This window comes from Silene latifolia, unplaced genomic scaffold (genome assembly GCF_048544455.1).
Source record: "Silene latifolia isolate original U9 population unplaced genomic scaffold, ASM4854445v1 scaffold_96, whole genome shotgun sequence".
In the NCBI taxonomy this organism is placed as follows: Eukaryota; Viridiplantae; Streptophyta; class Magnoliopsida; order Caryophyllales; family Caryophyllaceae; genus Silene; species Silene latifolia.
In genome coordinates this window covers 2,172,670-2,244,758 of record NW_027413827.1, presented here as the reverse complement: position 1 = coordinate 2,244,758, position 72,089 = coordinate 2,172,670, and the positions used below count along the sequence as shown (strand labels likewise).

The 72,089-nt window shown below is 37.9% G+C and overlaps 1 protein-coding gene across 1 annotated transcript; it reads right to left on the bottom strand.

The window, feature by feature from the left end:
* Positions 1-27,395: 27,395 nt before the first annotated feature.
* LOC141640662 (uncharacterized) lies at positions 27,396-29,003 on the bottom strand. The gene is made up of 3 exons (XM_074449371.1): positions 28,196-29,003; positions 27,736-27,934; positions 27,396-27,624 (listed from the first exon to the last, which is right to left on the bottom strand). The coding sequence occupies exons 1-3, from the start codon at positions 29,001-29,003 to the stop codon at positions 27,396-27,398; spliced, it is 1,236 nt and encodes a 411-aa protein (XP_074305472.1).
* Between the last annotated feature and the right edge of the window lie 43,086 nt (positions 29,004-72,089).

The window sequence follows — 72,089 nt, the reverse complement described above, 5'->3', positions numbered from 1 at the left end:
ACAACATCTATCAACACAACACAGCACAATCAGGCACACACACAGGCACACCCACTCCAATCAATCTCCGTCACCGACTGTCCACTGGAGCAGCCCTGCCAGTGGGGGACCGCAGCCGTACCCACCAAATCCCCGCTCATCATACCGAGCGATAACCCTCTCCCATTAATGTGCACATCCCCTCCCGTGGCTGGTTCCACGGAGGGAGAAACTAGGGTGTGAAGCCACTCCCGCAAGTGACTCCACTCAGCCGAGAACGCATCTCGAGAACCAGAGACAAACAATCACAGACAGCTGCAATACAATGACAACCAACCAACCAACCGCATTCACCAACCGACTATCTCATATACACTGCCACACAAACACAACTACAATACAACAACCATGACACAACAACCGACACACTAGACCATCCACAGAAACTGAGTAGGCGAACCTACCTTTAAGCAACTGCAACTTTTCCATGCCAATCATACGAAATATCCAGCAATCAAGCAACACCTATATCCATAACACAATCATCTATCACTAACAAGCAAACCCTAGCTGCAAAGACAAGGATACAGATGATGATGACGACATACCTACAAGGAGAAACCTGGCAAAAGACCGCTACCCGACTCAAGCTATGCTCTCCTAAGGCACAAGAACCTTCAAAGGCTTCCATGGAGGTTTTATGGTGAAGGGAAGGGAAAGAGGCGACTTAAGGATTTAAGAAATGAGGCGGAAATGATTTGTGGATTTAACAAAACGCGATTATAAACCCTTGCTGAAAACCCGTTACTCGATCGAGTGTCCCACATACTCGATCGAGTGTCCCCTACTCGATCGAGTATTCGAGCTACTCGATCGAGTAGCCTGTACTCTACCGAGTACCACGCACAACTCGCAACCCAAGGTAACTTGGCACGCACTTCTAATGACTATTACCGCTGCCAAGGTCAGTTAGCGCTGGTCAAAGGGTCTCTAAAAGGGCGGGTATTACAGTCTTCCCCCCTTAAAAGAACTTCGTCCCCGAAGTTCAACTCACCTATCGCACAACACAAGGTACGGAAACAAGGCAAAAACAATATTCCTCCGACATAGATCGCTACTCCCCGGACATACCCTCCCCCTTGTCATCATCATCAACTGTCTGACACTCCATATAGACCGACTCCTACAAAATATTACATGAAATACCCAACACGGTACAAGTTTACACTTTCACTAGCAACAACCAACAACGCGAAACATGTCACTTTATCACCACTAATGTACTCAACAATATAATTCTATTTCAACACACGGCCTCATGACTATCTTTCTATGACCACCTTTTAAGTATACTATTCAACTTCACTTCAACATACAAATTACTCCCACTAACAAGTGTAAAAAATTATACTTCCATACACGAGATGTGACTAAAGTCGTAGGAAACATTATAAACAAATAACAACATAATTTCAAAATCGGCCTTTTCATTTTGCGACATTACTCTTCCCCTCTAAAAAGGAACTTCGTCCCCGAAGTTCACCACCAAATTACTACATAAGTTACTTATTACATGCATCGTGACATAAATCCAAACCATATTATTAATTATTGACATTACTCATTAGCTAGACGACCATCAAACCATACAACATATGCAAGCATATACGAATAACTAGCCAACGTCAATAGTGCATGTTAATATCATATGTACAAGTATATAACAAGACGCAACTCCGGTGACTAATTAGTAAATATGACGGGGGTAAGATAAAAGCAACAAGAAACAATTACTACTTCACTGTTGGTTACAAATACGCTTCAAAGATCCAAGCACGACTTCCAACATATGAAACGAACGGTTCAAACACGTTACTAATCATTAATAACCATGTTAAACACCAAACATGTAATTATATAACCATTAAACAATTTTAATTTTACGAAAGTTCCTGTAACAGTGCTACTCGATCGAGTATATAGGGTACTCGATCGAGTGCCCGCTACTCGATCGAGTGTCTTGGCTACTCGATCGAGTAGCCCTGAGATCAGAATGCCTCATTTCTGCCACACTTGTAGCTACTCGACCGAGTATGGGGTACTCTGTCGAGTACCTACAGTCAAAATCTTGGGAAAACTGTTGTCATACCCATATATATATATATATATATATATATATATATATATATATATATATATATATATATATATATATATATATATATATATATATATATATATATATATATATATATATATATATATATATATATATATATATATATATATATATATAATCGTCACATAACATGAATCGAGATGACTTCTCGACTCCCAAAATCCTGCAATAAAGTCAAACTAGCAAATCCGGCCTTATGACCAACCATACAAATCCCAAAATAAAAGTTCTAACTAACAACGACCACAATCTAACACCATCAACCATAAACAAAGATAAAGAATAGGAGTATCACTCCTGCTGCTGCTCCTCCTCCATCACCACATCTCCACCACCATCGCCTCCTGATGTGCCCGCTCCTGATGACCCAATACCCGTATCAACCCCCGCTCCAGCTCCAGGACTCACATATCATGGGGTCAAGCCACCAAAAGCAAAGGACTGAGGTGTCCCCCACGCTGACTAATCCACCCCGTAAGAGTTGAAAACCCCACTCTAGTCCCCGACTCCACTCCACCACAATGGATGTGGTCCCTCGGTCCCAATCCCCTGAGTGTACGCCATCTCATGCATATTCCGGAGTGTCAAAGTAGATGACACTCTCTCTGCCAAGTAGCTCGAACGCGTCTCCGGGGTGTCGAGGTAGGCGTAACACAGAAAAGGGTGCTGTTGCGGTGGTGCTACCGGCCGTGGTCTAGTCTCAGCGGTCCTCTCCCTCACTCGACGGGGTCCTCTCCCCAACCTAGGCCTCTCCTCCACTACTGCTGCATTCTCTCCCTTCTTTGGCTCGGGCATCACCTGGAGGATCGTGTCATCAATGAGGTACGTCCGCAACTGACGAGGTCCATCATCACCCTCCTCCTCCTCATCGAAGTCCACAGCTACAACCACCGGGTCTAACGGCTCTGTCGGTGGGAGGTGCTCAGGAGCCGGAATCTTCATCCAGCTCATGCCCCACACCCTCCAAGCTAGGCTGCCATCAGCTAAAGTTCTCAACCATTTCAGGTCGAGGTAGTAGTCTCGGTCCATAGTAGGCACCGGTGTAGCCAGAGGAACATACTCGGAAGAAGCCTCAAAGGAGGTTAGCTTTTCCGCTAGCCGAGTGGCAATAGCGCCACAACTCAAGTACCGGGAAGTGGCAGTAGCCATCAAAGCAAGGCTAGCGCAGACCATGGCAGGAGCATTAAAGACCACCATCTCGGTCCGCTCCGGGTTGAGGTAAGACATCAGAAGCAACACCTCATGATTGTTCAGTTTACTAATATCTGGTCTATCATACAAGAGGTTCGAAAGGGAACGAAGAAAGATCCTCAAGGTAATGTGCTGAACATCATTAATCAACATGTTGCTTGAGGTGGGAGCTGGCTTTCCGGTAAGACAAGGCATTAGGCGGCAGACACCGCACTTAGAAGGGATTTCACCGATGGAATCTTTGGGAGGCTTGGCCAACCCAAGGTGAGACGCGAAAAGGTCCATGGTCAACAAGAAACTTGTGTTCATCAAACGAAACTCAACAGTTTGCGCAGCTGGCACCTATTTAAACGAGCTCATAAACTCCAAGGTAAGAAAAGGGTAAGTATGCTTCCTCCGCCGATACAATCCCGTAAACCCCAAAGTCTCAAATATGTGACGGACATCCGTCTCAATTCCCAAGTCAGTCAGAAGAGTGGTATCCACACAACGGGTAGGCCTCATTTTGCGTTTCTGCAACGCCACAAAACGCTCTCTCTGTTTAAAATCTAAAAATACCACCGTAGGGTACTCCGGTACCGCGGGTACTACGGGTCCACTACCTTCCCCAGGCTCGGGCTGTGAAGCCCTCCCCCTCTTGCTCTGACGGGTCCCTAAGTTCAGTCTCGACATCTGTTTCAGCATATGGTTTAAACAAACTTGCATAGGCATGTAAAGCACATAAGTCATACAATTGAACTTTGAATACTCAGCTAGGTACACACTGTCACCAACAAATCCCCAATTGATATGTATAAATTCAGTTTATAGTAACTCAGACGATCTCTATTGTTGTGAAAAGTTTAGCATGACAAACACAATCTACTCAACCAATTCTGACATCCTAGCATGATTCAAATGCTATTCTATATATATACTTAATAACATATGAGATATTCGTACATGCTCATAGAAAGGTGATTTAAAACATATCATCATCAACCTTCAATATTAGAAACAGACAACTCAATTAGACTTGTCAGACGGTCTCTACAGCTGTAACGATTTTGACATATTAACCATCAATTAACGTCACCATTATCATATTGAAGTCTAACCTTTACTTAAACAATCATATCCAACACCAAATTTCAAATATAGAAAACGAATTTCAATTTGGGGCACTTTTAAGACGGAGTTTTAAGGCAACTTTTAAGGTGAAAATCACTAAAATCCAACTTTTAACATGGTATATACCACATGTAGTACTCAATTTCATCATCCAACCTATATAAAACAACCAAAATAAATATTGATTTTGTAACCCTAGAAAATTTCGGCTTCAATTTGGCAATTTCAATACTATTTTTGAAGCAACTAATCATCAATAATCATGGAAGGGAAGCATATGATTCACATTACAACAATTACAAGCAATTAAAAGCATTGATTCGTCCATATGAATCGAAAATTTCAGATTACACCATCATTCCAACAAATTCAAAGTAATAGAAACATGTAAATAGGGAAGAAAATCATACCTTGATCGGATAGAAGGTAAAAGAACGAAATAACAAGCAAATAACCCAACTAATCACCACCAACACAAGAAGAGAGGAAAGTTTTGTGAGAGATTTAGGGCTTAGGGTTCGAAATAAGAGGATAGAATGAGGAGAGAAAGAAGAAATAAGGGTTTTAAGAAACCCGTAGGAGGCTCTGTACTGTAGCCTACTCGATCGAGTGCCTAGGGTCCTCGATCGAGTAGGTGCTATTTCGTCGATTATCTACAGAACATTTCCACATCCCGACGTCATAGCTTCCTAACTAGATCGAGTGAGGTCTACTCGGTCTAGTAAGCACTCGCACTCGGTCAAGTAAGGTTGACTACTCGATTAGAATTACGAAATAAATCGAAAATTCCTGCAAAAACAACATTGCGTGTCGATTCCAAACCATGTTCGGAATTCGTCACTAGTCATCATACTCACTCATGTATTACCATTACTACTCAAGCATATCATACCGTCTCATCAAACAAGATTCATGTCATATTACGCTACAACAATTTACCCAACTCGGTTTACCTGCTTCCTAGTCAATCATACACATAATTACATCACCATCTCCTACTTAAACTTATCTTATCACATTACTAGCAAACTCGTGTTCACGTCAATATGAAACATACAATTAACGATAAATCATTCGTTCATATGTCATTCAAATGCATATTCTACATAGCAAATTAAAGCCTATCATGTTCCAATTTCAATCATAAGCAAATTATTTTACACAAATTGATCATCGCACAGCGGAAAATTTCAACCATTTAACATTGCATAAAAGCATCATTACCTGCCATTTCTCATATTATGACTCTATACTACTTTAACTATCATCACTATAGATACCGTAGATCTCATAAACTCATATAGATTCACCATTATTAACAATTTCAAGCAAACATCAACCTGGTCACTTCTCACATTACAACATCCACCCCCACATTTTCACGCGTTTCTATTAAATAAAATCCTTTACAGTTCGCATTATCATTACATAACTTCGCTAATTCTACCAAACTTCACCACATTCGATCCAATTCAACTATTTTACCTTTATCAACTTCAACAAGACTCAACCACAGATAGTTCCAACGAAATCAACATACGCACCAATTACATATACACGGACTCCACCTTCCCATGCCCAGTGACTGGCTTAAGTACAATGGGGCCAAGATTTTGAAATGAGGGCGCCTACTCACCCAAAATATAGCATCAGCTGGGGCTCCTATTATACATACACCAGGTTCATTTTATTAGACTCACTATGTTCATTATTTTCATTGGTTACAGATTCCAAAATCGTCGCTCTGATACCACTTTGTAACACCCCCATATTCAGAGGAGCCTTAACTAGGCCTTCCTTAGCATATAAGGGCGTTACCATCTCGGTTGCCCGAGGTAAGTAATCATCAAAAGTCGATAAAAGAACATTTATAGTTATATTACAAGCGTTACAACCAACCTAACCAAAATAAAGATACAACTCAATGGCTACACTTTAATAATATCAAATCTCGTGAAGACTCATCCCTGCCCGGACTCCAGCTATCAACAACATCAACACCTGCTAAGACAGACTGCTCACCATAAGGGATCACGACAGACACATAAGACAACAAGACAACCACACAAGGTCAGTACTGAGATAAGACATGACAATATCAACAACATCTATCAACACAACACAGCACAATCAGGGACACACACATGCACACCCACTCCAATCAATCTCCGTCACCGACTGTCCACTGGACCAGCCCTGCCAGTGGGGGACCGCAGCCGTACCCACCAAATCCCCGCTCATCATACCGAGCGATAACCATGTCCCATTAATGTGCACATCCCCTCCCGTGGCGGGTTCCCGAAACTAGGGCGTGAAGCCACTCCCGCAAGTGACTCCGCTCAGCCCAGAACGCATCTCGAGAACCAGAGACAAACAATCACAGACAGCTGCAATACAATGACAACCAACCAACCGCATTCACCAACCGACTATCGCATATACACTGCCACACAAACACAACTACAATACAACAACCATGACACAACAACCGACACACTAGACCATCCACAGAAACTGAGTAGGCGAACCTATCTTTAAGCAACTGCAACTTTTCCATGCCAATCATACGAAATATCCAGCAATCAAGCAACACCTATATCCATAACACAATCATCTATCACTAACAAGCAAACCCTAACTGCAATGACAAGGATACGGATGATGATGACGACATACCTACAAGGAGAAACCTGGCAAAAGACCGCTACCCGACTCAAGCTATGCTCTCCTAAGGCACAAGAACCTTCAAAGGCTTCCATGGAGGTTTTATGGTGAAGGGAAGGGAAAGAGGCGACTTAAGGATTCAAGAAATGAGGCGTAAATAATTTGCGGATTTAACAAAACGCGATTATAAACCCTCGCTGAAAACCCGTTACTCGATCGAGTGTCCGACATACTCGATCGAGTGTCCCATACTCGATCGAGTATCCGAGCTACTCGATCGAGTAGCCTCTACTCTACCGAGTACCACGCACAACTAGCAACCCAAGGTAACTTGGCACGCACTTCTAAGGACTATTACCACTCCCAAGGTCAGTCAACGCTGGTCAAAGGGTCTCTAAAAGGGCGGGTATTACACGAACAACAACGCCCGCTTTTTTCTATAACAACGGTTAATAACTGTTGTTGTCCCCTATATCTGTAGTAGTGTCCACAAGGCTAATAAAAGCCGGTTTGATCTCGCACTCCGGGGCGGTAATTTGAGTAGTAGCGATACCGGCCGGGAGCATAGCCGCGGTGGGCATGGAATGATCAGAAAGTTTCACCAACTTTTTGGTTGAAGATGGTGGTGGTGGTGGTGGAGATGATGAGCTAGAAACCTCCTCCTCTTCAAAAGCTTTCAGATCGTCTATGTAAGACTTTATTGCACTTTCAATTTGCACGGGAGAAGCAGCCTGTTTAATTTCTTTCCAAAAACGTCGTCTTCTACGCAAGGTTTTCTCGGGCTCGGAATTCGGTGAAAGTAATTCTCCAATACGAAAAGACCTGGGCATAAGACAACAATCTCAAGAAATTCGTAAGTAACGGTCTCAAGGAATAAGAGTTCCTCAAGAGAAAGGAAAACAAGATAGAAATAAAAAATTCTAAACACAATAAAACCGTGCTCCCCGGCAACGGCGCCAAAAATTGATAGGCTTTGTCGCACACCTAATCAAAGATAAATTCCCCTAGACACAAATGAATGTAGTACAAGGGGTCGAACACAAGGAGACGGGAATTGTGTTATGAAGTGCTATGAATAGAATTCCATCAAGGTCGATTGCGATTGGTTGTTTGGTTGGTTCGATAACTTGTAGATAAAAAGATGTAAAAATATATGATAAAAAGAAATAACATGTGAATTAGTGAAATGGTAAATATGAGAAATGTAATAAGGAATACTAATGATAAACTAGTGATGATAACTTGATAACAAAATGTAATAACAAACTAATATGAAATGCTAATAACTAGAATGTAAATTATAAAACAACGATTATGGAAAATGCAATAACGTAATGAACAAGAATCAAAATTACCGAAACAAGAACTTGGAACTTGAATGGAAGAACACAAATGAAACCCAAATATAAACATCAAATGAAAGATCTTATTATAATAACCAAATGCTTAACAAAATGTAAATTGTTTAACAAAGAACCAAATGCTTAACAATTTGTAAACTATTGAAAACTAGAGACATTTGTTGCTTAAGGCTATATGAAAGTGTATAAAAGTGTATAAACATATCCTACAATGACGGACTAAGGCCCATATTTATAGTAGAATAGGGGCATAACGTAAATATCAAAGGGCAAGCTAACCCCCATCGGGGACAGGCCACCCCAATCAGGGCCGTGGGTATCCGGCCATATTCCACTAAATTCTTGCTTAAATGCTAAGGGGATCCAATGTTTGCGATTAATGCCCCTTAATTCACCCGGGTAAATGCTTCATTTTGCATGCTAAGCTTCCCAATTGACTTGGTCTTTAGACCTCCTTTTGGTCTTGACTTTCATTTCTTTGTCTTGGGCTCCAACTTCTATTTGTCATCATGCTTGCTTCCACTAAGCTTAGTGAACTCCGGTGTTTGCTAAAATGACAAAAATAAGCGACCGAATGCTCAAATTTCCTACAACATGCAACAAATACAAGCAACACACCTAGAACACAAGATTAGCTCACAAAAACACTAATAAAAGTGTGATATTCAATCAAACCGAGCTAAAATGAGGGATAAAATCCTATATAAAATGGACACATCAAGATTCTTGACAACCTTCAGAAATTTGTTGAACTGCTGCTCAATATTGGTGTTAAGTATTCGGTTTGAAAACAAAAGCTTAATCACAATGGGTGGCTCAGAAGTTCTCTTAGGCCTCTTTTGGTTCCTCCTTGTAAATCATGGGAGTTGTAAAATCACATTAATTAGAAAATTGGAACTTTTTTAGTTGCTCATTTTTTTCCATGATATAGGAATTCTATTTTCCAAGGAGTTTCAAATGGAGGAATTTGATTACCTAGCCCTCCCTAGGTAATTGCAAACTCCGGTGTAATTGAACTCCTACATTGGCAACTAAACGGATTTAGCTAATTCACGTGAATTTAATGTGGGAACTTAAATCCCATGAATTCAATATTCCGGTGGAATTGTATTCCAACGGGCAACCAAACGAGACCTTAGCTTTATCAGAATTGGGTGTCTTGACAGCGGTAGTAGATGACCCATCATCAAATTGTAGCGAGATATGAACTTAGTTAGATAACTTAGCCAATCGACTCACATCACCAGTCGATCAACCAACAACTTCAGTCGATCGACTAAGTTCAGCATCTTCAGCGTCAACTTCACGAGTTTTACTCGATCGACTCACATTTCCAGTCGATCGACTAAAGTCAGCAGATACAACACTCTCACCTTCTGTTTCATCGTCCGCATTAACATCTGATTCTTCCATAATGACATCGTCACTCATTTTGGGCATCTACGGTTCATCATAAGTGAAACCACTTCTTAGGTTGATATCATTAACCGTTTCATGTGATTTATCAGGTTGGGAGGGTAACTGAACCGGTTGCCTTGTAGCTTGTTTAGATACTAACTGCGCCAACTGATTTTCGAGCATCTTAATAGAGTCATCCTTGGCTTGGTCACTCTTTTGAATATGGACCATCAAAGGCTGCACCATACCTTTCAACTCCGCAAATTCATTTGTTGTTTGAGAAGGTGGGTTCTGGTGCGGTGGAGGAAAAGATATGGGCTTTTGAAACCCATGTTACTGTGATAAGATGTCGCAACCTAATCAAGGATAAATACCCTAGACACAAATGAATGTAGTAATAGGGGTCAAACACAAGGAGATGGGAGTTCCTATATAAGTTGTTATGGGGTGAATTTTATCAAGGTCGGTAAATGTATGATTGCTTGGTTTGGTTGGTAAACTTGTGATAAAACAATAATAAAGGAATAGTGTAGGGAGGTCGGGTCACACATGCAAATTATGTAAATGCTCAAATTAAATGTAGGAGTTGGTAATATCATTAATTGTTTAGGCTTAAAGACAACTACCTCTCGGCCTTATTTTAAACCATAGATCGGGTCCTAGCGAACTCTCGTTATGACTAGGTCGTCTACTAAAACATTCTTAGTCTAATTCAATTTCGTGCCTCCCGACTTATAAAAGTGAATTAACAAATTTAATCTAAGATAGTGATCATTTATCAAAGACTAACAATACAATGCAAACATGTGAAAGAAACAATGAAACGATATTATAACATCCTAATTCAACAATTACAAGAACTACTTATGCATGGTTTCCCTTATTCCCTAGACAAATTAAACTACTCATGCATAATGTAGACTAAACTAATGACAAAAGATAAAGTAGACTTGATAGCTAACTAATAGTGAAAATCACATAGGAAATAATAAAACATTTCAAGAAATAGAATTACCTTAACAATTGGAAATGAAACTTGGAATTGAAGAACAAATGCTTTAATGGAAATTGTAATACAATATTGAAATGCTAAAGGAAATGTAAATAACATAAAGGAAATGCTAACCTATTCTAAAACTAATCGAAGGACTAAAATAAGAGTTTGAAAGTGGTGTATGAGGTGTATAAGAAGTGCGCGGATGTAACACCCTTTATATAGGACCAAAGGGAGTAACGTAAACGGGGTAGAATAGGGGCACCCCGATCGGGGGCACCTCGATTGGGGTCACCCCACCAAGATCGGAGTCGTGGCATTTCTCTTTTTCGTCTGAAATCCGTCTTAACTTTGCACTTAATATTGATGCGGAATCCGATGCTTGTTTCTTTATGTGTCGGTCTAAGGTATCTTAGGCATCATTTGGTATCCAATGCAAGCTCTTATAATGGGCTTTCCTTTGGATTTAATTTCTTTACATATCCATCAACTAATATTGATTTCCTCTTGCTCGGGTTTTCCAATTTCTTCCCAAAATACCCCTATGCTTCCTGAAACATCTTTGCATGATCAAGACTTGCTCATATTAGCCTCGTGAACTTGGGTGAATGCTAATTTGATGGGAAAAAGCTACCGAGTGCTTCATTTCCTACAAAATGTAATGAATACGAGTAAAAACACCTTGAACACGGAATTAGCTCACAAACACATTAATAGAAGTGCAATAATCAAATAAACCAAGCTAAAATAGGGGGTTAAAGTATATATAAAATGGACTTATCAAACCCCCCCAAGCCAAACCCTTGCTTGTCCTCAAGCAAGCACACAATATAATGTATGAAAAGGACAAGGGTACGAGCAACAATCATTTCATCCGAATGCAATTCCTGTCAAGTAACTTTAGAGCACAATGAATCAAATCCTGAAACAACATGGGCATAGGGAAAATGCGACAACATGGATGAGATTTACATGACGGCGTAACACAAAGGACTTCACATGGACATTTCAACTCTTGCATGATCTTATTGACATCGGACTCCTCACGGGATTCACTCACACTCATATTATGAAGAAGGCAAATTATATGTTAATATGAGACTCTCCTATCTACGACTTAAGAGAATACGCCCGCAATCTAGTATGGTAATCATTCCAAATCAACAAGGCAATGCTAACAAGAATGCAAAAATATAAGCCAAAAGAAGAGATAAAAGAGGCTAGGGGTAATGGGTAAAAAGTGGACAAACGAGTTTGGATATGTGGAGTTGAAGGTCGAGCTAATCAACCATCCAAACGAGCAAAGAGCGCTTAAATAACCCAATACCGATCTTATAGTAATAACCCATTAAACCAAAGCAGCATATGGCTCAAATTAAAACTTTTACAACATAAAATGAACTTCCCAACTCAATTTCATAAATTATGGAAGATCAATCTCATCTCTTTTTCTTTGCTCTTTTTCATCAAAACCTTTTTTTTTTTCATTTCTTTACTTTTCATCTTTTTTTGTTTGTTTTATTTTTTCCAATTCATTTTTCTCTTCTTCCTTTCTCACTTTTCTTTCACAACACAATGGGAATTCGTGATCCCGTCAACATTATCAACCTCACTCAACACGGTAGGCATTTTGGTATGTAGCTAGAAACAAATATGTGGTAGCATATAATGAGAAAAGGCTCAATAATAGGTGATGCATGTGAGAAATTATAGCAATAAGGCTTCATGTACAAACTATCATAGCATGTCTAAGAATAAGGAACAAATGCCATACTTGTGCGTTTTGATGTAACGCACACCAAGAGGAGAAACTACACACACCTAAATGAGACTGGGTAAAGATGCACCGGCCTTTTTGGAGGCTCTACCTTACCATTTATGTAGCTTACCAATTGTAAGATCAAGTCTATTTTGTCCAAAATCCATCCCTAACCCACTATGTCAAGACATAAAAATGACATTATGCAAAAGACAAATGGGTGGACACAACATACACATTTTCAAATTTTTACTTTTTTAGATTTCCCATAACTAGACTCACTAAATCCCTCCCCCAAGCTAGAACAACACATTCTCTTCAATGTGTAAAACAAAGAAGGACACCCAACAAGGGGAGATGGGATGACACATGCGGAAAGAAAGGAAGGAAAGAAAGCATACTAAAGTGTAGAAGCCTCCCCCAAGCTAGCTTGAAAAGGGGGTAAAGACCAATCCAAGTAGCAAAGTACCTGCGGAAGACAAGCTACTACATACGAAAGCAAGCTAAATTTCTTATTGTCCTAACTATTACATCAAAACCAAATTGAAATTGCAATTGTATAAAAAAAACTGTAAATTGTCTTAAAAAGCATAAATAAAACAAATTTTCCTAAATGAATATCCATCGTCCCTTAAGAAGCATGTCAACGCCCTTAGAAGTTGATCATATTTCTGCGCATGAGCAATACACAAGCATATGTAAGCAATTGATAAGATATAAGCATGAAAGAGCAAAGGCAAGATAGGATTCTTATCAAAATGCCCATGAGAGATTTCAAATAGAACCGCCGTACTCCATTCGTCAGCAAGAGAAGGAGAATCGTGCTTAAGACCATAAAATAAACCGTTAGTGCAAATATTATAATCATGAACGGTCTCAAATTGGTGGTATGAAAACTCTAAGTGGCAGGACTCATCAAAAATGGGGGGTTCATCCCACTTAGCCTTTAAATGAAAATCACTAAGTCCTCCGTCAACCTCAAAAGGGTCAATGGTATCCTCCACAGAAGGATTCTCAAAGGGGTCTAAGGTCTCGGGTAAAACCTCATCCTTTTCATGGTAATCGGGCCCAACATCATCCATGGCATGTGCGTCAACTACCTCCTCCACGAAATGGTTAATTGGAACAACAATAGGGGGAATTTCAAACAACACAGTCGGTCTATCGTCATCGTCATCCAATAATTCAAGATTGTTAGAGGGAAAAGACTCACATTAGCCGGTTAGGAGAGCATAAGGAGAGGTAATAAGCTCACATTGGCTCGCTTCCTTTTGAGAAAGTTGTTCCAAACGAGCTTGAAGCACTTTGAGCTCCTCCTGGATACGCCACGCATTGAATTAGCGTGTTACCTCCCGTAATTGACCTTGGCTAGCCACGGAATCAAAGAAATGCCAAAATTCCAGCCCGATCATGTAATAGACACCCCTATTACTCAAGTTTGGAGCCAATCCACGGGTCTCAAAGTCCATGCCATCAAGCATGAGATGTAATCCCCTATAAAATCTAGTGCAAAACAGTGGCGGAAACACTGTCGAATGGGATTAAATACACAGAGATAAAAGTTCTAACTGTTATGAATTGAGAATATATAAAATTCTCAAGGATAAAAAAAAAAATGGTCAAGTCTAAACAATTGCCATTTTTATAAAAAGGGCGAAAATAAAATTCCTCAAAGTGTTCAAACTAAAACCATAAAAGAAAGCAGAAAAACAGAGTAGGATCTTCAAACTACTCGTTAGCTCACACAGAAATCCCAGCAAAGCTAACACCTGTCATGTTATAAACATAACAGCCACAATCAGTGGGGAGTAACTCGACGTTCTCCCAGCCATATCACATGATATAAATGTTACAGATGCAAATAATATATCAAAGTAAATTGAAATGTTATAAAACATAAGTAACAAAATATGATTACCAAATCGCGTTAACCAACGTGCTGCATGCTTAAAAGCAAAATATTCAAAAGACAGAATGGAAATAATTTAGTTCAGGCTAGATATCCACTTTAGCTATACTTTTGACATCGAAGCATCATTACTAGTTTCGGGAACCCAGTGTCACGCTAAGATGACCAACTCCAAGCTCACTAATTAGAAAACAAACTATAATAGGACACGACTTACCACGCAGTGCGAAGTCCTAGTCTAAGTACATGTACATGACTCTACGACGATCTGTACCACCCGCAGGATACCCAACCATATAGTTGTTTTAGTAAAACCGTATGCCTTAGTTTATTATTCTTTGCCTTTACTTTCATTATTCCAAACTTAAAAAAAATATCCCAAGTGATATATTATATTATTCAAATGGTTCGTAAGTGAACTACACTTTTATTTTATTTTTTGAATTAGAAAACTTAAACTTAAATCCAAAAGTATAAAATTTATTTAAGGAATTTAAATAAATTAAGTTACTGAAATTAAACTTTAAAGACCATCCTTTGACTTAATGTACTTTAGTAAAGACTTATTACTTAGGCTTTAGTGAGACAGAGTTCTACATTAGTTTATAAAACTGAACATCAGTATTGTGAAATTCATAATTAATTACAGAAAAATCGAAATGACGTAAGGCCAATTTTAACGGTTTCCTGTAGATTTTAGCTACAACTTTCATTTTTTGAGCAACTTTAAATTACGAAAGTATCAGGGGTCTAAAAATTCATTTCTAAAAACTGTCAGAAAACGTCACCCATAATGTTTCAGTTCATAAAGCCACTTTTAGAAAATATTTTAAGGCAAGGCATAATTTTAAACATAAGTAAACATTATAAAGCTTCATTGCAAAAAATATTAGCTACTGTATCAAAAGAAAAATATCTTTTAAAAATGAATCTTCAAGAGAAGTCAGAAACGCGTTTTACAGGCGAGCTGTTCACAAGTAATTTATTCTAACTAAACCGTAAGTTTAAATCTTATGAAATTTTTAGCAGACTCTACACTTTAAAATAACAGGAGTCTATTCTTTAGACTTTTGCAAATTCGAAATAAAAACAGGTGCTATGATTTTTACAAACAGACGAACATATTTGATAGATTTAACAACGGTTTTCATCAAACTTGTAAAATACACCATAAATCGAAAATAATGATCCAAGACCTAAAACTTTATAGACAACCTAATACTTCATGTCTCTGCCACATATTAAAGTTTCGTGAATTAATGATTTAATTTAGTATTTTTAACATAATTAAAACCGAAAAAATCGCTATAATCGCAAAAATTGCATCGCTACTTTAAATTATGAAATAAATACTAAAACTTCAAAACAATTACCACGAAAATTCATGGTATCTTAAAATCAACTATTAATTCCAGAAAAATAATTTACATCAGTTTAAATTATAAAAACGAATTATTAAAACCCTAATATCAAAACAATCGATTTGATCATAAAACTTGTAAATCAACCAAAATAAGTTCCTATTAACAAAATAAAATTTATACATAGTCAAAATAAATTATGGATATCAAGAGATCAGAAATTAAAGGTTTCGAAAATCATATGTATCAATAAATCTTTATAAAACCACAAAAAAGCAATAATACATACAACTACAACAATTAATCAATGCAATACCGAGTAACGTCGTAGTTACCTTAATTGTCAAGATCCGAATCAACAAAATACTAGCCTTCAAATGGATTCTCTTGAACCCTACAAAAAAATATCAATCATATGAATAAACCATATGATAATTAATATAAAATGAAAACTAATCCCAGATGATAAGAGTAATTGAATTACCCTTAGAATTAGGATGATTAGAGGAAGAATTAGAGCAATAAATGATGAAGATTTAATGGGGTGTTGGTGGATGAATATCACGGCATACTCAAAGGAAAAAGGCTAGGTTGTTTTTCTTATTTTGTGAGTGATAAATGACCTAATGAATGTAGTCATAAAGTAGAATGTTTAAGAGGGAAAGAATAAATATAAGCAATAAAATCTCCTTGAAAAGCTCTAGAAAAACCAGCCACAAGAGGGAAAAAGTCAAAGAAAAATACCTTCTAATTTTTATTGTAAAATAATTAGAAGTCGAATAAAAACAATTTATCAAAGACTTAAAGTGAAAGATATAAAACAAGTTTTAAAATAAATTTTCTAGATATAAAATACACGGTCCAAAAAGGTGATGAACCAGAATCGTTTTCCCATTTTATAAAAAAAAAGTGACATATAATTAAAAGTCGGTCCATTTATAAAATAGGACTAAAATTAATAAAAATGGTGTTAAATAAAACATTAAACCAAAATTAGTATAAAAAGAAATAAAAATAAACTTCTTTAACGAAAATCAAATAAATGAGATTTATTAAAATGGTGGGTGTTACATGAGATGACCAAAGTAATCCTCATCAAGGACAAGTCCAAGAGAGATGAGACCATCGCAAAAATATTAGAACCGGACAAGATAGTCATAAAAAGGCTCATCTTGGAGTTATGGAACAAATTCGTCATTCATTATGAAGGGCCAAGCTTTATTACCTACAAAATAGGCACTAAAACTACAAAGAAGCCATGAGAAGATCCCAAGGAACAAGTGTTCCCCGGGACAAAATAAAACAAGATAAAATTCAACAACTAATTAGCAAACAAAACCGTGCTCCCCGACAATGGCGCCAAAATTTGATAGGGTGTCGCAACCTAATCAAAGATAAATACCCTAGACACAAATGAATGTAGTAATAGGGGTCGAATACAAGGACACGGGAGTTGCTATATAAGTTGTTATGGGGTAAATTTTATCAAGGTCGGTAAATGTATGATTCCTTGGTATGGTTGGTAAAATTGTGATAATAAAGGAATAGTCTAGGGAGGTCGGGTCACACATGCAAATTATGTAAATGCTCAAATTAAATATAGGAGTTGATAATATCATTAATTGTTTAGGCTTAAAGACAACCACCTCTTGGCCTTATTGTCAACCATATATCGGGTCCTAAAGAACTCTCGTTACGACTAGGTCGTCTACTAAAACATGCTTAGTTTAATTCAATTTCGTGCCTCTCGACTTATAAAAGTGAATTAACAATTTTAATCTAAGATAGTGATCATTTATCAAAGACTAAAAATACAATGCAAACATGTAAAAGAAACAATGAAACGATATTATAACATCCTAATTCAAAAATTACAAGAACTACTTATGCATAGTTTCCCTTATTCCCTAGACAAATTAAACTACTCTTGCATAATGTAAACTAAAGTAATGACAAAAGATAAAGTAGACATGATAGCTAACTAATAGTGGAAATGACATAGGAAATAATAAAACATTTCAAGAAATAGAATTACCTTAACAATTGGAAATGAAACTTGGAATTGAAGAACAAATGCTTTAATGGAAATTGTAATACAATATTGAAATGCTAAAGGAAATGTAAATAACATAAAGGAAATGCTAACCTATTCTAAAACTAATCGAAGGACTAAAATAAGAGTAAGAAAGTGGTGTATGAGGTGTATAAGAAGTGCATGGATTCAACACCCTTTATATAGGACCAAAGGGAGTAACGTAAACGGTTAGAATAGGGGCACCCCGATCGGGGCCACCCCACCATGATCGGGCTCGTGGCATTTCTCTTTTTCGTCTTAAATCCGTCTTAACTTTGCACTTAATATTGATGCGGAATCCGATGCTTGTTTCTTTATATGTCCGTCTAAGATATCTTAGGCATCATTTGGTATCCAATGCAAGATCTTATCATGGGATTTCCTTTGGATTTTATTTCTTTACATATCCATCAACTAAGATTGGTTTCCTCTTTCTCGGGTTTTCCAATTTCTTCCCAAAATAACCCTATGCTTCCTGAAACACCTTTGCATGATCAAGACTTGCTCATATTAGCCTCGTGAACTTGGGTGAATGCTAATTTGATGGGAAAAAGCTATCGAGTGCTTCATTTCCTATAAAATGTAATGAATACGAGTAAAAACACCTAGAACACGGAATTAGCTCACAAACACATTAATAGAAGTGCAATAATTAAATAAACCGAGCTAAAATAAGGGGGTTAAAGTATATATAAAATGGACTTATCATGCTGAGCATGGTGCGGTGGAACATAGGTTTGCTGCTGTAGAGGTGGGGTAGGTGTAGGGTTCAAAACATTTTGACTCGACCATCTGAGATTTGGACGCACCCCACTTGATCATTGTAAAAGGAGTTACCTTGCTTAAAGTGCTGGAAAGCAAGGACTTGCTCCTTCTCAGTCATACACTCAGCAACATAATCTCCCTCAAGACTGCATCTATCACAAAAAACAGCCTCATGTCACATCATAATATGAACCGTCTGTTGACCTCCTGAAGCTTGACCAAACTCATGTTTATCAAACCTAGCATTCATGGCTTCTACCTGTGCCGCAACGGCACTATTGTCACCGCTACCACCGCGCACACTACCCCTCGGATTTCCATACTCTATTGTATGTGTCGCCATCTCCTCAATAATGTTCCTACCTTATCATCATAAATATTTTTCTGAAATCGGCCATTAGCTGAAGCATCAATAATGGCCCTGTGATCAACATACAACCCATTATAAAACTTGATGCATAGGAACCATGGCTGAAACCCGTGATGAGGAATGGAGCGAATAAGTCTCTTGAAATGGACCCAAGCCTCGTTCAAATCTTCAGTTGGAGATTGCTAGAAGCTAGTAATCTGTCCCCATAGAGCATTGGTTCGCTGCGGAGGGTAGTATCTCTTGTAGAAAGCTAGTGCCAAAGAATTCCAGTCAGTTATTCCGATGATTCCTTGTCTAGATCGTGATACCTTTCGCGAGCATAATTTCTGGAATCAAATATATCGTACCAATTTGTGTCTATTAGGTTGTTTATTCGAGTTTTGAGGCCAATTTTATGCACTAATCTTGGACATACACCGGCCTATTTCGTTTCCTTATAGTTTGGTCACATTGAGCTATCTCTTGGCTTAGTTATCTTACAAGACAAATTCAAGCGTCCATATCAATGAGTCGAGGTGAAGGTTTCATTTTGCATCAACCGAGATATGAAGCTCACACTAACCAAGCAATGACAAGTGAAGACGGGGAAGCAAAGGATCAAGGTTATGATCAGATTTTGGAGAAGGAGTCCCGTCCCAGGTGTAGCATGCGCCTCTCCCTAGATCCTGCGCATTCTTAATGAAACACGGGCTTAAAATTCCGTGTTTAGGCTTTCCTGAGACGGTTTAACCTAGGTTTTTGTGCATCCATATAAATACCTCAAGCTTTGAAGAACATTTCATCCATGTTTTTGATCCTTAAGCTTGTAATAATTAAGACACGAATTCTCTTTAATTTATGTTAAGCATTCTTCAATTTGTGGGTTGTAAGACAATTATGAGGAGCTAATCTTCTCATTACTTGGTGTAATTTCTTCAAAGTTCCCAACTTTAGTATTGTAAGACCTTCTTATCTCTCTTAATTTATCTAATATCCTTTCTTTGAGCTTAATTTAATATGTTGAATGATGATTATGTTTGGGTTGGCCATCCATGCTTATTGTTGTTCAACTATTGCAAATCCAAGAGAAATAGTTTAATCTATCTAGGATTGTATGAAGCAAGTTTGTTGTATGTTGATTTGATTTAAAGGATTCATACAAATAGGAAAATTTATGTCTTTTTCTCATTTGTATGGTTTAATCATATGAGGAATTGATCCTAGCTTCATCTTTTGGTTAAACTCTTAATGTTCATGCTTAGTCTCTTTTCATGGTTTAATGACTTGTTGTCTAAGTTTGAAGGGTATATGTAGATGGTTTAATTTTCATGTATCAACATCTTGAGATGGTAGTATTGGGTAGATAATTTTAAGAGAGTAAAAAGGGTCAAGCTTTACTAATTGTTGGTTACTAAGAGGAAGTTACACCAAGTTCTCTTTAATATTGAATTTTCTTGCATACTACTTGTTTGTTGAATTGTCTCAATAGCAAAATCTCCATTGTTACTCTTTCTCATGTTGTTTCCCAACTAATGCTTTCTCCTTTTGTGTTTCCTACAAGTTGAACATTGTTAATATCCATTGTTTGTGATTAGTTCAAATTGTTGAGTTCAAATTGTCATTAGTGTCTTAATTGGTAGTTAGAGTCTTAATTAGTGGTTAATAGTTTACAATCCATGTCTTTAGTTTAAAAGTTCTTCTCTTGGGATCGACCCTTACTTGCACTATATTGCTTTATCAATTAGAGTAATCTAGAGTATACTTTGGCTTACAAATTGTTTGTTTGATAGGTTAATTCTAGCATTTACGATACCTAGTATTTTTCCTATCAAATTTTGGCGTTGTTTCCGGGGAAGGCAACAGAACTAGAACTTGAGTTGTGATTTATGCTTTGTTGTTCTTATTTCTTTTTTATTGTTAAAAGTAAGTGGTAGTTCTAATCCATCTTGTTTAGTGTAATGGTATATGCCTAGGTCTCAACACTAAGGTAGTGAGTTCAATTTAGAAGAAGAGGAAGACTTTGGAGCATATTCTTGGTTATTCTCAAATCTTTTCTATAATCGACCTCAAAGGGAAGAACAAGTTGAAGAAGAATCTACCACGCCCATTTCGGTTGAACCAATAGAAGTCGAGTATCCCCAAATGGCTAATGATACACGAACCATTCGAGAACTCCGGGCTAGGAACTATGATACACAACCCCTATGCATTGCCTACCCACCCATGGGGGCTAATGCAATCTTTGAGTTGAAGGGTTACTTTATCCACAATCTACCCAAGTTTCATGGGCACACGGGAAATGACCCCAACCGTTATCTCTCCGAGTTCCACATGATGTGTGAGGGTGCAATACACAATGGAGTCACGGAAGACCAATTTAAATTGAGGGCTTTTCCATTCTCTTTGCTAGATGCGGCCAAGGATTGGCTATTCTACCTTCCACCGGGTACAATTCGCACTTGGAAAGCCATGAAGTCGGCATTTCTTGAAAAGTTTTACCCCGATTCCCGACACAACCATGCAAATAAGGCCATCACTTCTCCGGAGCAAGAAGAGGGTGAAAGCTTATACGAATATTGAGAAAGATTCAAGAGGTTGGTTGCCCAATGTCCATACCATGGATTGAGTGGTGACGACCTATTAGTGAACTTTTGTGATGGTCTTACTCAATAAAACCAAAGAATGGTGAATGCCGCGACAAGTGGAGGGGTTGACAACTACTCCGTGGCGGAGGCCAATGAGATCATAGAGAGGCTTGCCGCAAGAACAAGGAGCTATGGAATAGGAAGCCGGGGGTCAAAGAATATCAACTCAATTGAAACACCCTCCTCTTCCAATCAAAAACTTGAGAAGAGCGTTGATGATCTCACCAAATTGGTAGATCACTTGATGGGGAACAATCAAATTGTGGGTGGAGCACAAGGGTCCAATGCGGAATACAATTTTTGCCAAGGGCCACACCCGGTGGAGTCATGTCCTATTATGCAAGAACAACGGATAGGCCATGAGAATGTTAGTGCCATGGGACATGGCAACTACAACTCTAGGAACCCCACCGGGGGTGGTTACTGCAAATATGATCCAAGTGGAAACACTTACAACGACGGCTTAAGGGACAATCCAAACCTTAGTTGGGGAGGAGATACTTCAAAGAGTTTCCAAAATGACCAATTCAACCATCTCCGAAACCAAAATTTACAAGGCCCAAACCCGAACTACCAAAGGAATCAAAATATTCAACAAGGAAAAGGGGGGTCTTTCCAATTTGGAAATCAAGGAAACCAAGGTCCTAAAGGCAACAACAAGAATTTTCAACAAGGAGGCTCTCAAGGGGATTATGATTTATCCACCAAAAAAATGTTGAAAATTCTTGTAAAAGGGAAAGCCGAAACAACAAGAAGGTTTGAGAAAATGGATGCCGATAAACTTTCAAGTGATGCAAGGGTCAAGAACCTTGAAATCAAACTTCGCCAAATCTCGCAAGAAATTGCCAAGAGCAACCATAAGAACTCTACTTCTGGAGTAAAACTCTTAGGACTCGATTTTTGGACAAATAAAGCTTGAAAACATAAATTAAATTGGACGGAATTAGACTCAACAAATGGACTGATTTGAACACAAACAAATGCTAACTAATTGATATAAGGATTAAGAAGATAAAAGACTTAAACTTGCATAAATCAAGACACAAAACAGTATGCTTGGGACGTGACAAACATCTCAAATGAACCGGGAGCAAAATGTGTGGCGGGGGCAAGTGACCGAGCAATTTGGGGTCCAAAATGAGCGCCACGCCCAATACATTGAGGACTCCTATGAGGATGCGCGATCACAAGAAGACTCTCTTGGCATTATCCGTGGTCTCTTCGGCATAACCATCAACACCAACAACCCCACCTACCAACCAACAATCAATTAAGAACAAGTGGATGAGAGTTATAAGAGGGCAAGGAGGATTAGGGAGAACCTTGAAAGGAGAAGGAGAAGCAAGGGGACATACGAGCATGGCGGTGGCTCGAGGTCCCAAAACCAATGAAGATTAAGTTGGCACCTACTCCACATTGAGGACAATGTGGAAAACAAGTGTGGGGGAGGCTAGCTGAAAACCCAAAAGGGTGGGTACCTAGGAAAAAATGGGAAGGTGGCCGAGGACGGAATGAAAATCCGAAAGGGCATTCCGGGCAAAATGAAAAATAGAGAAACGAGCCACCATGAGAGGAAAGGAAAGCTAAGGTGAAAACCTGAAAGGGAACCTTAGGCAAAATGAGGGATTTTCACCAAAAAAATCAAAAACTTTTGAAAAAAAGAAAGAAAAAATCTGAAAAAATGAAACATGATCTTACTTTGAACGGAGTGATAAGGGGGTGCTATAAGGAGGATTGATGATGTGTGAGGAGGTTGTATAGGCCACTTTGGTTTCACCTTGGGATAAGGTGAGAGTGGCCATATCTTACTCGGTGATACAAGAAGGGTGGTGGTGATGATCATGAGTCGGAGTTGGAGGCTTGTAGTGTCTTGTAATGAGGGTAACATAAGGAGGGGGTATGAGAGGAGAGTGAGTGTCAACATTTGAGTCTAGATTTTCTTCTTGTAATTGGTGGATTTGTGAGAGGGAGATATAAGAAGGAAGAGGTGAGGGAAGAGTGATCACTTACACCCATGCTCACTTTTAAACTTAGCAAAATTGCTTGTTTCGAGTTTTGCTCGGGACGAGCACAAATCTAAGTGTGGGGGTATTTGAAGGATTCATATATGTCGTACCAATTTGTGTTTATTAGGTTGTTTATTCGAGTTTTAAGGCCAGTTTTATGCACTAATCTTGGACATACACCTGCCTATTTTGTTTCCTTGTAGTTTGGTCACATTGAGCCATCTCTTGGCTTAGTCATCTCACAAGACAAATTCAAGCATCCATATCAATGAGTCAAGGTGAAGGTTTCATTTTGCATCAACCGAGATATGAAGCTCACACTAACCAAGTAATGACAAGTGAAGACAGGGAAGCAAAGGATCAAGGTTATGATCAGATAAGACAGGGAAGCAAAGGATCAAGGTTATGATCATATTTTGGAGGAGTCGCATCCCGGGCGCAGCCTGCGCCTCTCCCCAGATCCTGCGCATTCTTAATGAAACACGGGAATAAAATTCCGTGTTTAGGCTTTCATGAGACGGTTTAACCTAGGTTTTTGTGCATCCATATAAATACCTCAAGCTTTGAAGAACATTTCATCCATGTTTTTGATCCTTAAGCTTGTAATAATTAAGACAAGAATTCTCTTTAATTTATATTAAGCATTCTTCAATTTGTGGGTTGTAAGACAATTATGAGGAGCTAATCTTCTCATTACTTGGTGTAATTTCATTCAAAGTTCCCAACTTTAGTATTGTAAGACCTTCTTATCTCTCTTAATTTATCTAATATCCTTTCTTTGAGCTTAATTTCATATGTTGAATGATGTTTACCTTTGGGTTGGCCATCCATGCTTATTGTTGTTCAACTATTGCAAATCCTAGAGAAATGGTTTAATCTATCTAGGATTGTTTGAAGCAAGTTTGTTGTATGTTGATTTAGTTTAAAGGATTCATACAAATCGGAAAGTTTATGTCTTTTTCTCATTTGTATGGTTTAATCATATGAGGAATTAATCCTAGCTTCATCTGTTGGTTAAACTCTTAATGCTCATGCTTAGTCTCTTTTCATGGTTTAATGACTTGTTGTCTAAGTTTGAAGGGTATATGTAGATGGTTTAATTTGCATGTATCAACATCTTGAGATGGTAGTATTGGGTAGATAATTTTAAGAGAGTAAAAAGGGTCAAGCTTTACTAATTGTTGGTTTCTAAGAGGAAGTTCCACCAAGTTCTCTTTAATATTGAATTTTCTAGCATACTACTTGTTTGTTAAATTGTCTCAATAGAAAAATCTCCATTGTTACTCTTTCTCATGTTGTTTCCCAACCAATGCTTTCTCCTTTTGTGTTTCCTACAAGTTAAACATTGTTAATATCCATTGTTTGTGATTAGTTCCAATTGTTGAGTTCAAATTGTCATTAGTGTCTTAATTGGTAGATAGAGTCTTAATTAGTGGTTAACAGTATACAATCCAAGTCTTTAGTTTAAAAGTCCTTCCCTTGGGATCGACCCTTACTTGCACTATATTGCTTCATCAATTAGAGTAATCTAGAGTATAGTTCGGCTTATAAATTGTTTGTTTGACAGGTTAATTCTAGCATTTACGATGCCTAGTATTTTTCCTATCAAATTTATGATTGTGATACCTTTACGAGCATAATCTTTCATAGAGAAAGAGGACATAGTTTCCTTTAAATTTCTTCTGTCACCCCTGCGGTAAGCGGAATAGCAGAGCAATAATCAGTAAATGTCTCCATGTGCTTACCAGGATCTTCTCCTCCTACACTTTCAAATTGATTCCGCTCCACCATATTAATGTAGGAAGGGCGGATATCAAAGGTACCGTTATCTGTTGTAGGGAGCTTGAAACCCTTGGGAATGGAGTCAAGAGTGGGCTCAGCGTGACTGGATAATTTAGGCATGATCTGTAACACCCGCATTTATTTAAGAGCCTTTAGCAAGACATTCTCAAGTAAATAAAGGTGTTACCATCTCAGTTGCCTGAGGTAGTAAGTATAGAAGACAAACAATTACCAAAGTCTTTAAGACGATCGATATAAAATTGAAGTGCCTCAAAATATTATTATTAATTAAATATTACAAAGTACGTTTTTAAAACAACAGCAGCGGAAATAAAATAACTAGTGTCTGAATGAAATAAGGCTATCTCTAGACTCAAGTGATAATCTCGTCCCAAGCTCCCCCTTTAGGCATCCAGCACTTCTTTCAAGCTAACCTAAAATCAATCTGCTCCCCAATATTTTGTTCATCACAGGTGTTCACGAATACACAGTCAACCATGAGGTTGAGTAGGATAACTAAAAAACAATAACAATACGATAACCTGCAAAACGTTACAATCAAGAACTCGACCAAGATCGTCACACACGGCTCAACCGCGTGCCTCATCACACGCCACAACCAATCACCACACAACGGACACCACACGGTGTACTGCTCAGGTCCACGGCAAACTCTGAACGCTGCCGTGCCTGGCCAACCAAAACCGTACGACCACGGCTCTTCCACATCCCCGTGCCTGACCGACCAATAATCTCAAAGCATTGCCATTCCTATTTCACAATTTCAGCCAACAATAGAGAACCAACCAACAATGATAACAATATGATTAAGAGACAACAATTATAACAATATGCGCAAGACAACAATTACGACGATGTGCTCAGGACAACAATTACAACAATAATCATCTTTCAACAATTCACCAATTACCAATATAGTATAGTTGAGTAGTTAACCTACCTCTTAGCAATTATTCTTAACCAATCAAACAATCAAAAAGCTTCTTCAACAAATTCACCACCTAAACAAATAATTAAATTATGTATAATTATTAACTAATCTTATTAATGAATTTAAGATGTAAACTACCCAAAACAATCCCGCAAAATCGTCACAAACACGCCCTACATCACAGCTGATCCGACGGTGGTCAACCCGTCGGTCAACTGCTTGTCAACGACCCCGCCCACGGTCACGGTGGTCAACGGCTCAAGGGTACGGTCAAGATCAAACGTAAATAATTGATATGAAGCGATTAGTTAACTTACCACAATTTAATTAGCAAAAGATGAAAACTCCATCGTAAAGTTGTCTCACAAAAGCTCTCCTCACATTTATATGTATTAAGTTTTTGTAGAAGAATAAATATGATGGTAAGGCATAGGGTTTGTATATATATAAATTAGTAGGTGAAGGTGGAAGATTCTAGGAAAGTGCTTTTAATATTAAAATAATGAAAATATCTTAGTACATAGGTAACACCGAAACCACATACCACCTTCCCCACAAGCTCGGTCCAACCGTGGCCATACACGGTCCAAGCCATGTTTTTACACGGTCCCCCACTCCGTCTTATATGCTTATTTTGTTTTTTCTTTTCTTTTTACGACAACAACTTATTATTATTTATTCACTTCTTATAAATATAAATTATTAATTATTAATTAAAAATACGGAGTATTACAGTCTTCCCTCCTTAAAAAGAACTTCGTCCCGAAGTTCACCACACCACACTACCCGAACCAAGTAACTATATGAAAAACGATACACAAGCTTATCTATATTATAATCATAAATGTTCAAAATCAACGCGGTGTGATATTCTACAACCCGAAAAGAAAAGGTTACGTCCTCGTAACCAAAACACCTTACGCAAACAAAGGAGGATACTTCTGCTTTATCTCAGCTTCAACTTCCCAAGTAGCTTCCTCTACATTATGATTTGACCATAAAACTTTCACCAAAGCAATCTCACTATTTCTCGTCTTTCTGGCCTTCTTGTCCAAAATTTCCTTTGCCACTTCCTCATAAGACAAATTCTCGTTCATCTCAACTATCTCAGCTACTAACACATGAGTAGGATCACTCACATACTTCCTGAACTGTGAAACATGAAAAACATTATGTACTCTTGACAAAGCTGGTGGTAGCGCAAGACGATATGCCACTGCACCAACCCTGCCTAAAATCTCATAAGGTCCAATGTACTTCTGACTCAGCTTCCCTCTCTTGCCAAACCGCATCACACCCTTCATTGGTGATACTTTCAATAACACTTTGTCTCCCACCATAAAATCAATCTCACTCCTCTTCAAATCTGCATAACTCATTTGTCGATCTTGTGCAGCTTTCATCTTCTGTCTAATTACATGTACTTGCTCAACCATCTGCTGGATCAACTCAGGCCCTAATATCACGGCATCAGTGATGTCATCCCAACAAACTGGACTCCTACACTTCCTTCCGCACAAAGCTTCAAAAGGTGTCATACCAATACTAGCATGATAACTGTTATTATAAGAAAATTATATCAAATCTAACCTCTCTTCCCATAAACCTCCAAACTCTAAGACACAAGCTCTTAACATATCCTCTAAAGTCTGAATAGTCCTCTCAGTCTGTCCATCTGTAGCTGAATGAAATGCAGTGCTTATCTTTAAGGTCTTACCCATACACTCCTGCAACTCTTGCTGGAACTTAGAAATAAACCTTGAATCACGATCAGAAACAATATCCTTGGGAATCCCATGTAATTTCACAACATTCCTTACATAAGCTTTAGCCAATTCAGCCTTACTCCAAGTGTCTTTCATAGGAATAAAGTGTGTCGTCTTAGTCAAACGGTCTACTACCACCCAAATCATATTATTGGCTTTCTGAGTGCGAGGCAAACCAACAATAAAATCCATAGAAATACTCTCCCACTTCCATTCAGGCACATCTAAAGACTGTACTTTCCCCTGTTGTCTCTTATGCTCACCATTCACCCTTTGACAAACTAGACATCTCGAAACAAATTCAGCAACCTCCTTCTTTATCCCAGGCCACGAAAACGTCTTCTTCAAATCTTTATATAACTTATCTCCTCCAGGATGCACACAATATGGTGTAGAATGTTCTTCTGTCAAAATCTTTCTTTTCAATTCCTCATCATCAGGTATACACCATCTCCCATCGAACTTTAAACTACCATCTATCCCCACGACAAACCGTGACGGCACGCCCTCCACCATGGCTGTGCGCCACTTCTCCACTTTCTGATCACCTTTCTGTTTCTCTCTGACGTCAACATACAACTCTGGTTCAATGGTCAAATCCCCAACTGATTCCCCTTTCCTTTTCACACAAATTCCCATTTCTTTTAATTCATCTTGCAGCTTAACCCGCGACATAGCCAAACATAAAGCATGAACCGACTTCTTACTCACAGCATATGCTACCATATTGGCCTTCCTCTCGTGGTAAACTATCTCCATATCATAATCTCCAATCAACTCTATCCACCTCCTCTGTCTCATATTAAGCTCTTTCAGAGTATAAATATACTTAAGACTCTTATGATCAGAAAATACTTTAAAAGTAGCTCACTATAAGTAATGCCTCCACAACTTAAGCGCAAACACAACCGCCCCTAGTTCCAGATGATGCGTCGGATAATTCTCTTCATATGGTTTCAACTGTATCGAAGCATAAGCTATCACTTTCCCTCTTTGCATTAGCACACACCCCAATCCATTCTTTGAAGCATCAGTATACACCTCAAAATCCTCACTCCCTTCGGGTAAAGCTAAGATAGGAGATGTGGTCAAGCGCTCCTTCAATGTTAGAAAAGCCGTCTTACAACTCTCATCCCACTTAAACCTGTTCTCCTTTCTCATCAAAGCTGTCAAAGGCTTAGCTATCTTAGAGAAATCTTTCACAAATCTCATGTAGTATCCAGCCAACCCTAGGAAACTCCTCACATCTGCCATGTTTTTCGGCTTCTCCCAATTAGACACTGCCTCAATCTTACCTAGATCAACTAACACTCCCTCCTTTGACACCACATGACCCAGAAATGCTACCTTATCCAACCAAAACTCACACTTACTCAACTTAGCATACAAATTATTCTCCCTCATGGTCAGTAACACAATCTTCAAATGCTTCTCATGCTCCTCTTTATCCTTAGAGTACACCAATATGTCGTCAATAAATACAACGACAAACTGATTAAGCTAAGGACTAAACACTCTATTCATCAAATCCATAAATACTGCAGGTGCATTAGTCAAACCAAAAGGCATAACTACGAACTCGTAGTGTCCATACCTCGTCCTAAAGGTAGTCTTAGGTACATCCTCTTCATTAAGTCTCAATTGATGGTAACCCGACCTCAAGTTAATCTTAGAGAAAACTACATCTTCACTCAGTTGATCAAATAAATCATCAATTCGAGGCAAAGGGTATCTATTCTTAACCGTCACATTATTCAACTCCCTATAATCTATACACAATCTCATTCTCCCATCCTTCTTCTTAACAAATAAAACTGGTGCGCCCCAGGGTGAAACACTTGGCCTCACATAACCCTTATCTAACAACTCCTCCAATTGTTTCTTCAATTCCTCCATTTCCTTAGGTCCCATCTTGTAAGGTGCTTTAGAAATAGGTCTCGTCCCTGGTTTCAACTCAATATTAAAATCCACCTCTCTCTTTGGAGGTAAACCTGGAATCTCCTCCGGGAACACATCCTGAAACTCACTCACCACTGGAATCACATATGCGCCCTTTACTGTCTCACGCATGTCCCTTACGTGATATAATTGATGGAGAGGTGTCGTCGTGTCTCCCAATTAAGCACATTTATAATTCTCAACAAACAACTAGTTAGTGGTTAAGTCGAGGTCGATCCACGGGACGGTGTGCTTTGGGCTCTAAGTCTATTTCTCTCAATTTATGCTAGTGTCACGATTAATTTGGGTTTGTAGTTGTGTTCTAGACTAATGCAAGCAATAAAGTAAAATAAGCAATAAAAGGAATAATGTAAACAAATGACTAAAAGTGCTAGGATATCATGGGTTCATAGGGGATTCATGGGAGCTGATCATACGAACATATTCTCAAGTTATAAGCAAGCAATTATTGTTGTGATGGGGTCGAGTTAGTGTATATCTTACAATCCCTAGGAATATTTAGGTCCCGGAGCCGAATCGATTAGATTGTACAACACCTACAAGTCGATTTAGTCTCCTCCTATTCAACTCTATGCATGGTCTAATGAGGCTCGAGTTGGTTTATGTCTTACAAGCCTCATTGAAAAGATAGGCGATGGGTAAAAAATGCAAGGATTCATAGGCTCGCATTTCATCGAACATAACATGTGCATAAGTTAAAATCACAATAGGCAAGCAATTTAATTATGAAAACATATTAGATTAAGCATGAATCAATTCCCATGTTTGTTTCCCCTAATTGCCCATTAATCCTAACTAAAAGACTACTCACTCATTATCATGGGAAACATGTCATTAATGGTTTCAATCATCACAACAAGTATAAACATGATAAGAGAATGAAGAAATAAACAATAAAGAGTAAAGAGTAAAGAGATTATACCAAACTTAAGATGATCCAAATAATAAAGCAAAGAATAATAGAAGAAAACTTGATTGATTGATGAAGAGTTGTCAATTCTCCAATAATAACCCAATAATCTTCAATTACCCAATAATAATAAACTTGAACAATGATTAAGGAAAGATTAATGTGTAATTTTGTGGAATGGTTGAGATTAATCTATTCTAATCTACTCCTAATCAAATCTAAGAGAACTTTCTACTATGGGAACTTGGTCCTTTTGATTATTACAATTGGAGTATATATAGTAGTACATCATTAGGTTAAGAAAGGGTAGATTAGTAAATAGCATTGCTAAGTGTTGAGTAGGGAAATGCAAGTCTCGAAGGGAGATGCGCATATCACGTTGCTAGTCCCGCCACAATATGCTCGTCCCGCGCGTATGTAGTCTTGGCACGGAGGTCCTGTCTCATGATCCGAGCGGATCGTGGAGGAGACGCTCGGATCTTCTTGCTTCAGGATGAGTGTCTTCCAGAAGGAGACGAGCGTCTTCTTGCAGTAGACGAGCGTCTTCTTACGGGGACGCTCGGATTGGCGGCCAGTTTGTCTATTTGAGCTCGGATTGTAAAACGGACGTCATTTCCTCATCCGGACTCCTATTGGAGTGATTCCAAAGCCTAGACCACTTGATTTTTCGATACAATTTCATCTAGTATACTTTCAGAGCCAAAGGAGCAACTATTGGTTTAGGTTCCGAGCAATTTCTTTATGTAATGGCTTCCTTCTCGTCATCCTTGCTTTTAAGCCTATGATCCTTCTATATACTTTTTATTCCTACATCCTTGGTCATCATTCTTGCCTCCTCTTCATACTAGTCTATCCAAGATCGCCAACAAGCTTCCAAATATGCACGGGAGATGGGAATTCCACCTCATTATCTTCTTTCCTACAAAACATATACAATGCAATAGGAAAACCAAATAGGAAGGAATTGACGGATAAAATGGCCATGAAATGCTATATTAGTATGCAAAATGGGTTCAATTAGGGTATTAAATGTGCGCAAATAAGAGTCACATCAAACATCCCCAAACCGAACTTTTACTCGTCCCGAGTAAAGAGGTGACTAGAACTAGACCTTTATTTAAACTATCCTAATAATATAACCGATGTAAGACAATTAGCGGGTCTCACTCCGCCCCTTCAACTCACAACAAGACATCTATGAGGTAGGGTGCCTTCTTGCAAGGCAAGGTGGGGCTTGCCAAAATGGCGAAACATCCAATCATTAAAGCACAAAAATCAAGTAATGGATGCATCTACAAAAATGAATAGCCACTATCCTCATCTAAGTGGTGGAAATTATCTACAAGAGAAGCAATCTAAGGGTACACATTCCATCATAGATAAGGTTTCTTCAAACTACTAAGCCTAAGAGGATACCAATAAATCACCTCCAAGTTGTGTCAAGCTAGGGTACTTTCGTCCTCAATCGTTAAATGCTTTCGTCAAGAGTAGACTCCCTATGGTGTTAGAAACACTGGAGGATCGCGGAATTCCCCTTCTTGCCTAAACAAGAAGAAGGGTCGTCCCCTCTCTACCATGCACAAAAGTGGATACGATGGAAAAGGGATCAATAGATTTTGAGTTTCATATGAGAGTTTTCTACTTGTTGTTGTTTTTCCCCCCAATTTGTGGCACTTGACATTTTGAGGACATTTCTTTTTGCCATTTCTTTGATGTTTGGCATTTTCAACACTTGACAATTTCAACTTTTTGCATTTGTTTTTGAACATCTTCAAAGCTACCCCATTTGTAGTGAGGGTGCTTATTTTTGAAGCATAGGAGTTTTTACTTTTGTTACTCCTCTTTTCTTTTGATACAAATTGCAAACTTTTTGGCTTTCATTTCAATTCTTGAACTTAAATTTGAACAATTTTTGTGCCGATTCCCTTTTTTGATGACAAAAATGTGGTAGAACATGGATGATGGTTGCATGGTTTCAAGGGTCACCTTGGAATAAACGGTAGCCAAGGAGTTATCACACCACATGGCACTCTTGACTAGGCCTTAATCCATGGGTCAAAGGATACTAGCATGACATATCCTAGGGTGTTTTACAAGTATTCTAACAAGCAAAGTCTCAAGAAGAAAAAGTATCTACAAGGGCCTATATACACTTGTCAAGTTTCCCAAGTAGACGTTTTGACAAAATTTTTCCTAAAAGCAACTATATGCCATGATGCAACTAACATATATAAGACCCTAATGCATATGCTTCTATCAACTAGTATGTCAAATAATCTAAATGCAATCCTATAATCACATTGTTTCATACTACATCAATTAAAATAAAGCCACGTAGTCATTAACATAAAGAGGAAAAAGGAGATTGGAAAGATCATACGATGCGGTCTTCATGATCCTCATGTCTCGGATGTGGCGTAGTCGATCAATGTGAAAAAGGATGAACAAACACAATATATACAAACACAATATATACACAAGACTACACTATAAAGGAAATGAACATGTTTTTGGATTTTTGCATTTTTCAAATTTGTTATGGTTTTTATGTTTATGAAATAAAAAGACATGTTTTTTGTATTTTTCAAAAAAATTTAATTTTTTTGTATTTTTGGAATATAAATTCTCATCCCCCGCTTTATTTTGAACATTGTCCTCAATGTACATGTAGGAGTAGGAATGAAAAAGAAATACATGATTTTGGATTTTTAAAGTTTTATGGAAATTGAAGTGCAAATGCAATAATATGATATGATGAATGCATGCTCTAACTAAATGCAATTCTATATGACATATATAACAAATGAATGCTATCTAAACTATATTATATGATGCATGATTTCTAGTAAACTATGGTCACCTATGATCAAACCTCCCCAAACCGATTTAAACACTATTTCTAGTGTAGAAAAGAATAGGTTTGGTCATTAGTGATTGTGCATGAATTCTAGCCTATATGCAACTAACTATATGAATCATGTGAGATATATTACAATGCAATTATACTATATGAACTAACTAATGTAAATGCAATATGAAATATAACACAAATGCAAGCTAACTGTATATGTATATAACTAAATGCAAGTGTAAATGTAATGCAAAGTCAAAGTAAATGGTATCTTACAAATGGTGGTTTGAGGGAGGACTCCACCAAACTCATTCCTTGTTGTCATGATTATTGATGTTGTCCATGTTGCTTAATGCTCTCAACAACCGGTCAAAGGCTTTTGAATCGGCTTCATATAAGCACAAATAGGAGATTGGCGATGTCAAAACGTAGTTTAGCCATCTTGGCTTGGAATAGAACTTGCCAAACACTCTCCCATTTGTTTTGCCCTTGGCACTTGGCTTCTTACAATGCTTTAAACCAACAAGGACATGATTCTTGTCAATACAATGTATGAAGTATTGCCCATTTCCATGCGGAGGCTTCCACTCTTTACCATCTCTTTCAAATTCTATGCTGATAGAGCATTGATTCATCAATCCTTCAATAGTAGAAGGAGAGTTCACATTTCTTTGATGAGGGGATAGTTGAAGGATAAGATGTGGAGGAGTCAACTTCTCACCATTGAGGTCATTCATGCTTTTATTTTCTTCACTTTCTTCTTGACCTTCCTTAGAACTTGAACCATTTCCAAAGAAAAGAGCTTCAATTTCTTCCAAACTATGATCAAAGATGCCAACATCATAGTTTTTCTCTTGGCCCCTCAATTCTCCAAAGATAGAAAGTTCAAATTCATCAACCTCTTCTTTCAAAGTTTTACCTTCACTCCCATAAGTGTCAAGGTAACACACTTCCTCTACATGGGTCATAGAGGGAAATTGTGGTGGGAGGCCTTCCTCATCATCATCATCATAGGTATCCCAAATTGAAGAAGCAAGGCTAGTGTGGGACCTAGATACATGAGGCAATTTAGACAAAGTGCTTGTCTCATAATTGGCCTCCAATTCATATTCACCATTGCTCTTCTCTCCAACTTCATCATGCTTCAATTCATCATCCACTCTTGGTCCATAATCAATCAAGCACTCCCCTTCCTCAAAAGTTACATCTTCATATTCACATCCATCATGAATGCTTGTAAAGTTGGGTACAAGTTGGAATATAGGATGTTCAATACTTATGAATTTAGGAGGTGGTGGGGGATTTACAAGAGTAGCTTCATAATGCCATCGAAATTCTTCTTCACCCTCATTATCTCCCCCTTCTTCTTCATTGAGCATTTGGGTGGCTTCCATTTGGGCAATTTGATTTGCCAACTTCTCACCATTGGTAACGATGTTTTTGAGAACATTGTGTAACACCCCCATACTCCAAGTGCCTTACCAGGACCACTCAGGTATAAGGATGCCACCATCTCGGTTACCCGAGGCATGATAATCATAAGACAATGAAGAAACATACTTTATTAAATAAGTTTAAGTGATTACGTTACAAAACCAACTGTAAGCAAAATACAACTGTTCTCAAACTATAAACCAACTGAAAGGAACTGTCCTAACAAACACAGCGGAAGACTAAAGACTCTGATATGTGATGACTCCATCCCCAGCTAGATCCCACGCGTATCCAAGATATACCGCAAGCAATCTGCTCACCACCCCGAATGGATCACCATAGTTTTTAAAACATTTAAACGGGTCGATACTAATCACACAATTAACATACATGTCACAATAAGATAAGCGGGATGACTTAATCACACATACACAACCAACCCAACTCCAATCATCTCAATCATCGATCGTCCACCTTTGGACCCAGCCCGCCGATGGGGGACCGCAGCCGTTCCCACCTAAGCCCCGCTCATCATACCGAGCGATAACCCTGTCCATTAATGTGCACATCCCCTTCCGTGGCGGGTTCCACGAAGGGCGAAACTAGGGCGTGAAGTCACTCCCGCAAGTGACCCCACTCAGCCGAGAACGCATCTCGAGAACCATCAACAACAATCACAACCACAAACAAAGTATAATCATCATATCAAACAACCAAATACAGCACATCACCAATATCCCATTATGGGACTAATACTGAGTAGGAAATCCTACCTGGAAAGCAACACAATCATCAGACGATCTAGCAGCTGTCTCAAAACCTCTCCTTTACAAATCCTTCTCCTATCACATAATCACATAATCACAATCTAACCATAACAAATCATAAAAACCCCCAATCCCAAAATTAGGGTTTAACCAAATCAAAGGAAAGACAATAAAAAAGGGTACATAGATCTTACCCTCGACGCAAGGAACTCAACGGTATAAACAACGACAAGAACCGACCGTCGAACTCGGGAATTGCTAAGAATGCGATTAAGAAGATGAACTTGTTTGCTTTCTCTCTTAAACAGAAATTTAGGTTTTGGAAAAGTGATTTGGAAACAATGACGGAAGTGTTTTATACTTTAATCGCATTATTACCAAAACCCGACAAAACAGCCCCCGTAAACCGGCTACTCGATCGAGTAGCTAAGGTACTCGATCGAGTGCCCCCTTACTCGATCGAGTACCCTAGTTACTCGATCGAGTACCCAACAGGTCAGAAACTATTTTATTTCGAAAAACTCCTTTACTCGACAGAGTAAGGCCTACTCGATAGAGTACCCCAAGACTCATAAATACGGAGTATTACACATTGTCCCTAGCTTAGCTATCTTCTAGAATTTCCATGAAGAAATTTTGTTGGTCCCATAGCATTTGGAGAACCACACGTTGCATGTCAAAATTATGCTCATTCTCTTGTTGTGGGTACATGGCAGATTGGGGGTATGGGTGTTGGTTGTAGGATGGCATTTGGCATTGATTGTAAAGTAGGTTTCGGGAGGGTGGTTGTTGTGGATATTGGATGTGGGGGCTTTGGTAAGAAAAGTTGGGGTAGTGGTTAGGACTTTCATTGTATGAGTGGTAAGGTAGGTTTGTGTAGACTTGCTCCTCAAACTCCCCATACCCATTGTAATCATACTCAAAATATCCACCACATACTCCATGTACCAAGTCTTGGGTCATCATCATAGCCAAGATAAAGATACGACTACAAACATGTAAACTACAATAAAATGGTAAAAACGAACCTTGAGGAACAAGTTCCTCAAGGTTAAACCACAAATAAAAATAGACAAACAAGTATGAACTTAATCACATAACACCGTCCCCGGCAACGACGCCATTTTGATGGAGAGGTGTCGTCGTGTCTCCCAATCAAACACATTTATAATTCTCAACAAACAACTAGTTAGTGGTTAAGTCGAGGACGATCCACGGGACGGTGTGTTTTGGGTTCTAAGTCTATCTATATCAATTTATGCTAGTGTCACGATTGATTTGGGTTTGTAGTTGTGTTCTAGACTAATGAAAGCAATAAAGTAAAATAAGCAATAAAAGGAATAATGTAAACAAATGACTAAAAGTGCTAGGATATCATGGGTTCATAGGGGATTCATGGGAGTTGATCATACGAACATATTCTCAAGTTATAAGCAAGCAATTATTATTGTGATGGGATCGAGTTAGTGTATATCTTACAATCCCTAGGAAGATTTAGGTCCCGGAACCGAATCGATTAAATTGTACAACACCTACAAGTCGACTTAGTCTCCTCCTATTCAACTCTATGCATGGTCTAATGAGGCTCGAGTTGGTTTATGTCTTACAAGCCTCATTGAAAAGATAGGTGATGGGTAAAAAATGCAAGGATTCATAGGCTCGCATTTCATCGAACATACCATGTGCATAAGTTGAAATCACAATAGGCAAGCAATTTAATTATGAAAACATATTAGATTAAGCATGAATCAATCCCCATGTTTGTTTCCTCTAATTGCCCATTAATTCTAACTAAAAGACTACTCACTCATTATCATGGGAAACATGTCATTAATGGTGTCAATCATCACAACAAGTATATACATGATAAGAGAATGAAAAAAATAAACAATAGAGAGTAAAGAGTAAAGAGATTATACCAAACTTAAGATGATCCAAATAATAAAGCAAGGAATAATAGAAGAAAACTTGATTGATTGACGAAGAGTTGTCAATTCTCCAATAATAACCCAATAATCTTCAATTACCCAATAATAATAAACTTGAACAATGATTAAGGAATGATTAATGTGTAATTTTGCGGAATGGTTGAGATTAATATATTCTAATCTACTCCTAATCTAATCTAAGAGAACTTTCTACTTTGGGAACTTGGTCCTTTTGATTATTACAATTGGAGTATATATAGTAGTACATCATTAGGTTAATCAAGGGTAGATTAGTAAATAGCATTTCTAAGTATTGAGAAGGGAAATGCAAGTCTCGAAGGGAGATGCGCATATCACGTTGCTAGTCCCGCCACAATATGCTCGTCCCGCGCGTCTGGAGTCTTGGCATGGAGGTCCTGTCTCATGATCCGAGCGGATCATGGAGGAGATGCTCGGATCTTCGTGTTTTAGGATGAGCGTCTTCCAGCAGGAGACAAGCCTCTTCTTGCAGGAGACGAGCGTCTTCTTACGGGGACGCTCGGATTGGCGGCCAGTTTGTCTATTTGAGCTCAGATTGTAAAACGGACGTCATTTCCTCATCCGGACTCCTATTAGAGTGATTCCAAAGCCTAGACCACTTTATTTTTCGATGCCGTTTCATCTAGCATACTTTTAGAGCCAAAGAAGCAACTCTTGGTTGAGGTTCCGAGCAATTTCTTTATGTAATGGCTTCCTTCTCGTCATCCTTGCTTTTAAGCCTACGATCCTTCTATATACTTTTTATTCCTACATCCTTGGTCATCATTCTTGCCTCCTCTTCATACTAGTCCATCCAAGATCGCCAATAAGCTTCCAAATATGCACGGGAGACGGGAATTCCGCCTCATTATCTTCTTTCCTACAAAACATATACAATGCAATAGGAAAGCCAAATAGGAAGGAATTGACGGATAAAATGGCCATAAAATGCTATATTAGTATGCAAAATGGGTTCAATTAGGGGTCTAAATATGCGCGAATAAGAGTCACATCAATAATATCAACTCTCCTCCTTTCCTCAAACACGACTTCAGGGTAACTGTTGATATAAGTCTCACCTTTGGTCTTACCACAAATCCCCTGTAAGACACTCTTACTCCCTTCGGTCCCTTCAGAGATACTTTCTTTTGATGACAATCTATAAAGGCTCTATTTCTACTCAACTAGTCCATCCCCAAAATAATCTCAAAACCACCCAATGGAAATTCTATTAAGTCCATAGAAAATAAAACTTCGCCGATAAGTATATTTATGTTTTTATATGAATGGGTACAAGATATCGACTCCTCAGAAGGTATTGTTACTTCGTCTCTTATTACTACTAGGTCAACCAATCCCAACACCTTAACGTGGTAACTTGATATAAATGAATGGGTCGCTCCCGAATCAAATAAAACATAAGATGGTTTAGAGTTGGTTAGAAAAGTACCCGGAACCACATGTGCATCTCCCTCAGCAGCCTCTTTCCCTATCATGAACAACTTGACACTGTTTTTCGCGCCGCCTTGCACCGTTGATGCCGACGCCGCCCCTTGCTTCACGGTGCCATTCTGGTTCCCTCCATTTCCATTGCCTTGATTAGTGTTGACGCGATTCTGAAAATTGTTCTTATTGTTATAGCTCCTCTGATTGTTCCATGATCCATTAAAACGATTGTTCCCATAGCTAGGTGCTGGTTTCCTAAATCCATTAGAATTTCCACCACCAAATCCTCTATTCATATTGTTCCTCCTTGCAGTAGTTCTACACTCCACAATCTTATGACCAAACCTACCACATCCATAGCACTGTGGCATGTCCACACCTCTCGCTCCACTTATCACTCCACTACGGCCGAAACCGCCATCACTCACGGCTTCACCGGCAGAAAACGAACGATGTTGATTGAAATTCTGCTTCTTGTTTCCTCCAGCCCCTTCACCAGTGGTCTCTACCTTTCTCTTTTTGCCCTTGTCTTTCTTCTCTTCCTTCACCATGTCAGCAATTCTCTCAGCATGACCCGCTCTTTGGTATACTTCCTCTACTGTACTTGGCGCTCCAGCTGCAAGTCTCTTTTTGATACGCGTAGTTAAACCCTTCTCAAACCTCAAAGCCAACACCTCCTCCCCATAATTCAAGTCTGACACGTACTCAGCTAACTCCATGAATCCGTTATGATAATCTTCTATTGTCATCTCCTCCGTCATCTTAAATGCATCAAACTCTGACCTCATCCTACTCCGAACATGCTCAGGTATGAACGTGCCTCTTAAGGTATCCTTAAAGCCTTTCCATGAGATAAACGGTTCATCACTCTCCTTCCACGCCTCCCTTATCACTGCCTTACTATGATTTCACCACAATCCGGCCTTTCCTTTCAAGTTGTGAGCTGCTTGATCTACTTGCATCTCCTTAGGATAGTCCAATAATTCGAAGAGGCTATCGAACTCTCTACACCAATCTCCCATCAATAATGGTTCACTAGTCCGTCGTACTTCATCGGATTATGACGAGCAATAGCAACACTCATCTAAGCAGGATCCATCGTTGCAGTCTTTGATTTCAATGCAGCAGTCAAAGCATCATTGGTTGCAATGAGCCTATCAATCTCCTCCTGTGACATAGCTGTGGATGTAGCTCTCTGTGTTGCCATTTGGGTTCTAATAAGAATAAAGAAGAAACATAAATTTCCGTTCTAAAGGAGTTTGTGGCATAAGGTATAAGATAAAATTCCTGCATACAAAAGAATGTGTGATTGGTCGAGCTGGCCTTGCTCGACCAATCTCCTGTGACTCACGGCACCAACGGCCCCCATGGCCTTCCTCTTTCTTTTCTCCAAATTAATTATTCTTGATACATGTTTAGTCTCTAATTCATGCAATTTCATAATTCTATACTTACAATCTTAGGGCAACACATACCGCATATCTTTCGACATGAACTTTAATAATCATGTAATTCACGTATATTCAACCAATTCATATAAAGATGCAACGATTCAACAATTCATATTTCCCCAATTTATGCCTTTCATGATATGCTAAGAAAATTTCCATGCGTAATCATGCCACAAATTAAAAAAAGCTCAAAACAATTTTCAACCACCACACAACCGTCACATAGGCCACACGCCTATTGCCCTTCATCCGTATTAAAATTTCTTAACATGTTCTCATCCTGTAATAAAATTAGTACTTCTCGCAACTTCAAGACACAATTACACCCTTAAGGTAAAGCATCCACGCTAATTATCCTTCTCTCTCCTTAACCTTCCTTGAGGTGACTGGCTCAAAACTAAAAAGGGCCAGATCAAGGACGTCTCCCTAACCTAGAAGAGGGCTCCTAAACAGTTTTTACCCCGGGTTCATTTTGTTAGACTCATCCTAAGTTCATTAAATTAAATTGTTTAGGCCTTAGGAACGTTCTCCCTGATAGCACTTTGTAACACCCCCATTTATTTAAGAGCCTTTTAGCAAGACATTCTCAAGTAAATAAAGGTGTTACCATCTCAGTTGCCTGAGGTAGTAAGTATAAAAGACAAACAATTACAAAAGTACTTTAAGACGATATAAAATGAAAGTGCCTCAAAGATTATTCTTACAAAATTCCAACGAACTAATTAAATATTACAAAGTACGTTTTTAAAATAACAGCAACGGAAATAAAATATCTAGTGTCTGAATGAATTAAGGCGATCTCTAGACTCAAGTGATAATCTCATCCCAAGCTTCCCCTTTAGGCATCCATCACTTCTCATAAGCTAACCTGAAATCAATCTGCTCCCCAATATTTGGTTCATGACAGGTGGTCACGAATACACAGTCAACCACAAGGTTGAGTAGGATAACTAAACAACAATAACAATACGATAACCTGCGAAACGTTCCAATCAAGAACTCGACCAAGATCGTCACACACGGCTCAACCGCGTGCCTCGTTACATGCCACAACCAATCACCACACAACTGACACCACACGGTATACTGCTCAGGTCCGCGGCAAACTCCGAACACCGCCGTGCCTGGCCAACCAAAACCGTACAGACCATGGCTCTTCCATATCCTCGTGCCTGACCGACCAAATAATCTCAAAGCATTGCCATTCCTCTTTCACAATTCCAACCAGCAATAGAGAACCAACCAACAATGATAACAATATGATTAAGAGACAATAATTATAACAATATGCTTAAGACAACCATTACGACAATGTGCTCAGGACAACAATTACAGCAATAATCATCTTTCAACAATTCACCAATTACCAATATAGTATAGTTGAGTAGTTAACCTACCTCTTAGCAATTCTTCTCAACCAATCAGACAATCAAAAAGCTTCTTCAATAAATTCACCACCTAAACAAATAACTAAATTATGTATAATTATTAACTAATATTATTAATGAATTTAAGATGTAAACTACCCAAAACAATCCCGTAAAAACCGTCACAAACACGCCCTACATCACGGCTGGCCCGACGGTGGTCAACCCGTCGGTCAACGGCTGGTCGACGACCCCTCCCACGTCTCGGTGGTCAACAGCTCTAGGGTACGGTCAAGATCAAACACAAATAATTGATATGAAGCGATTAGATAACTTACCACATTCACTTTCTCCTTTTCTTTTTCACCAAATCACCATAAAACCTCTTAGTCTTCTAAAACAACGTCATTGATGATCCTCGCCAACACACTTCATCAATTATTTTAATTCATCTTCTTACTTGCATAAAATCTGCTTGTTGAAGGGACTCATTTTCACTCAATGACCCAGAATACTTCCTAATCGCCTTTTTTGTTATTTTGAAACTGATAAATTCAGAATGGGAAGGATATATTGTATAAGAGAGTTGTATTATTGAATGATATGATTCTTAACTTTGCTTATTTCGTTCAATCTACTTATGGAAGGTACACCATTGATTTTGTTATTGTTATATGTACCCATTGTGGAAATTAATTTGAAAGTTTTCCTCTTTGGTCCTTTTTGATTGACTGGGTGTTTGTTTAATTTCCTTTGATTTTGTTATTGTTGTATAAGGAAGAAAATAAGTTAGGATTTGTGTTGTAATTGGAACAGGAAAGTTGGTTATAAATAAGTTAACCAGGAGGAAGTTGGGGGTGTAAGGAGGAACAATAATGGAGGAAATCGGGTATAAAAAAATTTGTGCAGTTCATCAGGTGGAGGATGGATCAAAGTAATGCTTCTAGTAACAATAACGCAAAAGACCCTCTATGGGAAAGTATATGGCGTCTCGATGTTAAGGCAAAAGTTAAAAACTTTAATGTGGCGCGTATGCTGTAATGCAATGCCGTCAGAAGCGAACATGCAAATGAGAGTCCAAACTTTTAACCCCTCCTGCCACAGATGAGGAATAGCAATGGAAACTGATCTGCACACCCTTGTTTCTTGTCCAGCAGCTTGCCCGATTTGGGACATGGCTGGCATTGATATTGAAAAGGAAGGAGAACAGGTCATGGCTATAAGAGATTGGGTGCGTGCCGGGGGAAAAGGAGCGCTTAAAGGGGAGTCGAATTGCAATGCTATTATGGATAGTATGGAATGAACACAATGCGGTTTTCATGGAAGTGAGGCGAAGGAACCCCGGGCTTTGATTGAGAGTGCAAACAGATATTATGCAAACTTCATTGAAGTTTATAATGGGAACGAGGCAAGAGAGTGTGACTCAATGCCAGTTTATGAGACGCCTTGGACTTTACAACCTGAAGGCTATTAAAAAGTTAATGTGGATGCAGCATGCTTTAATGATAAAGGATGTCAACTTGGGGCTCTTCTACGAGATCATCACGGAGACATAGTGGGGCGAGCTTCAATGATACAGGTTAGAATTTAGATGGTGTTGGGACGTTGGAGCGGCAGAGGCAAAGGCATGTTCATGACCTTTCCATGGCTTGGTAAATGGGGATTACTAAAGTAATTTTGGAGTCAGACTCATTGCCATTTATCAAGCTACTTGCCTACTTCAATCTCATACGACTCTTATTATTTGGTCAATGTTGTCGAAGAAATACACTGACCGTTTTAAAAACATTAGATTTTTCTTTGTTAAACGTAGCGGTAATTTAGCTGCTCAAAGTATTGCGCATTATATGCCTTTGGATTACTCGTGGACTTTGTGTCGTGTTTTCACTCAAAAAAATTTGTACAGTTGTTTACCTTGTAATTGCAGGTGGAAGAAGATGAAGTTGTGGATCCCACATTACGTTTACCTTCTACTTTAGGTTAAAAAGAGGGTAATTCTATTGAAAGTGGAAGGGTGTAATAGTCGGGTATATTGCTAGTTAAATTAATGTTTGGAATAATTTGAGAAGCACTCTAATAGTTTGTAGTATTCCTATTAAATAATCCTATATAAATTGGTAGCTGAAGGTGGAAGGTTCTAGGAAAGTTCTTTTAATAGTAAAATAATGAAAATATCTTAGTACATAGGTCAAATCCAAACCACATACCACCTTCCCCACAAGCTCGGTCCAACCGTGGCCATACACGGTCCAAGCCGTGTTTTTACACGGTCTCCCACTCCGTCTTATTTGCTTATTTTGTTTTTGTTTTCTTTTTACGACAACAACTTATTATTATTTATTCACTTCTTATAAATATAAAATTGTAGAGTTCTTTTGCATGGATAACCAGTAAAGAAAGTGCACTTTGTTGATATGAGTAGTACTTTAAATCCCTTTAAGCACTAGTCAGTTTTTTAAGCCAATCAATGGACCTCTTCAAGGGGTTACCCCAACCGAATAATGTCTTCGGTTCAGTGGAGTATTACACACCTCCACTTGAAGAACGCAACGTCCTCGTTGCACGTGGCAGCATCTGACCGCAGCCGAGCCAAACCCAAAATCTTCCCCCGCTAGGTTTGTGACCCAGGTACTCTAGACCACGGGGTCACCAGACGGTCGCAGGGTTGCTCTGGTACTACTTGTAACACCCCGGCCCAAATCTAAGGTCGGGAGCAGTCATTCACGGTAGCTCGTCAGGCTGTGTACATGGCCCACAGATCAACAAGGGTCTTTTCCAGCGCATTTTGTCCTCACTCATGCGCATCCCGGGAACCTTTCCAGGAGGTCACCCAACCTAAGAGTACTCCCAGCCAAGCACGCTTAATTGTGGAGTTCTTTTGCATGGATAATGATGCGTGTCTTTTATATAAGGTTTTTACCTCATTTTCACACTCATTTCTGTACTTTTTATGTAGCATCTAGCTACAAATACCCCCGAATGTTCTACTTTGGTTCGTTTTATGTAATTTGCAGGAATTGACCAAAAAGGAGCTAAACCGAGCCTTAATCGTCCCATTTGTATGCATTTATGGAGAATGAGGAGCCGGAGTTTGGAAATCTAACACTTGGAAGATGCGTGAGCTGGATTCGGGAAGTGTTTCAAGGTCTAACGTGCTTAAACAGCTCGATCGAGTAGATTTTATGCTCGATCGAATGCTTTATATGCCTAAGGATGCTCGATCGACCACTTTCGAGTATACACAAGAGGAGACAAGCAAGAAGTGCTCGATCGAGTGGTTTATTTCCACTCGATCGAGAGGGTTGGTGCTAGTCTGCTCGATCGAGTGGTTTAATTCCACTCGATCGAGTAGTTTGTCCTGCTTTAGTTTATTTTCCGCCTAATTTTCTGATGGGCTTTTGTAATTAGTCCATAGATTAGGTTAGAATGTGTTTTTCGTATAAGACTGAGGAGTGAACAACGTAACTCCTCTCTTCCTCTCTTGGCTTCGATCTGCTTACTTTTCACTCTATACTTTGCTACTGTTCATTGCATTTTGTTCTTCTTTGACATTTCCGCTACTCGGATTCTGATTGTACTGGTACTATTATTCTACTTTATTCTCTTAATTCTTAATCATTGTTTTAATTCCTTCTTCCTCTATTTGTTATCATAATTGCTTTTATTCAAATCCTTATTAGGTTTATCGTTATATTTAGTTTCAATTATTTATTTGTTGTTATTGTTAATTCAATGATAATGAGTAGCTAATTTCCTTCTGCTAAGACTATAGGGAAACCATAATTATGAGGGAATAGTAATCGATTATTGGGTTAATGCTGGTATGATCTTTGTTGTTTAAATGCTGCAATTAATTGTATCTGTCTAACTGAGTCGACGCGATTAGACACTTATATCTTGGTGATCCTTGACCTGGACCGAAAGGTTGGAAAAGGCGAGACTAGTAGCAAACAATAGGGTATTGTAGTGAGGGTGAAAGCTAAGCTATTTACGCTTTAGGGCGAATTGAGACCGAAAGGAGATATTCACTGCTCCTTAGACCGTATTTGCATTGACCTGAGACCTAGATTACTTGACTGAATGATTATGGTGAACCGACTGTCTTAGGTGTTTCTCTTTATCTGCTTAATTCCTTTCTCTTATTTTCTCTTACTTATTCTTATTAGTTTAGGACATCACATTTAAAAACCCCCAATTTGGTTCCCTTGACGAACTTAGATTTAGCTGACAATTTCCTACCTCTCTGTGGATTCGACCCGACTTCCCTAGCTATATTAGTTAGAGCCAGTTGGTATTTTTGACAGGTACGCGACAGACGTGTCAAATTTTTGCGCCGTTGCCGGGGAGGTGGCGCAATTTTGTTGCTTTAATTAAGTTTGTCTCTCGTCTCAAGGAATTTTTTCCTTGAGGCTGATCTCATTTCTGCAAAGTTTTGATTAGTTTTGCAGGTTAGTCGTTGCTTTGAAAGTCTTTTTTGCCAGGATGCCTACGATTACTGAGCATATAGAGCCATATGGTAGATGTGGCGAGGAAGGGCATGACCCTATTGGATGCATGGCAAGTGTAGAGCGTGTCCTTGCTTATTGGAAATACAAGCAAGGAGTTCCTTTTTCTCAGCTGTATGAGGAAATAAAGAATGTCTCTGCCCCTTCTACGCCGGTCTGTGGCCGGTTTCTCCCTCGCAAATGAAGAAATTGCTGAATTAAAATCCTTTGTGATGAGCATGTCACAACAGTGTGATGAGAAGTGCAATAGGAAAGACACGGTCATAACGAAATTGATGGAACAAGTCGCGCAGTTAACACTCGCGAAAGACCAAGCCGAGCTTCTACCGACATGCAATTCAGTTAGTGCAACGAGTTTACGAGTTGACTTTACTTATGAAGAGCCAAAAGTACCAGAAGACGGGGTTTTAACAGCTGAAGATACCCCGGAGGATGATTTGGATGAGTTTTTAGCCGAAATGCTTGCTGCGTGTGCTGAAGACATTCGATCGAGTGATTTATCTACTCGATCGAGGGAATTAATTCATCCCATCACTCGATCGAGTGAAAATACAGGTCGATCGAGTAGTGCACAATTAGATGTTGGTCGATCGAGTGATATTCTTACTCGATCGAGTAAGTTTGCTGAAGAAATCACTCGATCGAGTGATAAAACCTGTCGATCGAGTGAAACAGAAGAAGAGAATGGTCGATCGAGTCATAAAAGTACTCGATCGAGTACCAGAAGTGGCGGGGATCCTATTTTACTCTCTAATTCCGCTACCGTGTCATCTTCCCCTGCTGCGGAGACGTCAGGCATTGATAAAGGTAAAGAAAAAGTTGCGGGCCCACTCATTGCTACCAGGGTGCCCTTTCCAGGTCGTCTGAAGGACGCAAAGATCGAGCGACAGTACGGTAAGTTTGTGGACGTCGTGAAGAACCTCCAGGTAACTGTCCCTTTTTCCGAACTTGTTACTCAGGTACCTACTTACGCTAAAATTATGAAAGATATTGTGACGCGTAAGAGAAATTTAAGTGCATTTGAGACGATTTCATTTATGGAAGAGTCTAGTAATTTGCTTTTAAATAAGGGTCCACCTAAAATGAAAGACCCGAGCAGCTTTACTATTACCTGTATTATAGGAAACATAGTTATTGATAAGGGTCTTTGCGATTTAGGAGCCCGTGTCAGTGTCATGCCCTTTCCTGTCTGCCAGAAACTGAACATGAGTCATTTTAAAGTAACTAACATTACCCTACAGATGGCTGATAGATCTGTTAGGAATTCATTAGGTGTCTTAGAGGACGTGCCTGTGAAAATAGGCAAGCTCTTTATCCCAGTAGATTTCATTGTTTTAGACATAGCTGAGGACACCCGGACCCAAATTATCTTAGGAAGACCATTCCTTTGTACAGCTGGGGCCGTCATTGATGTCAAACAAGGGCGTTTGACTCTTGCAGTGGGGGATGACGCGATCAATTTCAGTCTGTCTAGCACTTTGGCTCGGCCAATGATAGAGGATACTTGCTATTCGGTTGATATTATTGACGAGTCTATCTATGACTTCTGGTCGGGTTCTTTTATGAAGGACCCACTAGAAGCTCTTATGCTTTTTGATGAGTGTACGAGATAGCCTGCAGGCACGATGACGCTGCGTTGGATTTGCTTGTTGATGATTTAGATGAGCATGAGGGAGAGCAAGTGGAACAAATGATTAGCACTCTTTGCTCCATTGAGGTAAAGGTACCGGAACGTAAGCCTCTCCCTTCTCATCTTAAATATGTTTTCTTAGACGATACGGAGCAATATCCAGTCATTGTTAGTGCTAAGCTTAATGATGATCAGCTGACTTCTTTGTTAGCCGTACTTAAGAAAAACAGGAAAGCAATGGGTTATTCACTGGACGATATCAAGGGGATTAGTCCCGATGCTTGTATGCACAGGATAGAGTTGGAGGAAGATCACAAACCTTGCAGACAGGGTCAGCGCCGGCTGAACCAGAAGATGCAGGAAGTTGTGATGGCTGAGGTAATGAAGCTGCTAGACGCAGTATTATTTATTCGTTGGTAATTCTAAATGGGTGAGTCCGACAGGTGGTCCCGAAGAAAGGAGGGACAACTGTTGTTAAGAATGAGAAGAATGAGTTAATACCTACTCGAGTAGTGACTGGTTGGCGGATGTGCATAGATTACAGACAGCTGAATGCCGCCACCAAGAAAGATCACTTTCCCCTTCCCTTTATTGATCAGATGGTAGAAAGGTTAGCTTCTCATAAGTTTTTCTGCTATTTAGACGGGTATTCAGGGTTCTTTCAGATCCCTATCCACCCAGACGATCAAGCTAAGACTACATTTACTTGTCCTCAGGGCGTTTTTGCTTATCGCAGGATGCCTTTTGGTTTGTGTAATGCCCCTGCCACCTTTCAAAGGTGTATGATGGGGATATTTTCAGAGTATATTGAGTCTATTATGGATGTTTTTATGGACGATTTCAGTGTATATGGAAGTGATTTTTCTAACTGTCTGTCTAACCTTGAGAAAGTGTTGCAGCGCTGTATTGAGGTTAACCTTGTGCTGAACTTGGAGAAGTGCCACTTTATGGTCAGCGCTGTATTGAGGTTAAACTTAGTTTCTGATAGGGGAATAGAGGTTGATAAAGCAAAGGTGGAAGTGATTCAGCAACTACCACCTCCTGTTAATGTTAAGGGGGTGAGGAGTTTCCTTGGCCACGCCGGCTTTTATCGCCGGTTTATCAAGGACTTCTCAAAGATTGCTAAACCACTTACACAGTTGCTACTCAAGGATGCCCTTTTTGTGTTTACTGATGATTATCTTTCTGCTTTCAACAGGTTAAAGCAGGCTTTAGTCTCTGCGCCGATCATACAGCCTCCCGATTGGGACTTGCCGTTTGAGATTATGTGTGATGCGAGTGACTATGCACTAGGAGCGGTGCTAGGCCAAAGGAAAGACAAAGCTTTGAATGTTATCTACTATGCGAGCCGAACTCTGGATGAGGCTCAAGTGAAGTACACTACCACTGAGAAAGAGCGCTATTTGTAGTTTATGCCTTAGAGAAGTTTCGTACTTATTTAGTTGGGTCAGAAGTCACTGTTTTTACTGACCATGCAGCTTTGAGGCATCTCCTTGCTAAGAAGGAGGCTAAACCACGGCTACTGAGATGGATACTCCTTCTTCAGGAGTTTGATTTGCAGATTAAGGATAAGAAAGGAGCTGAGAACGTTAAAGCTGATCACTTGTCGCGACTGATGCGACAAGAAGGGGAAGATTCTCTACCCATTGATGATTCTTTTCCTGACGATACTTTAATTGCTGTTATATCGTCTATTGTTAACCAAGAACCTTGGTATGCAGATATAGCTAACTTCGTTGTCGTGTGGCAAGTCGCCGCCCGACCTTTCTCATCGCCAGAGGAAGCGTTTTCTGTATAACGCTAAGCAGTACTTCTGGGATGATCCTTACTTGTTTAAGGAATGTGCAGACGGTCTCTACAGACGGTGTATTCCGTAGTGGGAGACCAAATTAGTCCTGGAGGGCTGTCACTCCTCTTCATATGGTGGTCACCACGGTCCATCGCGCACCGTGGCTAAAGTACTTCACCTGGTTTTTTGGCCTTCTTTGTTTCGACGCTAAGTCTTTTGTTTCAGCTTGTGATGCTTGCCAACGATCAGGGAACATTTCAAAGAGACATGAGATGCCACAAAACGGCATCTTAGAGGTCGAGGTTTTCGATGTCTGGGGCATTGATTTCCAAGGACCGTTCCCATCCAGTAAAGGTAACAGGTATATCTTAGTGGCTGTAGACTATGTGTCAAAATGGGTTGAGGCAATTGCCTCACCCCATTGTGATGCTAAGACCGTGATAAAGATGTTTAAAAAGATCATATTCCCCCGATTTGGTGTCCTTAGGGTCGTCATTAGTGATGGGGGGATGCATTTTAAAGAAAAGAAACTCACTTCTATTCTGTCTAAAGTTGGTGTTCAACACCGGCGTGGTTTGGGGTATCATCTCCAAACTAGTGGTCAGGTTGAGGTCTCTAATCGCGAGTTGAAAGTGATCTTGTCTAAGGTAGTTTCTAAATCACGGAAGGACTGGAGTCTTAAGCTAGATGACACATTATGGGCTTATAGAACTGCCTTTAAGACACCAATTGGTGCATCACCATATAGGCTAGTTTATGGAAAATCGTGTCACTTACCTGTTGCATTGGAATGTAAGGCTTGGTGGGCAATTCGTGAGCTTAACTATGATCCTAAGTTGTGTGGTCAGAATCGTCTTTTGCAGCTAGATGAGTTGGAAGAGTTTAGGCTTAATGCCTATGATAGCTCGCGCATTTACAAAGAAAAGACGAAGAGATGGCATGACAAGAGGATCCTACCTCGTGAGTTTCATGTTGGGCAAAAGGTGCTGCTTTTTAATGCCCGATTGAGATTATTCCCTGGCAAGCTGAAGTCCAGGTGGAGTGGTCCTTATACGGTGATGGCTGTTACCAAATTTGGATCCGTGGAGCTCGAAGATTCCGAAGGTCATAGGTTCAAGGTGAACGACCAATATGTGAAGCATTACCACGAGGCGAACGAAACAAACAACCGTGTTGAAGTCTTGTATTTCGACACGCTTGACGGGCCAGTTATTTGATGCCAGAAAGGTCGTGCGGGACCTCATAAACCAGCGCTCTCCGGGAGGCAGCCCGGACTGTTTTATTGTACTTTTGTTGAACTTTTTATTTCTCTTTAGCTTTATGTTGAACTTTAGGCGTTGTTTTACGAACTCTTTATGCTTTCTTTGCTTTGAAATGCGTGTTTTGCAGGTTACTTCACTCGATCGAGTAGTTTTCTACTCGATCGAGCGCTTTTTAAGGTAATTGTCAGTCGATCGAGTGGTATTTTTACTCGATCGACCAAAGCAAAAGTCGCATCTACTCGATCGAGTAGTTTCCTACTCGATCGAGTCCTTCCACATGCCAGTTTGCTCGATCGAGCTGTTCCAAGTTACTCGATCGAGTAATAATGTCTTCCAGCGGCTGATTTACGTCTATGGAGCTACTGTTTGACTTTCTTTGACCTCCCATGTTTATGGTCGGTTTGGGGAGGTCCCTCCTTATGACGTTTTGTAAGTTTTCCGACTCCACTTCTCCTTTTCTCTTTAGTTTGCATTTCTTTCCCTATTTTTGGTACAATGAGGGCATTGTACGGTTTGGTTTGAGGAGGTATGCATCCATATCTAAGTCTGTCTGCATGTTTTCTTGCATTTTCACTTACACGTTTAATTATTTTTGCATGCATTGCTGTTTTAATTAATTCAAAAAAGTCTTAAAATTCAAAAAATTTAGAAAAATTTCAAAAATTCAAGAAATTCACGTTTAATTTGAGTCGGAACGTTTAAACATTGACGCTACATTGAACCCTTACTTGAGCCTTGCATATTCTTGACATTTAGTTGGCATGATTAGGTGCATAATCTACGAGTTTTTGTTTCTTTCTTCTCTGAACGAATAGACTTGATTCATTATATCGGCAAGCTACATTACATTCTGAGGTTAGAGCTTTATAAACTGGTGACATCCATGACCGGTTTCATTTTAGGATGTGAGTAGTACTCTCTTTAAGGCATGTCACATCAATTTGCATAAGCATGAGTCTAGTCTTCTTAATACCTGTATGCATTCGGTCTGTGGATGGTGACACATGTTAGGAGAGGCAGTTCCCTTTATTTCATTATACCCATGAGCCTCACATAGCCAAATTGCCTTTTTGTCCTATTAACTACTTTCTATAATACTTCCTACCCTAGCCAAGCTAGTAACGAGTAGTTGTTGGAATGTTTTATTGCAATATGGTTATTTTATCTAATTTCAGAAGATGGTGGAAGAATTGAAGGGAATGAAAAAAATGGAATGAAAAAAAAAGGAAAAAAAAAAAAGAGAACGAAAAAAAAAGAAGGCGAAATAAGAAAAGAAGAAAAAGAAAAAAAATCATATGAAAGAAAAAGAAATTGGATAATGATTTTCACTCCCATGTCTTATTTATATCTTATAGGGAGTTGACGATTTCTTGGTGTTTTGTGAGTTTAGTGCATGACTTTTGCACTATTTCATCTTGCTAATTTTAAGTACGAAATTGGGATGCAGTTTATATTTGGATTCGTTGTTGCTAGCCTGGCTATTATCTCCACATATCCAAATTCATCTTAGCCCCTTTTTACCCAATACCTCACTTACCCAAATGTAAGTCCTCGGCATGTGTCTTGGTCATTAGTTTGGTTGGAATGCATATGTACGGTTGTAGAGACTTTATTCATGTTAACTGCATGCATGTTCTTATAGGTCGAGTTAGGTGAGTGTCCTTACTTCTTTCTATCTTTCACATATATACTCATCTTGTGCCTAATTTTAAGTGACGAGCGACCCGTGAGAGTCCGATGTCTTTTGAGTCTTGCAAGGTCGATGGTTCAGTAAGTTTGAAACATTGATTTAACTCGTTTGCACTTCTCATTTGCCACTTTGTCATTTTGTTGCATTAAATTGGTTCTAGTGGGTGATTTGTAGCTGATGCATTGGTCCCGTTCCACTGTTATTCCTTAGTTGCATTCATATTTGCTTGGGGACAAGCAAAGGTTCGGTTTGGGGAGATTTGATGCGTGTCTTTTATATAAGGTTTTTACCTCATTTTCACACGCATGTACTTTTTATGTAGCATCTAGCTACAAATACCCCCGAATGTTCTACTTTGGTTCGTTTTATGTAATTTGCAGGAATTGACCAAAAAGGAGCTAAACCGAGCCTTAATCCGTCCCATTTGTATGAATTTATAGAGAATGAGGAGCCGGAGTTTGGAAATCTAACATTTGGAAGACGCGTGAGCTGGACTCGGGAAGTGTTTCAAGGTCTAACGTGCTTAAACAGCTCGATCGAGTAGATTTTATGCTCGATCGAATGCTTTATATGCCTAAGGATGCTCGATCGACCACTTTCGAGTATACACAAGAGGAGACAAGCAAGAAGTGCTCGATCGAGTGGTTTATTTCCACTCGATCGAGAGGGTTGGTTCTAGTCTGCTCGATCGAGTGGTTTAATTCTACTCGATCGAGTAGTTTGTCCTGCTTTAGTTTATTTTCCGCCTAATTTTCTGATGGGCTTTTGTAATTAGTCCATAGATTAGGTTAGAATGTGTTTTTCGTATAAGACTGAGGAGTGAACAACGTAACTCCTCTCTTCCTCTCTTGGCTTCGATCTGCTTACTTTTCACTCTATACTTTGCTACTGTTCATTGCATTTTGTTCTTCTTTGACATTTCCGCTACTCGGATTCTGATTGTACTGGTACTATTATTCTACTTTATTCTCTTAATTCTTAATCATTATTTTAATTCCTTCTTCCTTTATTTGTTATCATAATTGCTTTTATTCAAATCCTTATTAGGTTTATCGTTATGTTTAGTTTCAATTATTTATTTGTTGTTATTGTTAATTCAATGATAATGCGTAGCTAATTTCCTTTTGCTAAGACTATAGGGGAACCATAATTATGAGGGAATAGTAATCGATTTATTGGGTTAATGCTGGTATGATCTTTGTTGTTTAAATGCTGCAATTAATTGTATCTGTCTAATTGAGTCGACGCGATTAGACACTTATATCTTGGTGATCCTTGACCTGGACCGAAAGGTTGGAAAAGACGAGACTAGTAGCGAACAATAGGGTATTGTAGTGAGGGTGAAAGCTAAGCTATTTACGCTTTAGGGCGAATTGAGACCGAAAGGAGATATTCACTGCTCCTTAGACCGTATTTGCATTGACCTGAGACCTAGATTACTTGACTGAATGATTATGGTGAACCGACTGTCTTAGCTGTTTCTCTTTATCTGCTTAATTTCTTTCTCTTATTTTCTCTTACTTATTATTATTAGTTTAGGACATCACATTTAAAAACCCCCAATTTTGTTCCCTTGACGAACTTAGATTTAGCTGACAATTTCCTACCTCTCTGTGGATTCGACCCGACTTCCCTAGCTATATTAGTTAGAGCCAGTTGGTATTTTTGACAGGTACGCGACAGACGTGTCAGATAACCAGAAAAGAAAGTGCACTTTGTTGATATGAGTAGTACATTCAATCCCTTTAAGCACTTGTCAGATTTTTAAGCCAATCAAGGGACCTCTTCAAGGGGTTACCCCACCCGAATAACGTCTTCGGTTCAGTGGAGGATTACATAAATATCGGCCTAATGGGTAGTGAAAAGGTCCCCTCGGTCCGCTTTTCGCCCTAGAATGCTTCTAACGGGCTCTCGCAACTTATAAGGGAACTCTAATGTTTGTAGCTGGACTAACCCTCATCACGCTTTTAATCTTAGGTCGGGGTTTACCAGTCCAATTAATCAATCATGCGCATTAACTGACTAATCGTGATTAAATGATACAATTATCAACAAAGGCATAATATAAATGATCAATCTAAAACTGAATTAGCAACCGTCATAAACTCATGGCTCCCCTAAATCCTAGCAAAGGGAATTTAGCTACGCATATTTAAATCTATGATAACAATAACAAATATGATGATTGATTCAAACATGATAAGCAATTGCCAAGAATAAATAAGCATGAAATAAACGAGATTAAAAGATAAAAGAAAAGACAAGGAGAAGGAACGAAGGAAGAACAAGATTAAATTGAATTACCGAATGAAAGAATTGTTGGATTAAGTGTCCTCCGACAATAATGCGATCACAACTGTCGATCATAATGATCACATGTTTAAATCTCATTTTAAGAATACATGTGGGAAGTAATATTTTATAGTCAACTGGTCCACACATATCGGTAATGATTGGCTGACTAGAGTTTGACATTACTGTCGTGCGACGGTGGTGATCACTTGATCCCCTTAGGTCATACCTATAGGGAAATACTCTTAATTGATTATTTAATTAATCGTATGCCGATACGAGTTAATTAAATTGCTTAAAATTGACGGATGATTTTGTGAGTAAAGTTAACGTGTCTCATTGTAATTCGATTAAATTAGATACGGTCTAAGTGATCGAATTGGTTCATTACTTAGATAAAATTATTGTTTACGAAACAATTGAAATTGAAATTGAATGAATAATTTATTATAAATACAAGACGTTGTAATTTATAATTTGATAAACCGTTTTGGTACAAGTAATTACGAATTACTAGTCGATTTTGTATATGACATATTTTATGAGTATGTTGATTTTTAATATGTTTAAAATACATTACAATTTCACATGTCTAGTAACATGTCACATATGTCACAATTGAAAAATGACAAAATAAAATGGACCTTCCATTTTATGTTATATGTACCGAAATATGGAGGGGATTAAGGTTTATATTGTGTTTTTATTTTAATTGGAAACATGATGATTAAACCTATTATTTAGCCTTGCATGCCTCGTTTGTCTTGGGTAGAAAAACAAGCTCATGCATTGGCCACCTTTCCCCCCTCCCCACCGGTTTTCTAGAGGAGAAAAAGCCAAGGGTTTTTCATTCTATTATTCACTACTTCAACATATTATTTTTCTAGTGTAAGAAAATAATAATTCTCTCTACAATTTGTGAAAACTTAGAGAAAGAAATCTCACAATATTACTCCCCTTGTCCGAAATTTTTAAGGGCCAATAAATCAATTTTTGTGTCATTTTTAAGTTAGATTAATATTATTACTAGTTCATAATAATATTGGTTATTAAGGGTATTCCTTGGGTATATGCTTTTGGGAGAGGTTCTAATTTGAACCTTGTTCATCCATTGTTGGAAAGCTCAAGAACTAACAAGAAAGAGATCTTGTTGGTGCCCAAAATCCGAAACACAAATGTAAGAAGTGACGATTTTTTCTCTATTTTGTTTTATGTTTGCATGCATAAGATCTTGTATTTATTTTATGACCAAATAAATTAATTCATATATGAATATGTAAACTTATGAGATTAATGTATTCTAACAAGCAGTATCATGAGCCTTAGGTTGTTTGCATGCAAATCGGTTTATTGTTTTTCCGAGTTAATCTTATTAACAAAAAAAACTTGTAATTTTGTGTTTATTATGATATATCACGAAATCACTTTGCATGTTAAATTTTCTGGTCCTAAAATGTATTTGGGATATTTTGGTTCATTTATGGATTTTATTGTTCATTTTATATATTATTGGCATTAAAATGTGATTTTATGATAAAAATGTCATTTTTGGACGAAAAATAGCTAAACTTCGAATTTTTCAGTGGTATTTGGATATGTTTTCACATATATTACCTACTGATGACCTGTAAATTTTCATGTTAAAATAAGTTGTTTTGCTCGAAATATGAATTTTACAAGTTAAAATCGTATTTAAATGGGTAAATAGGTTAATATGAGTTATATTTCTAATCTGGTCATGGAAATTTAGTATGTTGTGACATACAATTTTACAAGATGTGTGTAAAATATTTGGCTATAGTGAAGTCTTTTTGCATGATTTATGAATTTTTGATGAAAAATCACATAAATAGTGACTATAATTAGTTATAATGCAAAAACATACTTCATGACTAAAGAAAAATGTCACATGTTGCATTTTATCATATATTTCAGATCTAAAAGTGAAAAGTTGATGAAATAAATTTTATCATATTTTAATGGTCATATTTGTTAAAACCGATAAACCGCAACATTGTTTTTCTCGATAAATTTTCGAAATTATTAACCTATGTTATGAACATTATGAGTGTCATGGTATTTTTCCAGAATGTTCATGAGTTTAAATTTCAAATTTTGAAATTATCTGAAATTTTTATAATGTAAGTTGGAGTTTATAATATAAAATTGTATTTTTGGGTCCATTATGAACAATATTAAGAAATCAAGTTTAATTATCGTCAAAATATTAGTGGAGACTAAGTTTTGAGTCCTAAGATGGTTAGGGTAATTAACTTGTACATAAATATGAATTTATGTAATTATTGTGATTTTAATAAGATGAATCACGCAAATCCATAAAAACCGATAAAATATACGATATTGGCTCTTAAAAGGCGATTTAGCATAAAATTAAGCATGTTCATACATATTCTAATGCTGCATTTTATTTATGAATGTCATATTTTAATTTTATGTAATTTTTGAATTATGTAATTTTACTTAGTATGACCTTAGTTTTAATTGGTATTACCCGAAATGTATTGGAATATCGATTCGGTTGTAATTATTGTGATCTCGTATCACCGTTTTGTAATTTAATAGATTTATTTTTATTTTTATTACAAATGTATTATAGGAAATTATGTAATTCATTTTGTAATTTAATTATTCCGGAGTTCCTTGAAGACGGTGCCATTCGAGAAGGCGGTCCATCGAAGAAAGTGTTGCTTCGAGATGCGTTCCAAGACCGAAGATCAAGGGACCAATGGAGTTGATTTCCGAATTTGTAATAGTTTATTAGATTTACTATTTTAGGAAGGCCATACTAGGACTTTATATTTATGCTTTGCATTTTCTTTATATGTTTGCATGCATCGCTAAATCGCCATAACTAAACATGCATTTTTAAATCGAGTTTATCGACCGTGTCAATTACAATTATCGTAGTTCACCGATTTAGTTCACTTAAAACGTGATAGATAATAAATTGACATGACCCCTCGCTAAATAAACAATTGAGACTTAGCCTTACCAAAAATTAGAAACCATGAAAACCTATTTCGTGAGGGAGTGCGCTCGGCCACACCGGGGTACAAACCTTGTTACGTAGGGGAAGTGGGTGATAAATGTCTATCCACCGAATTCATGTTGATGAGGGTTGTATCGCCAAAGCGTGCCCAAGTTAATGTGAATTTGGATCATGGACACATTTATTCGAAATTTGGGTTGAACTCAACAAAAGTATTCTCGACCATAGCCATATGTGTTTTGGGCTAAAGATAAATATTAATGTAATTTTATCGACCAAGAGTTCTAAAAGTATAATCGATTAAAGAGTTAATCCACCGAGTTATATTGATAAGGGATGAATCGGCTACACCATGCCCAAGTTAATATGAATTTAGATCTTGGAATCATTTATCAAGTTGGGTAGAGGTCACTAGATAAATGCAATAAAACTAGTTTAAAATAAAATTTACGAGTATTATTATTTTAAAACGACAAGTGTTTTATTCCTTCTATTTTTGTTTTGTAGACCACTTTTATTTCTCATAACAAATGGCCGCACCAAACAACAACGCTCACACTCTCACTAATGTTTCATGGCTCCGATCGTTCATGGATCGTTGTAAACTTGAAAAGAATGGGTCAAATTTCACCGATTGGGATGCCCAACTCAAATTAGCCGCTCAAGGTGACGACAAGCTTCGTTACCTCACTGAGGCCTCTCCACCCGAACCTAATGCTAGGTCGAGTGCCGCCACTAGGGAAGCATATGAGTCTTACCACAAAGAGTCTGCCGCTATAGAAAATGTGTTGATTTTTGCTATGGAGGCGGATCTCCAAAGGAGAGCCTTTAAAATGGGCACCGCTTATGAAATCTATTCCAAACTTCTGACAATGTTCTCACAAACACCGAGGATCGTCCAATATGAGGCGGCCTCGGCATTCTTTGATCTCGATTTCAAGGAGAGCCAAAAGGTTAGCCCTCACGTGCTCAAATTGTTGGAGCTAGTCGAGACATTGAAAATTGAAAAGGTTGAAATCCCCAAGGAGCTCATTGTTGATAGGATTCTTCACTACTTATCCAAAGTCAAAGCATATGTACAATTCCGGGTGAATTTCAATATGCAAGACAAGGACATGTCTCTTGAAGAGTTGCACAAGTTACTTGTGCAAGCCGAAAGAGACATGGGGCTAAATGTTAGCCCACCTAAGGATGTGCTTAATATAAGCACTAAGAGCAAGGGGAAGTTCAAGAAGAATGGGAAAAAGAGTAAGAGGCAAGCTCCCATGAACACCAAGGCTAGGACTTTTGAAGCTAGCACTTCCAAAACCAAGAAGGGTCCTCTTGATAAATGCCATTATTGTAATGGTGTTGGACATTGGAAGAGGAATTGTTCCAAGTATCTTGGTGACATCAAAGCTGGAAAGATCACTCCAGTAGGTAAATGACTATCCTTTCTTTTATGTTTCTAATTCAACTATGGTATTTTGATACAAGTTGTGATAATGTATCCCCTTTTTATTGTAAATAGGGCCTCCTCCAAGCAAAGACAAGGGAAAAGAGAAGCAAGCTTAAGAAATCATGAAGGAGCTAAGAGTAGCTACAAATGAAGCTTGGCTTTTATTATTGTCTTTATTTTAATGTTATGGATTTTAGAACTATTTTGATTTCCGTGTTCGACATGGAAATGTGTGATCCTTTTAAACAATGGTTGTATTTTGGATTTTCGTGACTTGGCTTGCAACCCAAGTCACCCCTTGCTTTTATCGTATTTGTTTGTTCTAAAAATTCGTCTTTATTTGCTTGCACATAGAAACATATGAACATCTACTTAAAGTGATCTAATAGACAATTATAATGATAGGATTCATTATATATCCACAAGCTTGAAGCTTGTGTATGATCAATTATAAAGTGATGTTGAGTTGATGAACTCTCCTAAAGGAATGTCAATTACCAAGTACACTCATCGAATCTAAAATCTATTAGTCAATCTATGAGATAGTCCTCTTTCTACTTCAAAATCATTATTTGTGTCTCATAAGCTATCTTTGAATATCTAGTGTATTTATTCTAAAGATAGAGTGGGAGAAAAATGAAGACACAAAGAATACAAAGAATAATTTGTATGCTTGAGTAAATGAGATCTACGAAAGAAAGAATTGTTGGAATATGTGTCCTCCGACAATAATGCGATCACAACTGTTGATCATGATGATCACATGTTTAAATCTCATTTTAAGAATACATGTGGGATGTAATATTTTACAGTCAACTGGTCCACACATATCGGTAATGATTGGCTGACTAGAGTTTCACATTACGTGTGCGACGGTCTTTGCTTGATTGATCCCCTTAGGTCATACCTATAGGGAAATACTCTTAATTGATTATTTAATTAATCGTATGCCGATACGAGTTAATTAAATTGCTTAAAATTGACGGATAATTTTGTGAGTAAAGTAAACGTGTCTTATTGTAATTTGATTAAATGAGATACGGTCTAACTAATCGAATTGTTTTATTACTTAGATAAAATTATTGTTTACGAAACAATTGAAATTGAATGAATAATTTATTATAAATACAAGACGTTGTAATTTATAATTTGATAAACCTTTTTGGTACAAGTAATTACGAATTACTAGTCGACTTTGTATATGACATATTTTATGAGTATGTTGATTTTTAATATGTTAAAAATACATTACAATTTCATATGTCAAGTAACATGTCACATATGTCACAATTGACAAATGACAAAATAAAATGGACTACCCATTTTATCTCAAGTGTACCGAAATATTGGAGGGATTAAGGTTTATATTGTGTTTTTATTTTTAATTGGAAACGTGATGATTAAAGCCTAATGTCTAGCATTGCATACCTAGTCTTATCTTGAGAAGAACAAGACCATGCATTGGCTCTCCAATAAGACCCCTCCCACCGGTTTTCTATGTAGAGAAAAACAAAAATGGTTTTCTCCAATTTTCATTCACTACTTCATCTAACATTTTTCTAGTGTAAGAAAAATAATTCTCTCTACAATATGAAACATTTTTAGAGAAAGAAAAACCTCACAAAAGCTCCTCTCTTGACCGAAATATTCAAGAGAAAATACAAATTATTTTGTATCAAATTTTAAGTTAGACTTTTATTATTACTAGATCATAATAATATTGGTTATTAAGAGGTTTCCTTGGGTATTCACTTTTGGGAGAGGTTCTAATTTGGACCTTTTGTTCATCCATTTTAAGGAAAGCTCAAGAACTAACAAATAGGTGAATTTGTTGGTGCCCATTAATCCGAAATCATATAGTAAGATTGATGATTTCTTCTCTTATCTTATTTATGTTTGCATGCATAAGATCTAGAATTTATTTTATGACTAAATAAATTTGAACATATATGAATATGTTAAGTAATGGAATTAGTGAATCCTAACAAGCGGTATCATGAGCCTTAGGTTGTTTGCATACAAATCGGTTTATAGTTTTTCCGAGTTATATGATTAACATACAAAACTAATTAATTTGGTTGTATGAAGATAAACCTAAAAATAACCTTGCATGTTAAAAGTTTCTAGTCCTAAGTGATTTTTAGGACATTTTGGTTTATTTATGGATTTTATTGTTCATTTTATAGAATATTGGCATTAAAATGTGATTTTTATGATAAAAATGTCATTTTTGGACGAAAAATAGCTAAACTTCGATTCTTTTCAGTGGTTTTTGGATATGTTTTCACATATATTATCTACTGATGGCTTGTAAATTTTCATGATAAAATGATTTGTTTTGCTCGAAACATGGATTTTTTAAGTTAAAATCGTATTTAAATGGGTAAATAGGTTAATATGAGTTATATTTCGAATCTGGTCATGGAAATTTAGTATGTTGTCACATGCAATTTTACAAGAAGTGTGTAAAATATTTGGCTATAATGCAGTCTTTATGCATGATTTATGAATTTTTGATGAAAAATCACATAAATAGTGACTATAATTAGTAATAATGCTAAAACATACTTCATGACTAAGGAAAAACGTCACATGTTGCATTTTATCATATATTTCAGATCTAAAAGTGAAACGTTGATGAATATAATTTTTCTCATACTTTTATGGTCATAATTGTTAAAACCGATAAACCGCAACATTGTTTTTCTCGATAAATTTTCGAAATTTTTAACCTATATTTTGAACATTATGAGTGTCATGGTATTTTTTCAGAATGTTCATGAGTTTAAATTTCAAATTTTGAAATTATTTGAAATTTTTATTATTTAATTTGAGGTTTATAGCATAAATTTTGAATTTTTGGATCCATTTATGAACAACATTAAGAAATCAAGTTTAATTATTGTCAAATGTTAGTGGAGACTAATTTTGAGTCCTAAGATGGTTAGGGTAATTAACTTGTACATAAATATGAAGTTATGTAATTATTGTGATTTTAATAAATTTTTTTTTGGGGAAAGGTTAACTATATTAATCATCAAGAGGACAAAAGAATAATGCAGTTTCTTACAATCTGACTTATAGAGATGTACAAAAGAATAGGCAAACAAAAAGATTATAACAACACTTTAAAGACGCTGAAACCATGCTCTGTCCCTTGCCAGTAAAGCACTAACATTCATCTTCAGGAAACGAGCTTTGACATCAGGAAGAATGTGCTTGACAATCATCTTAGGACTTCTCACTACCTGCTCCTTCCAAGCCTCATTGCGAACTCTCCACAGCCAGTATAGTAAAGAGACAAGACAAGAGCCAACATACTTCCTTTGCAATTTAGTAACTCTTCCAGAGGAATACCAAGACACCAAGTCAATGAGCCTGAAGGTAATTTAGAGGAATACCAAGACACTCATATAGCAAATGAGAATGACTTTCAGAATGAAGCTGACAAACTGGACAAGAAATATCAGTCAGCAGGTTCATTCTGAAGAGCTTATCCCTAGTAGGCAGTCTTCCATGCATAAACTCCCAACAAATGAAAGAACATTTTGGAATATTGAGAGAGTTCCAGCATAAAAACCTCCAAGGAACCTTAACCTGAGCCTCTCTCAACCAGTCATACCCATCTACAACTTTGTACTGAATGTCCTTACCCATCCATTTCTGACCAACATAGGCTTGCTTAAAGATGTTCATAATATGAGTAATCTTTTTCCATGACCAACTGCAGTCTGCAGGAGCCATGTAATCAGTCCAATCAGCATTCTTCATATAAACATGATTAACCCATAAGTAATTTTTTTTATTAGCAAGCCACCATACATATTTTCCTAAGAGAGCTTTATTCCAGATTTTGATATCATGAATACCAAGCCCTCCCTCCTCCTTAGGTAAACAACAAATCTGCCTGCTAACATTAGGGACCCTTTTGTAATCAGAGGTACCACTCCAAAGGAAATTCCTACAAAGAGAATTAATCCTGTTCATAAGCCTACTAGATAGAAGGAACATTGAAGCCCAATAAGAATGAAGAGTAGAAAGAACAGAGTTGACCAAGACCACCCTGCCTGCATAAGATAGGTGTCTAGTGCCCCAACCCCTTATCCTTGTTACAATTCTGTCAATCAATTTTTCCTCATCAACCTTAGTCAGTTTGTTGGAGGAAATTGGAACACCCAAATACTTGAAAGGCAAGGTTCCCTTTTGAAAACCAGAAACTTGAATAATAGACTTCATAATATCATCAGCCACTCCATTGAAATAAATTTCAGATTTAGTCTTATTCATACTCAAACCAGAGGCAGCTGAAAAAGTAGAGAAAGCCCTAAGTGTCCACATTATAGAAGCAGCATCCCCTTTGCAGAAGAGAAGGAGATCATCAGCAAATAATAGATGATTCAATCTAATGTGGCCACAAATTGGGTGAAATCTATAATCATCTTGCAGAGTAATAACCCCCAATATCCTGGAAAGATATTCCATACACAGAGTAAATAGCAAGGGAGAAAGAGGATCTCCTTGCCTAAGGCCCCTCTTACGTTGAAAAAATCCAAAATGATTACCATTACCAGCAAGAGAATAGCTGGGACTAGTAACACATTGCATAACTAGATCAATAAACTTCTGAGGGAACTTCAGAGCATGAAGCATTTGGAGCAAGAAACTCCATTCAATAGAATCATATGCTTTTTTTAGGTCTATCTTGATCAGACATCTAGGGGAAGCAGCTTTTCTATTGTACATTCTAACCAAGTCTTGGAAGATTAGCACATTTTCCACTATATTCCTCCCCTTGATAAACCCCCCTTGGTTAGGACTAACTACACCAGGTAAAACTTTGGCTAATCTGTTGCATATAACTTTAGCAAGCACCTTATAAACTGTGTTGCAACAAGCAATAGGACGGAATTCAAGCACACTAGCAGGATTAGAGCATTTAGGAATGAGGGTAAGAGTGGTTGTATTGAGTTCCTTAAGCACCTTACCAGAATGGAAGCAGTCCTGGACAGCTTTGATGACATCCCCCCCAACTATCTCCCAAGAGTCCTTAAAGAATTGGCTTGAGTATCCATCAGGCCCAGTAGATTTAGTAGAGGGAATAGAGAATAAGCACTCCTTGATTTCATCTGCAGTAGCAGCAGTTAATAAGATTTGAACATGGGCATCAGTAACTAAGGAACCTTTTCTGACTGTAGGAGCATGGACAACATGAGTAGGCAAGGAAGTACCCAAGAGAGTCTTATAGTATTCCAAAAAAGCTCCCTCTATGTCCTGACAGGTACTATGCATCACCCCATCAGTACCACAAATAGACATAACCCTATTATGAACTTGCCTAGCTCTAATTTGATTATGGAAGAATCTTGTATTTTCATCTCCAAATTTGATCCAATCTATCTTGGCTTTCTGACTAAGAAAACTATGTTGAATCTTGCATAAATGCCTATAAAAGTTAGCAGCTTCACTTTCAGCAGCCAGAAGATTAAGATCAGAAGGATTCTGATGCATCTGAATCTGAATATCCTAAAGTAAAGCTTTAGCCACTCCTACAGACTTCTCCACATCAGAAAAACCACCCCTGTTAAGAGCTTTAAGGGGATTTTTAAGCATCTTCAACTTAGTGATCAGTTGAAACATGAGAGTCCCATTGACATATTGATTCCAAGTACATTCCACCACATCTTTAAACTTAGATGCCATACTCCACATGTTGGAGTATCTGAATGGAGTATTTCTTCTAGTCCTGGTGACTTTTCTAAAACATACACTAGGATTATGATCAAAAGCCCTTCTGGAAGGAAGTGAGCATAGGCATCAGGATAAAGCCCCATCCAATCAGCATTCATCATAAACCTATCAATCCTAGAGAAGCCTCTTACACTTGGATCTTGTTTATTATTCCAAGTAAAAAAATCTCCCTTCCCTTTAATGTCAACCAAGCCACAATAATCAACACATTCCCTAAATTGAGCCACATCAGACAATCTAACATCTCTCCTAATCCTTTCATTAAAATGTAACACATTATTAAAATCCCCACATATGCCCCAGGGACCCTGATAAGTATCATGAATAAACTTGAGATGATCCCATAACTCCTTCCTCTCATCATCATCATTAGATCCATAAACCACAGAAAACAGGAAAATCTCACCAGTGCCCACCTCTGTTATTCTAGCAGAAATCACCTAAGCATTCTTATGAAGAAGAGTCACCCTAAAATACTGAGCATCCCAAATAAGCCAAACTCTCCCCCCAGGATGAAAATCATTATTATTTATACCCTTCCACTGATGACCAATATTATTCAAAACCCTACTAAAGTCTTGATCTTTTATTTTAGTCTCAACTAATCCATAAAGACCAATATTATTCTGATAAAGAAATTTTTTTACATCTAACTGCTTATTGGCCCCATTTATTCCCCTAACATTCCAGCATCCTATATTATCCATTTAAACTATTACCTGGTGGTTCCTCCAATCTCCCTTCCTCTTGTCCCACACTATTAGGGCTAGCCGTGAGAGCCTCCACATAGGATTTGACAGGAGAAACAGAACCAGGCACAACATGTTCTTGTCTTGAGAGTTGTTGTATCACAGTGACAGATGTTATCAGAGAGGACATGTGGTAGGTAGCACCACCAAAAGGAATTTCAGTTGGAGTAGTCTGGGTAACCACAGTAGCCTTCTGAATTAGTCTCTAAACCTGCTGAACTTTGGGGGCAGGCTTTGTGACAGGAGCAGACTGTTTTTTTCTTCTTGCACATGTCAGAAGTATGAACTATACCCCTGCAATCACCACACACAGAAGGTTTCCACTCGTACTCAACCAAAATACTCACTTCCTGACCCTTCTCATCCAGGAAAATCAATTTGTCAGGAAAGAATTGTCCTATCTCAACCTCAACTAGTAGCCTAGCATAACCCAACCTAGTTTTGTCTTCGGTGGCAGCATCTCTTTTAACAAGTTTACCCACTAGTCCAGCCAACTTACTCAGACTAGTTTTACTCCAAATTTTAAGAGGTAGCCCACACAAACGCAACCAGATTGGGACAAATTTGACTCTCTCTTTAAGCAGACTACAGGTTTCAGTCCACTATTTGACAACAAGGGGCTTATTGTCAAACATAGGGAAACCCTAGTGAAGAACAAGCAATTGGCATTCTTTAGTCATAAATATAACCAGAAAAACACCAATCGGAAGAAAGGAGATCTTATCAATCTTATACGCATACCATAATTTTCTAACAAAACCCTCCAGAAGTGTTAGAAATCTATATCTCATTATTCAACATATTCATATATGTTACATTTTAATTTAGTCATAAAATTAAAACTATATCTTATGCATGCAAACAAAACAAGATAAGAGAAGAAATCGTTTTCCTTACTATGTGATTTCGGTTTTATGGGCACAAATGAGTTCACCTTCTCACTTGTTCTTGAGCTCTCCTAACAATGGATGAACAAAAGGATCCAAAATAGAATCCCTCCCAAAAGTGAATACCCAAGGTGACCTCTTAAAAGACTAATATTATTAGATCTAGAACAATATTAATCTTACTAAAATGACCCAAAATATTGATTTTTGGTCACTTGATTTCGGCAAAGAGAGGAAAGAAATAGGAGAAAATTTCTCTCTAAAATTTCAATGAGTTTTTGGTGTGTAGAGAGAAAAATAATTTCTTAACATTAGAAATTATGTTGTGAAAGATAATGAATAATCAAGAGGAAAAACCCCTAATGATGCTCCTCTAAAAACCGGTTGGTAAAGGGTAATGGTGCCCAATGCATGGGCTTGTTTTTCTTCTCAAGAAAAACTAGACTTACAAGTCTACAAATAGGTGTGCAATCATTTTGTTTTCCACTCAAACAATTAACACAATTTAAACATAATACCCCTTCCTTTTTTTTCGGCACTTATAAAATGGGAGGTCCATTTTATATTTGTCATTTGTCAATTGTCACATGTTACAAGTTATGTGAAATTGTAATGTATTTTTAACGTATTAAAAATCAACGTATTAATAAAAATACGTCATGTACAAAATCGACTTAGTAATTCATAATTGCTTGTACCAAAACGGTTTATCAATTATAAATCACAACGTCTTGTATTTATAATAAATTATTCATTCAGCTTTAATTGTTTCGTAAACAATAATTTTATCTAAGTAATAAAACAATTTGATTACTTAGGTCGTATCTTATTTATTCGAATTACAATAAGACACGTCAACAATACTCAAAAAATCGTCAGTCAATTTTAAGCAATTTAATTAACCCGTATCGTCATACGATCAATTAAATAATTAATTAAGAGTGTCACCCTTTAGGTATGACCTAAGGGGATCAACTGATCACCACCGTCGCATGACAGTAATGTCAAACTCTAGTCAGCCAATCATTACCGATATGTGTGGACCAGTTGACTGTAAAATATTACATCCCACAAGTATTCTTAAAATGAGATTTAAACATGTGATCATCATGATCAACAGTTGTGATCGCATTATTGTCGGAGGACACATATTCCAACAATCTCCCACTTGTCCTCGACAAGTGTGCGTCACCAATTCTCTTGTCCTATTACTATCTCCCACTCAATGCAATGTGTCTTTCAGGTCGTACTTGCAAGTGATCATATCGAGAGTGGTTTCCTCGATCTGGAGAATAACTGATTGACCGGAATCATCTACCATAGATACCTTCCGAGCGTGGCCACGCATTTCCAGTTCATTACTCCTCGAGTGGCCCAGAGATATTGTTTTAACCCTGACAAGGGGTGGACAATTCCTATCGCACTTATTCCCTTCGACTAGCCACAGCCATCATAACCCAAAATATGCCCATTTGATCCCATTTACGAAGGTCGTAGTAACACAAATCAAAGTTAATCTGAAACTGTGCCACCTTAGGCGAACAGTCTTTAGTCAAAAGAATCGACTCATTAGAATACTATAGTAGCTCTCGCCACGACCAAGCTATATAAATTTGCCAGAACTCTATTAGCGGTTATAAGGCCCGACAAAGTGTTCCTAACTGTCTGCCTATGTGATCGACTAGTCATCTCACATGACTCTATGGCACTTGAAATTGCCATCAATCGCATCACACTCTAGTCACTTCGAGACGTCACCTCATACAAGTGACTATGGGCGAATACCATGTTAATCCGGGTTCACTTTAACAGGGTTCAATGTTGTCTCTATAACCCGTTTGGATGTAACAAAGTATAAAAGGAGTTTTCAGATTTAAAAACTCGACTGATAAATGTGATTATCATATGAGTAGTCAATACTTGATTACTACTTCATATTCTATAATCCAGTTCGAACTTGAATGTAGTTGTTCATCTCAATTTATTTAAAATGACATGACTCATCATGTTAAGCCTATGAGAAGGCTTTGGTTAGTAGGTTTTATCAACTTCTTGTACCTAACTCAACCTTACTACACACTCGTTTTCCTTTGTAATGTATACATTTGCATTACAAAACTTTCTGAGTACGTGTCGAGATCCAATCAAGACATAGGCCCTCTAGCCTTAGAATAGCTCCCACTGTTTTCACAGTGTACGGGACTCATCCTTCTTGCACATCTCATGATTGCAAGTGTACTCAATTTCCGTTGTAAACATTTCTCATTGTTCTTTATTGCCTAGAACGATTCTAGAAAATCTATTTATTAAATAACATAGCCATAATGGTATCTTAACCATCCTAATATGTTTTGATTATGGTTTTGTCGGAAACCATCACTACTACAAAAACAGACAAAGAGGATGGTTGAAAACCGTCCTAAAACCTTAAAACAACCGTCCTTAATTCACCCGTCCTCGTTGATTACGATGACGGTTGACAAAAAGTCAAACCGTCTTGTTTGGGTTTTCAGAAGAGGACGGTTGGTGCCTGGAACCGTCTTCTTTTGCATTTTTATGGAGGACGGTTGGTGTCTGGAACCGTCTTCTTTTGCATTTTTATGGAGGACGGTCCTCAGTCTCAACCGTCTTGTTTTAAAGTCATGGCGCGAATAAATTTGGTGCCAACTTCATGACGCTTTGTCATAGAACCGTCTTTACATATTTTTTTAAAAATTAATTTAGCGCCAATTTTTGAATGAAACCCGCCCAATTTTTTGCGCCAATTTATGAATACAACCGCTTTTTTTTTGGCGCCAAGTTATAAAATCAAATCCATGGTCATTTACAACTAAAAATGTGAAATAAAAATTGTTTCATTCATACGCTATACGACAATAGCCGTATAGCTTAAATATTTCCTCCTATAATTCAGAAAATCCAACAAATCTTACATTTATTCTCTAAATCCAACAGAACGGAATAAGTTTGAACCTCTAAAATATGAACTATCGACAATAAGTTTAACCCAAGCACTAACAAGAGTTTTTCCATCTACACACCACACTTTTAAGCTACCTAGATAACATCAAAGTGTTAGCATACTTTAAACGTTGCCATCAAATACTTCCGCCTTAAATCGCAATGCATATGTTGCCCAAATGTCCCGCACCTCGTCAATTTCTTTGAATCGAATATATCTTTGGGGCTTTAAACATGAACTACATAAAACCAAAAAACACAATTCTAATTATTTACATATCAACACGTGTAATTTATATAAAACGACGAAATAATTATTGAAACCAAAGAAACAAATTAAAGGACGTACACTTGGAATAATATTAATATATCGTCCTCTTATGATTTCCAACATATATCGGCAGACATAATATCCACATAATACACTTCCAAAGGGTGCGAGGACACTAAAATAGAAATCATGTCAACTACATTCTACAACTTATAAACAACAAATCCATAACAATGAAACATAGACTATATAATTTAGGAGATAACAATATTATAAGTTCAAGAGGTACCTTTATTATTTTCCATTCAAGCTCTTTTTTTTTGTCATTTCTCGGGATCCATAGAGTTTATCTTCGTAATTGCCCTGCGTTAAATATATATTAGCTTAATTATATTTATTTTATGAAAATAAATGTAAATCTACGAGATAATTACAATTTCTTAAATCGTATCCATGCTGAACTTACATATTAATTGTATCTTTCAAATATTCACGAGGCTCTCGAGTTCCAGCCGGATCACACCAATATACTACACTATCCTTTGGATTAATGGCAGCCAACATCCAATGATTACTACAATTTATAAAATTAACAATCAGCATCGCATTAATAAGTAGCATCAAACCGGAATAATATAATTAATAGTAGCTCGTATGAAAAAAAAGATACATACCCTTCAAAGTATGGAGCAAAAACAAGCTTTCGACCCCTTTCACAACCCGTACATGTCATAGCCTTAACAATATAGTCCGACCGATCATCTTCATTTTCAAAACTAGCGAACTTGGACAATGATGTGGGGCACAAGAATCCATATGAGGTTGTACATTGAATACTCACTACTAGTTCAGTTAAATACCTACCAAAAAAAATTGATAATTGCTAAATTGTGCTTAAATCAGCAAACATATCATAAATCAGTTTAATGATTTCGGAGCATTCAGGTTCTTTCTTTTTAGAATTATCTTCATGTTGAACACAGACAAGAGGGCCTTCCTTCACATCAGTTGAAATAAAGAAGTAAAAATGGCGCCAAATTTTTTGACTGATATAAGACGGTTCCGTGTCCAACCGTACTCTAAGGGGCGTCCTCTTTGAGTAAAATTGTAGTAGTGCATGCGCAATCTCAATTGTAAATTGTCACTTGTGTAACACCCTTACACAAAATTGCATCAAAAACACTTTGTATTACATCCTTAATGCTTCTGTAAGCACTTAAGGGTAATCTTTATGGCTTACTTGGTAATGATTACTTAAATTCGATTTGAAACAATTCATCATACTCAAAGTATATGAAGTGTTATACATCATTTCCTATTTTATTGATTCGGCAGCGGAAGCAAATGGAATCAATCAAATATGTTCAACTTGATTGAACTAGTCATGAATCTTATCAACATAAGACTTCTTATTTGACGCTAATATCATGTGAATTTATCTCCATAAAACCGGATATTCAAGATGTATTATTATACTCCAAA

Excerpts from the sequence above, each read along its gene's own strand:
- LOC141640662 (XM_074449371.1), bottom strand. The coding sequence starts at position 29,003 with ATGGAGATAGTTTACCACGAGAGGAAGGCCAATATGGTAGCATATGCT. Across the intron at positions 27,935-28,195 it reads AGAGTTGCAGGAGTGTATGG|GGCCTGAGTTGATCCAGCAG; the intron begins GTAAGACCTTAA and ends CCGTGATATTAG. Across the intron at positions 27,625-27,735 it reads AGAGGGAAGCTGAGTCAGAA|GAAGTATGTGAGTGATCCTA; the intron begins GTACATTGGACC and ends TTCACAGTTCAG.